General features: G+C 34.8%; 3 protein-coding genes across 3 annotated transcripts; all 3 read left to right on the top strand.

The window, feature by feature from the left end:
• Positions 1–9,498: 9,498 nt before the first annotated feature.
• On the top strand, positions 9,499–11,195 carry LOC127878948 (complement C1q tumor necrosis factor-related protein 2-like). The gene is made up of 2 exons (XM_052425516.1): positions 9,499–9,925; positions 10,611–11,195. The coding sequence occupies exons 1-2, from the start codon at positions 9,865–9,867 to the stop codon at positions 11,081–11,083; spliced, it is 534 nt and encodes a 177-aa protein (XP_052281476.1). The 5' UTR covers positions 9,499–9,864; the 3' UTR covers positions 11,084–11,195.
• A 4,207-nt stretch (positions 11,196–15,402) lies between these two features.
• LOC127879505 (salivary glue protein Sgs-3-like) lies at positions 15,403–19,497 on the top strand. The gene is made up of 3 exons (XM_052426372.1): positions 15,403–16,725; positions 17,544–17,643; positions 19,050–19,497. Exons 1-3 carry the CDS (start codon positions 15,849–15,851, stop codon positions 19,186–19,188), a joined length of 1,116 nt encoding a protein of 371 aa, XP_052282332.1. The 5' UTR covers positions 15,403–15,848; the 3' UTR covers positions 19,189–19,497.
• A 10,784-nt stretch (positions 19,498–30,281) lies between these two features.
• LOC127877902 (heavy metal-binding protein HIP-like) lies at positions 30,282–31,918 on the top strand. The gene is made up of 2 exons (XM_052424220.1): positions 30,282–30,705; positions 31,298–31,918. Exons 1-2 carry the CDS (start codon positions 30,312–30,314, stop codon positions 31,738–31,740), a joined length of 837 nt encoding a protein of 278 aa, XP_052280180.1. The 5' UTR covers positions 30,282–30,311; the 3' UTR covers positions 31,741–31,918.
• The last annotated feature ends 40,171 nt before the right edge of the window (positions 31,919–72,089 follow it).

A 72,089-nucleotide genomic window follows, 5' to 3' on the forward strand; every position in this document is an offset into this window, starting at 1 on the left:
ATATCACATATGTACACACTCGTTTTGAACAAACTATAGACGATAGTAAATGGTTATGTTTGGAGAAAGCTGAAGCAAAATGAGTATCAACATGTAATTCCTTGCGTTTTATGAAACAAAAAAATCGATTAATAAACCGGATATCATCTGTCTACGACAGATTAATGACATTATTCGCAAAAGCATGGTTGCAAGGGAAATGTATATATTCGGTGATTTCTCAACTGTGATAACTCATACTCAATCAAACAATCCTTAATAAAATAGGTTTTATTGTTCACTTCTTGTAGGACATTCTCCTTTTCAAAATCTCCTCAGCGGTATAGATTTCTAACCCATCTGCCTTTCAGCGTCTTAAGGACGTTAATCCAGCTTAAACAAATTAAATTTCAGTTGTTGATCATTCACAGGAAAAAAATATATTGATATAATCTAAGTGCATTCATTGACGCAACGAAACGCACTTAAATATGTAGAAAAACTCTAAATGTCGGAGAGACGTGCGTTTCCTGACCGCCAAAGTTTATTCGAGAGCCGTAAGCGCATTTTTGAGTTCCTGTCAAATTTATATAAAACGATCAATTAAATGATTATTTAATGTAGGTAATATATCTTAACAATCGTTTATATATTTAATTTGGGTGAATACATTTAAAAATTTACATTTCAATTCCTGTGTACAGCATACAAATAAAAGCCTTAAGTTACAATCATCTTAGTTATTTTTAAACAGAAATCAAAACAAATCGGCAAATCACACATGCCTGTCAGCTGACGTAATCACTCGAATTTGTGTTTGAGCGGATTATATAATAATATGTGTTTTTATTTATTATTTTAAAGCGGGTATATACGATTTTTTATATGTGTTTAATTCTAATATATTGATAAAATATGTTAAAATAACACAAAATAGGCAAGAAAAATTATACATTAAAGCCGAATTTCATAAAATGCAGCAAAGACAAATTAGCGCCCCGAGCCGATAGTGACGTACATATTTTCTTACAATAACCGAAGCATTCGTCTTTGTATTAGGATCGGAGATGGTGTTTATGTGTCGTATGAATAGATATCGTTGCAGAAATTCAAATAAACCGTTAAACTAAGTTTAGATGCACATCGTACATGTATGGTATACATGCTGGCGAATTCGGCTGTACAGCCGTTTTCAATTTCAGAATTAAATATCTGGCTTATTTCGCATTTTTCGACACATGTTCTTCTTAACTTTTATGTTAATTTATATTGAAATATATATATAATAAGTATTTTACACAGTTTATATAAATTCATTAATATTTGACAAAATCGTATATACCCGCTTTAATGATTCTAAGATGGTTTCACTGATATTGTTCTGATGGAATTTCGTAATGTTATGGCTACACACAATGATGGCTTGATATGTTTACGGCGTTTGAGCACGACATGGAATATTAAATCAACAAGCCTAGAGCATTTTACAGTTACTACGCCGTTCGTTTTATTACATGAATTGTTCAAGCTTCCGTTTCAAATAGTTAAATGATGTTTTGTTTACAGGCGATCAAAAGTGTTTTATAATTAGAGTGTCCGCATTTTCTCCGAAAATTACACACTTAACAGCAAAAATAGATAGGAGTTGAACCAACTTGAAAAGAAAATGAAAAAAACCCTACTCAATTGACTGAATCGATCAGTCAATCACGTTGAGATGGGAAGATTGAGATGTATTTCCAGACTTTTGTGTAAACAATAATTTTACCGCGAGCCGTTTTGTAACGTACAAGTCAGTTTTGTGAAAACGTTTTGTATTGAAATTTTAATATTTGAACACATACAAAGCCCTTTGGGGTCAATCAATACTGTTCTCGAACGGAATACTTTGAGCATTATAACAACGTCCTTGATACGGTTTTTTGAATGGTGCGATACATATGTCTAAATGACTATTTTATTTTTGAGAGGGAGTTTTTTTTGTTTTTGCTTTCCTTAAGGCTATTCATTCAATGGGAGTCTGGAATGAAACCGCCTGGTAAAGCCTTTAAATCACGCTTATTATTAGAAAATATTATTTAGGTTCTGAAGGTTTATGTGATTTGTTAAATTCAGACTACTTATGAACGAATTAACTTGCAAATGTGGGCCAAATTGCGCAACAAAGCTTTATTTCGGAAAATAACATATATTATACATAACATGGCGTTTACAATAAACACATGTTCAAAAATACATATGTATATGTCACAAAATCAAGTCGATCTTTCAACCTTTGATTATAAACTTATTCTGCCACACACCGAATTGATATTAAAGCATCAGTCACGTGATAATTTTAAGTTGAATCAACGGGACACAAAGAGCTCGAACTTCATTATATTCGATCTCAAAAGTAAAACAATTGAAAAAAAAAGTCATACAGATCTACAAATACGTGTTGTGATTGTATTAAATGATTATCATGTTCAATATTTTCATATTGAAAAGTTAACTTATCAACGTATCTAGTTTATTTACTAAACGTTATTTATGGCATGATAGCCTCATGGCAAATATGATTAAAATTGCATCCTAAGTGCTATGCGGCTTTAATCCTTGTCCTAAATTAAGATTTGAGGACAACCTGCGGTATATTAATTTACCTTTAACTACGTAATGAGAGAAGCTAAAATTTACCAAGGAAGCGGTGGCTGCCATGAGATTTGAGAGAGTGCACAGGATGGGCCACAAAAACACAAACGGAATTAGACCTGCCGGAAACGGCGGCGATGGGAGGCACCAAAGCATCGTGTGCAAATTCTCGTTCTTCAATGACAGAGAGCAGGTCCGCGGGAGCAGCCGAAATTAAATGGGAACGCCGTTCTACGTCACAGAGCAGTTCCCATCGGAAGTTGCACTAAAAAGGAGGCGTCTCTTTAAAGAACCAAAGCGAAAAGCAGGCGGGAAAACGGGCATGGGTGTAATACGACACTTTATACATCGACGGCAGGCCAATAAAGGATGCATAGGAGGGGCCAGATGGACTACAGTGTGTAGTCTGGAACTGTAATGGTTTGAATGCAGCCAAGCGGGAGGATCCGGATTTCGTTTTTTTTATCACAGTATGATTTAATTATTTTGTTAGAATCATGGACTGACAAATCAAGCAAAATAGAGCTTTCTGGGTACGATTGTAATAACTTTTTTAGGAAATATAGACACAGGCAAGCAAAGCGCAATAGTGGCGGTATAGTAATATATACGCGCAGTAACATAACCAGTGGAATATCGGTTGTTAAGAATACTCACGACACTATAATATGGCTTAAGCTAGATAAATCGTTTTTTAACAATAATGACAATAAATTTATTGCAGCAGTATATATGTGGGGAAGCGAATCGCCGATGGCCAACTTGATAGATACGGACCTGTTTGAAAGTCTCGGTAGCGATATTAACCATTTTCAAGGGTTGGGTACAGTAATGTTAGCTGGGGATTTAACGCCAGAACAGCGTGTAAATGTGATGTCATTCTTTGTGATTCATATGTATACGATATTGACCCCGAATACTATTTAGCTGATAACAGGCTACCAAGATTTTCGATGGATAAGGGAAGTAACTCTCAAGGAAATAATTTACTTGACCTATGTAAGGCCACGACATTGAGAATCGCTAACGAGAGATGGGGCTCGGATTATAGCATTGGTAAATACACATGTTTTAATACTCATGGTGCAAGTGTCATCGATTATTTGATTCTAAGTGAACATTCCTTTAATATAGCAGATAACTTTAGTGTAAAACAGTTGAAAAATTTCAGTGATCATGCCCCGCTGTCTTTTAATATAAAATGTAACTTGCGAGTTTCAGTATACGAACCATACATAAGCGAGCACGTGAAATGGAGGGATGATGAAAAACAGCATTTCCGAGATGGTTTAATAAGATGGGCAACGGATTTTAACAATTTTATTCATAGTCACGTAGATCAAAATAACGCAAATATTGACACAATAATTAAAAATTTCACAAATATTTTTAGAGATGTGGCAGACCCATTAATTATCAAACGCGTTAAAAAATATCAACAATTTGAACGACAAACTATATCGGACAGCGATAAATGGTTTGATCAAGAATGCAGTAAAGCGAAACAGTTGTATAGAGATGTATTGCATATATATAATAACTCACATATCGATACGGATAGAGTTAACATGTGTAAATTTAAACGTAATTTTAAAATGATGACGAAAAATTAACGCAAAGCATACAATCTTAAACGCTGTAAACAATTCGAAGACCTTAAACGGAAAATACCCAAGGAATTTTGGAGGTACTTTAGGTCGCAGAATACACCTTGTTACAATAGTAATACGTCGCTCGATGATTTTTAAAATCATTTTCAGCAAATGTTTTCGGACAAAAATCTTACTCATAACGCCAATGCAGAAGAATTTAATTCGAACCATGACTTCGAAAATTTCGAAAAATGTGTTAGGTGACCTTGATAACCAAATAACATATAACGAAGTAGTTAAAGCTATTGCCCTCTTAAAGCGGATATATACGATTTTTTATATGTGTTTAATTCTAATATATTGATGAAATATGTTAAAATAACACAAAATAGGCAAGAAAAATTATACATGAAAGCCGAATTTCATAAAATGCAGCAAAGACAAATTAGCGCCCCGAGCCGATAGTGACGTACATATTTTCTTACAATAACCGAAGCATTCGTCTTTGTATTAGGATCGGAGATGGTGTTCATGTGTCGTATGAATAGATATCGTTGCAGAAATTCAAATAAACCGTTAAACTAAGTTTAGATGCACATCGTACATGTATGGTATACATGCTGGCGAATTCGGCTGTACAGCCGTTTTCAATTTCAGAATTAAATATCTGGCTTATTTCGCATTTTTCGACACATGTTCTTCTTAACTTTTATGTTAATTTATATTGAAATATATATATAATAAGTATTTTACACAGTTTATATAAATTCATTAATATTTGACAAAATCGTATATACCCGCTTTAATATATATTCTAATTGGACGTTTCAATCGGACGTTGAAAGTGCCTGTATACAAAAATCGATGCTTTAATGTTGATGTCTATTCACGGGCCTGTGAAAAATTCTTTGCTTAGTTTGAGATAAGACTAACCATCAAACCGGATGAAATCGCTTATATTTAGTTTTCGGTTGCGTGTTTGTTCCTGTATTCATTTTAGAGCGCCGAAAATGACGTTTGAGGGTTCTTTACTAAAGATCGGTGTATTTAGGTTAGCTGTCGCCACAAGATAGCGCACACACAATTTCACAACTTGATTTTGATACTTTCCAAACAAAAGAACCGCGATGCACATTTTTAATTGACGGGAATATTGGGTTATTATGTAAGTTTGATCAATGGGTAAAACATAAGCAACGCGTTTGATTTATAAAAATGAAATAAATTTCGATTTTTTTCTACAAATAATTTGTGTAAACATTGTATGGGCTTAGATTAGGGTAATTCAAATCAGATCAAACACGAGGCTGTTCTTATTGTCAGTCATATGGTCATTTTCCTTGAATGTAAATACTCCCACTACATTATTTGAATGCTTTTATAATCCGAAGTCTCATTTGAACGAGACATTTTAATTTTTAAAGTTTTCCAAACTGAAGGCGTAACAAGTTCGTCCTTTAAAGTTGTCTGTACTAGAAATTGAACCAACCCGAAAGGGTTAATTATCAGCAGTTATATTATGAACATTTCTTCTTTTCAGGACATTAAGTTTTTACTAAAATATACTTAAATATACATGTTTAGCTTAGGTCTCTAAATGTTGCTCAAATTGTACATAGTATGTCTTCCACAGTAAATACTTACAGCCTTAACTATTTCTTTTATACATTGTTAATATTTGCCTAACCAAAAACAAATCTGTTAAATATGAAATAGCATACCATATTAAACGTATAATGTTATGAAATATCCTCTACATATATGTCTCAACTTTATAATGCGCACAATCGAAAGCAAACATACGGCAGCAAACAAAAATGACGGATAGCAAATTCACCCTTGCAGGAAGAAATTTGAAAATAGATAAAATAAATATGACAAACACAATGTAATGAAACGTATTTAAGAAATTTAAATCGCCGGTATTATTAAACCGTATACTAACACATCGAAGCCATATTAATACATATCAATAACTGAAAACATCTCTCATCTCTCCCTTTCCCCCTCCCTCTCTCCATATCCCTCTCCTTCTCTTCATGTCCCTCTCCCTCGTTCTCTCTCTCTCCTCCCTCTCTCAATCTCTCTCACTATTTCAACGACAAGCTGGAACAATTGGGATCGCTTTCTTCGCGTAACTTACCAATCATATAGAGACTCTCGGAGCTGGACAGCATATTGTCTTTGGTCATGTCTTTACCAACGATTGTGTTGTCTACAATCAATACCACGGCAGCTGCACAGTCAGTGTCGGGGATTTTCTCTCACTTTGTTTTCATTTCAAGACCTTGTAGAGCACTTCCGAATGCTTCGCAATGGCACTATCCTTGCTCATATCTGGCCTGATGGCGATTACGATACGGCAGCAGGAACAGTCGTCATTTTCGCCGTAGTCATCGACAACCAATGAATTTGGCAAAGCTATACGGGGAGCATTATTCTTTTTTTCTATGGCTTCTAGTCGTTTTTATCGAACGTTGAAGGACCGAATGTACAATAGCTATAAGACACATGTGTTGATAACACAATTAACAGTTCAGATTCAATTACAATTTGGTACCTCCGACATGGACCGCATTTCATAAACCATTACATAACATGGCGTATTGTTGCAACTAAGACCATTCTCTACCTTGATGTGTTTGTTCAAGTTTAATATTATTGAAAGGAGAAAATAACAACAAGAACCTTTGCACTTAATTGATTTCTAACCATAATACACACGCCCCATTATTATATGCGAATCAACTTTGTAATAGTAGTCGCATACATAACTGAGCACGTCATTCGCGCGCATCGTTAAGAGTCTTCAAGGGTTTTCGCCATCTTATTTTGAACATCGTGTACCGGATATGGAATGCATTATTTTAATTCATCTAAATTAAATATATAAGCAACCAATACATTAAGTGTTATGACATTGTTTTATGTACGACATACGAGTCATTTCCCAGTTTGATATGGATATTGAAAGGCAGAAATCGTCCAGATCTCCTTGCAATATTATTTCTCTACATGTTTAAGTAAGTATAGGGATCACGATTGAGAAATTATACTTATGCAAACAGTTTCTTACGAAAACTCTCCAATGTATACGATTCACGTGTTATGATCGGATTAACTTAAAAAATATAATAATTTTAATAAAATATTTTAGTGACGGTATGGTGAATTTCTTTTGTACTTTTCTTAGTTGATGATCGTATTCACATATGTGGTTTAGAGTAGGAGCCGTATTGATCACATGTCGGATAGAGTAAGAGCACAAGGAATAATTGCATTAACATCAAATATACCAACTGAATATTAATAAATATTGTTTTAGTCGCATAACGAGTAAAGTAAATTCTATCGCATATCTCTATATATCGATTCAACAATCTTTTTTTTTTAAATCACCACTAATCAAAACGCGAATGTTAATATGCACATGCAAATTCTAATTAACAGTGCCCACATGTACGCCCAGGGTTTCGTAATGCAGATACCTAACATAAAACACATAAAAATCTCCAGGTCGGCTAGCACTTGGAAAATCGCCAAATCCGAGGATTGTGTTGCTAAATTCCTTAACTTTCCTGCTGAATAACCACACAGCTATCCCCTACAAAAGGCGGAGTAATAAATAATTTGCGTTTTCCGACCGTCAGTCCGTCCGTCTGTAACATTTTAGGGCTGAGTTATACCTCTTCGTTGGTTTTCTAATAATGCAATTGTTCACATACAATGCAACCTTATGATGAGAAGTGTCATGCTCAAGAACGGCAACCCTAAGCTTTCCTAAATTAGAGTTATTGTGTTGTTTTTTTTAGTTCTGCACCCATCCATAAACAAAATGATTTTTCGAGAGAGATGCATTCAACGAATTAGCTTGTGTATATGGGAATTTGATTTTTCTAGAAGTTATGTTTACGGTCAAGTTGCCAGTATTTCTAATTGAAGGAGGGAAGTAAAGGGAGTAAGCATGAGCAGTTGACATATGTAAACAAGCTAAATAATGCAAAGGGGTGGGGCAGTTGAACTGATCAACATTATATGCGTGAACAACGTTTGAAAATAAAGAAACACCATAACAAAAAGCCAGAACTCCCACAGCATATAACTTTGTCAGTGAGCTTTTCTAGTTTATATTTATATGAAAGCTTTATAATGAATAGTGAGGATCAATTGTGCCGCGTTCTAAGATAACTGGGCATAATGCATGTGCGTAAAATGTCGTCCCAGATTAGCCTGTGAACTCCGCACAGGCTTATCAGGGACGAAACTTTCCGCTTTTATGGCATTTTTAGTTTCTAGGAAGTTCCTCCTTACCAAAAATCAAGTGTAGGCGGAAAGTTTCGTCGCTGATTAGCCTGTGCGGACTGCATAGGCCAATCTGGGACGAGACTTTACGCACAAACATTATGCACAGTTTTTTCAGAACGCGACTCAATTATTTTGTATGTCAGTATGAGACAATCCTTGTTTCTTCTGCACTGGACCTTTTTCTAATGAAACACAATGGGATTTTAATTATAAAGTTCATGTTGACACTTCTGATAGTTTTCGATCTGAATAAGAAAATTGATTGATTGAAAACAGAGCTACAAACTACAGAGTATTATGATGCGCCGAATATTAATCTTTAATTGTTTATACAACGACATAATAATGCCGTACACAGACGTGCGTGACATTGCAACTCATTTAAATAATCACTTAAAGTCTTTATAAACTTACGTATTGTGGTCATACTGTATTAAACCGGTCATACCGTATTGGTTTAGTTTGATGCCTGGCCTACTGTCAAGTTATGGTTGTTTACCAGAGTATCTGGTCGATTTGATCTGTCTAAAGAATTATGGGTTTTTTTACATACAATAGAAGAAATAGTTAACACTAATAGATTTCGAATAACAATGACTTCCGTGTAAGCCTGCAAACATGCATACGCATGCGTAAAAAATGGTGAATATACATAATGTTATTATTTTTTGTTTTTGTACAATCATTTATCATTTGAAAATGCTAGAATTAAACGTAATTCTTCATTCCGATAATCAAACACATAATAGGATTAATACTAGCGCACTGTTTTTCATTATCTTCGATTCTAAGATTAATTATATATGCTTGCATGCATTTCCTTTGTAAGCATGTGAAACAGATCTACTAGATTATTTACAAATATAGTACGTCATGATTAGAGATCCAAGTGTAAATACCCAACATTAAAAACGATTAACCCACCAGCCTTAAATTCCATTTACGCGCCTGAAACTGGAAACCTTGTACAAATAAACGCCTTAACTGTGTCACCAAATGATAAGAGACATTTGGAATAATGGCACAACCTGTGTCGCTCACCGTGGTTTTTGCTGTAACTGTAGCGTGCGCTTCTGTATTTGGCACAGTTGATGCAAATTATGATGTAGACCAAGAAAATGTTCCGCGCCTTGAGGAAAAGGATATGGATGTAGAAAAGCTAAAACAAAGTGTACTGAAATTTAATCAGATGCTGATTGACCAGTACAAGAAAATAAACAAACTTACCAAGCAACAAGAAACAAGCATCGCTGAAAATGCCTTTACGCAAGAATTAACAACAAAAAAAGTTGACGAACGAAATCGATGTTTTGAAAGGAAAAGTTTCTAAATTGGAGTCGAAAATGAAGCGAAAATGGAGGAGAATATCCATAACACAGCATCTTCAGAAAGGAAATCTGCAAAAATAATAACAGGTCAAACCTTTCATAAACACATTTTGAAGTTTGTACATTTTTGCACGATAAAGAACAGATATGATAAATGTAAATTTGAACATAGGCGAATATATACTGTTTCAATGTTAATATTGTAGTCTCACAATCTTTATCCAACATATTGATTAGACGGAAAAATGTTAAATACTATTAAGAATTTGTATTTGAACAATATCTCGAATAAAGTTTCTTTTAGTGCAATTTATTCAGAGCAAGTTATTACCGACAACAACACGTTTAATAGTTAGTCTTTTGAATTAATCTGTACAGGCTCATGTCGTTTTTGCGGAGTGTAGATGTTAATGTACACAAAGGTGATGCCTGCTTTACAGAATAACATTGTTTGCAATTAAATACAACTTTTCTATCGTTGATTTTCTTCCATTACTTCTTTTGAGCTTTTATTCAGATGTTTGATTCATCAACGTTTTATCTATTTTGAAAGTAATAATATCGTATATAATCGCTTTAATATTTTATTCAGGGAATCTTTAACTCACATGCTTGGATTAAAAGAAGGTTAACACGAATTTATCTTCTGATAATGTGCCTGAATTCATTCTCCCTATATAAGTTATTTGGATCTATCGAAATCGAATACGATTTAACCATTTGTTAAATCATTCATTTGTTATGAAATAAAATTTTCAAATATGAATTGTAGAGCAAGTAAAAACCAATAAAGTAGCACAACGACATGCTGGGACCGTTGGGATCGCTTTCTTTGCTTCACTTACCAACCATATGGAGAATCTCGGAGCTGGACAGCACATTGTCTTTGATAATGTCTTCACAAACGAAGGCGGTGGCTACAATCAATACCACGGCAGCTTTACGGCTCCAGTCCCCGGAATATACGTATTTTCTCTCACGCTGCTGTCCTTCCAAAATCAAGCAGCGCACTTCCGAATTCTTCGCAATGGCGCTATCCTTGTTCACATCTGGCCTGATGGCAGAGGTGACAACGATTACGATACGGCAGCGGGTACAGTCGCCCTTGTCCGCAACGCTGGTGACGTCATTGCTGTTGACAGCCAATGGGCTCGTCAAAATCTATACAGGGAGCATTATTCTTTTTTCTCTGGATTCTTGCTAAAGTCGTTTTTAAACAACGATGTAGGGCAGAATGTACAATAGCTGTAAAAGACATGTGACACAATTTACCGTTCAGATTGAATTATATGTGTTTTTCCGAAATGGACCCCATGTCGAAAACAATTAAATATAATTGCGTAGTATTGGCTTTTACTATTGAACAGAGAAAATTGTTTCCTTTATTTGTTTGATTAAGTTGAATGTTATTAAAATGAAAAAAAAACCCAGAGACTTTGCACTTTCTTTGTCGATTTCTAAAATTATACACACGCCATTTTATCATATGCGAATCAACATTGTATTTATAGTCGCATACAAAACTGAGCTTTTCAATTGCTTAAATTTAGATTCATAATTTAAAATTTTACAAACTAATGTGGCCTCATCCCATTTTAGTGACCGACCACTTAGCCCAAAATAATTTGATCGTTCCATTGAAAAATGCAGGCTTTCAATATAAGGCGCAGATGCTTTCTGAACTTTAAAAAAATATTATACCTCTCATTTGAATATTTTATATAAAATCTTCTATAAAGCATGTGTAGTCAATGGCATATTTGTAAAAATATTCGTAAATTACAATTTGTTTTAGAAAGTCGAACAAAGAGTACGAGCGAATCACTATATTGTTTTCATCATTGCCGTCATTTAAATCAGCATTTACTATATATGCTAAAATTCCAAATGATATCAACGCAATAGAAACCCAATACAGAATATTCACATATAAATGAAATCCGCAAGCTCAACAAATGAAAGCCAAAAAACATAAAAGTTGTTGTCAATATCGTTGTGAAGGTTTACGCATGTCAATTTTTGCACCTTGATGTTAAGGGCCAGTATTCAAAAGAGATCTGCTTGACAAAATATGATAATGACGTCTCTTGATTAATAAAAGTTTAGGAAACGCCCTTTATTTGAATGAAGTTCAAACAACTATCACTATGGATGGTAAAGAAATCGGTTTGTAAATAATATGTCTCGGTACGGGTTTTCGAGATTTATATTCTTATATTGTTTTTTGGTTGAATTAATAGGGTTTCATTTTTTTTGTTATTATGGGTGCTTTCCAGTTGTCGTGAACGCAGGTGGTTGGTTAACCTTCATGGCATTAACCAAGTTACCTTAAAACTTAATAATGCGGAGACGTTAAGGTTTAATGGATCACAGAGAGGATGAATTTCAATTGTTTGCATTAAAACAGCTTTTCTCAAATCAAACATGGACACACTCATACAATACATGCCATCACGAATTGTGTTTTAAATAAGTTATGTCCGAAAACTTCGAGTAATTACGTGAGATGTTATTGTGTGACCCGCTAAGCAATTTCGCAGCAAGATAAGTCAAAATATATAGCGAATATTAATACGATATTAAGGATAAAGATAATGAAATATTCAATTATTAGAACTCACGTTGCTTGGTTAATATGACTGACAGTTAAGTTTTAGTGCTTTTCTTTGGCAAAAATAATATAAATGTAATATCTAGCAAAACTAACATATACTTTTTTAATTCGAACGTCATGAAAACCATAACAATAATGATGTATGTATTATATTCTATCTTTATAAATAGGCAATATACATTTTTGTTCTAAGCCTTATTTGTTTTAGGTTAACGGTAATCATTTAATTTAACAATCGATACATTCAATAATAACCAAGGTTGTGAGTTCATTTTATAAAATAAATTGACATGTATTGACAGGCGCTTGATATCAAAGAAAATAACAATTTTGGACGGTTAAGTGACAAACAGCCTGCAATTTTAAAGTGCTGAACTGTGTGTCTCCCTGTTTAAACTGTTCAAGTTGTGTTCGCATAAATATACCAATTCATGAAGCCAACTTGATAAAGAAAATGCCAAACACATACCTTTTTAAATTTACCGTAGTATTCTAGTACGCAAATCATTTAGTTTTATCACTTTTGTTTCTTTTTTAACATCCGACTCATATTGTGGGTATAATTACACACCTCGTCTTCGTACAATGATAAGACCATTGGGTGCGCAGTGTTTTATTTATTGTTTTTATTTTCACAAACCAACTCGTGTTTAATGTCGTACATATTGTCAGTTTGTTTTCCACGTGCAACTTTGTAAAAAAGCAATACATCTGCCGGTGTATTGGTCTTTTAATCAACGTGTGTACTTAATGTTACGAACATTAAGTCGCTTATTTGTCACTTATGTGTCACTTAAACAGGTATCTGTTTTTTCGACATATTGATAAATCTTCCTTCATTTTGTCTCAGATTCACATACCTATACCCAGAAAATGTATGTCGTTTCAACATCATCAGTTGAAAGCCGTTATAAAACATTATTGATTATGTTGTTAGGTTTGCAGACGTTGAATAAATGGTATAACATGAAATCATAGAAAAATAGGCTATGATATAAGAACAATCTTTATAAAGGCATGCGATATATTTTAATATGCTTAACAACATCAAAATAATCAACCAAATAAATCAAAAGCTCACATTTAAAAAAGATGCACTCAGAAAGTGTATTGGAAACGTTCCCAACACTACGATTCTTGCAAAGCCTAAGGTTATATGCGTATATGTTTCATTTATATTAATGGAAATACAATTTTCTTCTCAGATATTTCATTTGTCGCAAACTCATATAATGCATCAACGTTGAATCCCTTTAACATGTCGTATTACATAAATTGTTATTAAGACACGCAGAGTAATCACGACATTGTGATTATACATTCGGTCTGACAGAAAATGTTGTTCTACGTTTTAAATTTGGCTTCTTATGTGACGATGTCTGCTGGGTCTCATAAGTCTGAAAATGTCACATAGGTTATTAACATTGAATTATACCAGGTTCAGATTGTAAATTCTTTAATGTACAATTTGTCGGTCAAATTAATAGATTCATTTAAGCTTGCGATGATGAAAGTGCAATATACTTTACATGTATTATTTGACCTTTTGTTTGATAAACGGTGTTACATATGCCAGACTTCGACATGCTATTATTTGCACAACACCAGATATAATACTTTTGACGGTTTGAAGTACTGAGGCCAAATGTATTATGTACAGGGCTGTGTAGGCATAGACAAAAGTACAAAATTAACACACTACAATCGCATACCTCTTTGTGTCGAACTTAACTCGGTATTATAAAATTAAATGAGCTTTAAATTTACGGTTGTACTAAGATAATCAGCTCAAATGTCAAGTAGATATGTGTTGGCACCCTCAAAACAGTGTATGGTAGTCACCGTGTCGCGATACGACCGAAGTATATTTTGGACACGCCATGGGACATTTCATTTCATATTGATTGTCATCATTTGTGGCTAGGAACTGTGCTATTAAATTTGAAATTTTTGCTATGTATGTGTTTTATGTTATGATGATTTGATATGATCATTAGGGGCAAGATATTAATACCATTTTTATTTTAGGTTAAATGCGCTCAAACAAGTTCCTTGTGAAAAGATTAAACGTTATTTTCCAAAAAGTCTCCCATACTTCATCACTTAGCAGTAAATCGGTTAGCGTCGTATCTTTGTCTTCTAATTGTGTGGAATTCACCCCCTCCCCCAAAAGCCGTTCACGTGTCAATCTGAGATATATCTTTTACTTTTGACAGATTGACAATAATGCTTTCATTTCCTCGCAGATTCCCTTACTGACGTATTCGAGAATTATCTTCCCGTTGGGTCAACACCTAGTCAATATAAATTGCCGCCATATAGTCTTTTGATGATTTTTGCTTTGGCAGACTCTTGGCGTCAATAGTCCACTCTATCTTTTTAATAGCGAGAGTTCCGACACGAATTTCGGTCGCATCACTCCTGAATTTAAATACACACATATGTGTGACTATTATGAAAGAACGTTGCCTTAGTAGTATATAATGAGCAAAATATATCGAAATTTACCTGTTAATAAACTATATTTCGAGTTTGTTTCATCCTATATAAATCCTTGTATAGTAAAGATTCATGTTATCTCCCTTGGTGGAGATTAAATTCAACTATGTTTGTAACTGAGTTCGAACAAACAAAGTGTGCAATATGCACAAAACAGTAAGAAATGAAATTAGAAATAATAATCATAAGAAGAAGAAGAAGCAAAAGAATAATTATAACTATAATAACTCAAAATATTTGAATCGACAGTAACGAAATACTCCAAAAGTAATGGGTACGAAATAGCTATTGTACGAAATAAGAACAACAACAACAATGCCAAAATGGTTGCCTTTGAGAAAATGATCGTTTAATGTCTGGTTTGCTTCAAAATGGCGTATCTAAGATACAATGCATTCAGCTCTCACCAGTTTAAATTAGACTTAATCGTATCAGGTAACGAGGTAACACACAGAGTTAGCAGTGATGCGCTGTGAATATAATAACATCACATAATTTCACGTATATATAACATATGAAAGTACTGACAGAGAAACCTACAGTCGGAAAATCAAATGAATACAACTAAAAATACGACAATGCGCGTACAAAACATTATATAGACCAGAAAATTTTATCTCCGTCACGGATTATGTGGATATGTTTGAAGCTGATTAATGAATTTCGTAAAAAGAAGTCGGCATTTAAAGGTACATCGGATGATAACCTAAACGATTGATCACATACGCATTGTATTGGTACTGATAGCCTGTGTGGTTGATCTATGATAAATGCAAATAATGCTAAATAATTGTGACACTATAAAAGCATTCGCAACCCAACCTGCAACATATGCAGCATTAAAGATTTGTGCACAGAGACTTCAAATAATACATACTGTGCGTATGCTAACAGGAGATGGAGGTTCGTGCGAAATTCTGGATAATAATTATTACATCTGCAACCGCATTCAGTCCTACTGCAAAGGCACAGACAAATACCTTGACAGAACCACAGACAAATACCTTGACACGACCACAGACAAATACCTTGACACGACCACAGACAAATACTTTGACACGACCACAGACAAATACCTTGACACCACCACAGACAAATACCTTGACACCACCACAGACAAATACCTTGACACCACCACAGACAAATAGGCCCACCTTGACACCACCACAGACAAATAGGCCTACCTTGACACCACCACAGACAAATACATTGTCACCACCACAGACAAATAGGCCTACCTTGACACCACCACAGACAAATAGGCCTACCTTGACACCACCACAGACAAATACATTGACACCACCACAGACAAATAGGCCTACCTTGACACCACCACAGACAAATAGGCCTACCTTGACACCACCACAGACAAATAGGCCTATATTGACAACACCACAGAAAAATACCATGACACCACCACAGACAAATAGGCCTACCATGACACCACCACAGAAGACATCTACGGGTTTTGCAAGGACAACTTCGAGCATTACAAAATATACGACCACAACGGAGCGGCCACCGGATACGACAACTTCGAGCATTGCAAAATATCCGACCACAACGGAGCGGCTACCGGAAACGACAACTTCGAGCATTGCAAAATATACGACCACAACGGAACGGCTACCGGATACGACAACAACGAACAATGCAAAATGTACGACCACAACGGAGCGGCTACCGGATACGACAACTACGAACATTGCACAGCAATCGACAAATTCAAGTAGCAAAGATCGGCCAACAAGTACAAGCAGACTGACAACTCAAGGTAATCAAAGCTATAATGTGTAAGGTTTTTAGCATAAATAAGACAATATCAAAATGTCATGACGAAACGAAAGTAATATGTTTACAATTTGCACATACTATTTATCGCAAGTCATAACTGAAAGTAGATTTAAAATTTCTTGGGTTTAATTTTTTCATGCAAACGCGATTTGTGGGCAACTGTGTGTAACTATCACAAAATAAAAACTAATTAAATAGCAAACATAAACGCCAAAGCTTAAACATTGTTTTCTAAGACCAAACTGTCATTCTTCTTTTAAACGACTATATATGAGTTACATGTTGACATTGTATTCTCTATATTTTAAACTTATAAACGTATGTGAAAGAGTAAATTGTATGCACTGTATATTCGTAACGACTAAGAATAAGCCGATTCACACGTTTCTTCTGAAATTTTATTCGAGTTTTTAATTCATCAACTTTTATCAGGTTTGATTGCTTATGCAAGCTTTGCTATTCAGACGTAACATAACATTTTGTTAATCATGTTTACTAACTGACTGCACAGTTCCAATGGTTAAACTTGTTTGTTCAAACGAAACGATGATTTATGTTTTATAAGACAACATTATTATTTTTGTCTATTTGCATATTATCCATTACTGCTATTAGAGAAGTCTATTACATGCTTTTAGAAATTGTCGATAAGACAAACTTTGAACAGGCCCAATCTATTATTAGCCTGTTGTTCACAAAATACCAATTTGTCGTTTTGAATTTTATTTTGCCAGCGTCGAGTTAACTTAAGTATACGTAGTGTAAGAAAGTGGAGCTTTAATTTGAATTATTTTACAGGTATCGAGATAAGCAAAAACGCATCAAAGGTGAGCAGCAACGACACTATTGTGGACTCCTTTGGAAAGTGTAGCTGCAGGGAAGGACTTTGCATTCACTGGTATATTTTGTATATATTGAGTCGCGTTCTGAGAAAACTGGGCTAAATGCATGTGCGTAAAGTGTCGTCCCAGTTTAGCCTGCGCAGTCCGCACAGGCCAATCAGGAACAACACTTTTCCGCCTAAACTTTATTTTTAGTAAGGAGGGACTTCCTTGAAACTAAAAATACCATAAAAACGGAAAGTGTCGTCCCTCTTTAGCCTGTGTGGACTGCACAGACTAATCTGGGACGACACTTGACGCACATGCATTAGGCCCAGTTTTCTCAGAACGCGACTCATATTAGAAATTCAGAAGTACATTACTACAAGTGTAAGTAAACCGATCGTGATAGCTATTCTCTTAATAAAGTTTGTTATAAAATATGACTTTAATTTCAATGTAGCTGGCTTTAATGTGAGTTTCTCCTATTGTTGCTGTTGTCCGAAAGTTGATTTTATCTTTCCTGTTCTAGATCAATTTATTAATGTTTATCTATTCAGGTACGCGGCTATAAGATTTGTCTCCTGTTGATAACATTCAGTTTAAATTTACATACCACATCGTCTATACAAAGTTTTACTTTTCGATAAATATATGCAAAGACTGGCCGGTAAGCTCTGTGGTTTTTCACGCGCTTTTCACCAATGCGACCCAGGTCCATTCTCCGCTTCTGGAAGCAAGACTGGTTTGCAGTCAACATGCCGACTGCTGGCGATTAATCCAGTTAATCCGGCTTCCTTTTACAGCACAACACCACATTAAAAGACACACTCAAATTTACGAATTACTTTCAGAAAAAAATGAAATAGCTGGAAATGCAGCTAAAATTAAAAAATTCGCTCCAACATTTGTGAGTTTGACACTCTACGGGTCCTCACATAATCCAGCTTCAGGCGCGGAAGGACCTCAGAGACTTCTTTTACACACAATATGTGCAAAAGGGTAGACATACCATACACATTTGTATCTTAAATACTGCTCCAAACCCATGCGAGAATACCTTTTTTAATTTAGAAAATATGAGTCTCTTTCTTTATCATCGCTATATTTGTTATAATATAATATGGTTTGACGATACAACTTACATGGTAAATTGTATATGAAGCTTAATTGTCGAATATTGATAATTTTAGTCGTATTCTGAGAAAATTGGACTTAATGCATGTGCATAAAGTGTGGTCCAAGATTAGCCTGTGCAGTCCGCACATACTCATCCTGGGCCGCAGTCCGCACAGGCTAATCAGGGACGACACTTTCCTCCTAAACTTGATTGTCAGAAAGGTGGGACTTCCTTGAAATTTAAAATATCATAAAAGCGGAAAGTGTCGTCCCTGATTAGCCTGTGCTAATCTGGAAGGACACTTTACGCACATGCATTAAGCCCAGTTTTCTCAGAACCCGTCTCATTTACTTCTGTTGGCAGGCACGCCGTGATACTGATTATATCCCTCGTTGCCGGATCGATCGTCCTAGCCATCTTCAGTGGTGGCATTCTCATCGAAAGAAAGGTGAACAATAGGAACCAGGTCGCATCGGCCGGGCCGCACATGCGCCGACCCTAGGCGTTGTGCACATATATGTAGTGTTGATGATCAAACATGAATGAATGGCTTTACATAAACTACAATATAACCTCAGGGACAATGAGTGGTACCGTCTTCTGAAACTATCAATAATTTATTTGTTATTGACTAAACTATATTGCTGTTAAAACAAGGTACGACAATAAATCCATCAAACGGGTTATAAATGACTAAACAATAATATACAGTCTTAATTACGTTTATATGTTATGTTTGTCTGATACTATTATGTGTCGGATGGCATGTATACATAAAGTATGAACATGTTTGAACAAGAAACAACGAAAAAAATGCATTTTTTCCAATTGATTCTTTTTAATATAAACATGATTTTAAATAAACGAAATAATAAAGCATTGCGATCTTATATGTATACTTTACTACTTGGTATTGGAAAGTTATCATTATACAAGGCGATAATTATTTTTATTACACAAGGGTGACCACGCTCAATGTAACGTTACCCATTAATGAGTGGTTACGGCGATCATTATGTGAATAATGTAGAGCCTATCATACAATGCATTCCAAACAACCTTTATAACTTAACAGAAAATATAATGTACGTACCTTTATTTCATGTCGCCATTCGTAATTGGACTATTTGAGGATAGACATTGCTGTTTCTTTTAAAAAGACTTCTTGTTATAAGGTGGTAATGTCCTACATTCAATTAAAATCACATCATGCAAAATAAATTAATGGACCGGGACTTAATGTGTACTTCCACTATCAACAGAAATAATTTTCAAATCATCAAGATACTACTGTGAAATTGCTCATGAAGCGAGCGTCATTAATGCCCTCGACAAGTTCACTTGATAATTCTGATAATCCTTACAGCAAATCTTTCTACGAAAAACACCCTTTAAAATATATTGACTGTATACTATTTAAGGGATAGGTACGAACCTGAAATCTCCCCTCTATCACTTATCTATAAAAAAGAGTCAATTGTTAGAACAAGACACACTGTCTCGATTTGGTGATCGTTTCGCCATTCGAAATAAATTCGTGCATGTTATGAGACGGACACGAAAATTCCATCGCAGCCGCCCACAGAAGTATTGAGCAAAGGTTATATGTTGTTATGCCCTAATTAGGTTCGATACATATACTTCTAGGTTGTTTCAAATTATAACGGTGCCATGCTTAAAATATTATTTGTATTCTTATTCACTTTATTACCAAGCAACGGCAAGAAATAGTCACTCTATTCAGTACAAATTTTGACCGAAAATAGTTGTTTCTTGGCTGAAAATTGATGAAAGACGGACATTATTTCAATACTAATATTATCTAAGCAAGTGATATAATAACAATTTAATGAAAAGTTTATTTAACTATGAAAAGCTTTGGATTGTTTATGCGAAATGTATCGACCATGTTCAAACAATGACCATGTAAATAGAAGCTATGCAAATATACGAGTTTTGGTACAATAACGGGTTTGCATGTATAGTATTGGTGGCGTTCATGTATACTGGTCAAATTGAATACAATATTCAATGTTTTGGCTTTATTTTTAGCAGACTATTGGTATCATTCACAAAGCCAGAACGTTTATTTTACGGAAATTCACACCGACATTTTTTCAAACATCATTCATTACGCAAAGTCCGTTAATTGTGTAATGATAACGTGCGCGTATCTCAACAGGATTACGAGTCTGTACCAACTTATAACGTAATGGAAATAATTCTCTTTTATTATTATACAATCGATTGTAAATATAAATGCAGTAAAAAGCAGACGCAATGTTATTTACAAATGTATTTAATACCGAGTTTGCAATATTTCTCTGTTGATGCGTCATTTCCTTATTATTACAACTGAAATTTGTGCAGCTTTGGTTGAAACACTTTCCTTGAAACAAGTTTCTTACAGACAGCATTCTTTGGATGCATTATAATAGCATGAACATGCTCCTGTTTATGTTCTGTGTCGAACATTTATTGCAAATGTATTGGGTTTTGAAAACAAAACGTAACGCTGGGTGTATTCTGCAGTACCTGCACAAATATTTGTTTTGTTCTTCGTCGACGTACCTGTATTATAGCTTAATAATTGTTGAAAATCGATTTTGAAATATGTGTGCTTTGTGAACAAATTTGGACTAAGTATATGATGCGACATGCCTTTTTATCGGTCTGAGCCTAAGACGTGTTGTATTTTGTTTTATGTCCGTTCTAATGCATTGAACTAAAAAAATCATTGTTGTATCTTGTACAATACATGTGTTTCAAGATTAGTGAATTTGTTCTATTTTACGTGAGCATTGTTTGTTAAGTTAAAGGTTTGGTATGCGTTTAACAATCAACGCGATTATCAAAGCTTTAATATTAAAAAAAATATATTTATGATGTGTTGAGCGTATCGGCCAGGATTAGTAAGATGCCTTAATCAATTTACAGGCGTTTGGTAACAAGAAGTTTCACCAGGTAATATTTCTGGAGTAACATTAATCCTTTAATGCGCATATATACGATGACGTTAAGAATTACGTTAATTTAATTACTTAGCTACCTGTTTGCAGAAAAACTGTGTAAGAAACGTAAAACCTATGCAGTTAGTGACGACAAGCAATTATGACAGTGTGGCACTGAGGAATAAAGGCTTCAGGTGAAATTACATTTAAGTCTTGTGGCATATACATTGTATACAGTTATTTTCAATGTTAATATCTTTGCACCTGACAGAATATTTATCTGCTAAAATAATGTACGTGTTTAACATCAAATTTCAAACCTTTACTACAAAAACATCGGTTTTATTAACCGAGCTCTTTAAAACTGAACAATATCCAAAAAGAATATTTGGACTGACTGATTAAAAACACTTCAAACACACGTGGTATTTTGGTGTTCGGCCGATACTCTAATTTTGAAATAAAATCACAGCATCAAAATGTAAATTGTTAGAGATTATTTGATAAGAACGTCAAGTGGCGTGTACTTTTTTAAACTATAAAGCTCCATGTTGAACGCTTTATAACATCTGTCGTAAAAAACAACCAGTGCGTTTACGCTTGTTTAACTAGCCATTTATGTGTCCGATAACGATATACTATAAAGCAATTTACATTTAAGAAATCACTCGTGCTTATATTCCGACACTTCAAAATGCATTAAATGAATTAAGTGGTATATGATAAAACAGACAAAGAAAAATGGGGGGGGGGGGGGAGGGGAACTTCTAAATGTAATTTATGAAAAAATGTTTTAAAGTCAAGATTTACTCTGCCTGATACATTAACTACACTTATACGCACAATACAACATGTAGTACATGATCCACTTAGCATATATAAACTTATATAAACTCCTTTAATTAGTTAATTAGAACGCCTTTCTATCTTACAAATAGTGTAATTATATGAGAGTACAGAGTGTATACTGTCGTATAATTATCAAATAATTATAATAATTGACTTTACAATGTCAACATTACATATCAAATATACTTGATCCCAAACCACGAAGGAGAGCATTAACACTTGTTCAAATATTAATAATGCATGAAAGGAACTCGCGATAATTTCAGACCTCAAATGCCATTGAACTTCGTTTAATGTGTCTGAGAATTCCCTGATTAATTCTTCTAGGATGAGTTAATGTAATTGCTTTTCATTTCTAATGCTGATGCAGGTGCTTCGAGCAAATCATAACAATACATCAACAGTGTGGAAAGACACTTATTCACATCGTTATGATAGCACTGAACATAAATTAATACATATATAACTTGTTTGTTATTAAGTCTCTGATACATCAGTTAGGCGTGTGTAAGGTACATAATCTATGCAGATATATGTTATGTTATACATGCAAATTCATCTAAGTAAAACTCTATGAACACATAGTATTGTTTACAGTTTTTTTAGCTTGCACATTTGAACAATGCATTTAACACAATAATAATATGTGATAATATTGCATAGCAATAATTGATACTTGCGTTTTTGTCAATGAATTAATTGCCTATGAAAAAAGAGATTCAGTTTATCACTTGTGTTGAGCTGTTTAAGCTTATGAACTCACTGCATTATGATTTTTTATAATGGAATTTCGGTCAATTTAAGTCAAAATGTTGAACAGTGCCAATTCACCAACACAGTAAATAAAAATGTATAAATAGATTTCTAAGGACATTGTTCCGATCAAAATAGATAAAAACGCTTAATAAAATCGGGCTAAAATTGGTGAATATGAATAGTAAAATGGTATAACACGAACTAAAAAACAACATCACGACACGTGTTGGTCTGAAATTCGAAAGCTTTAATGTATAGAACTAGTTAATGAAACTCCCGAAAATGTATTGGTAGCGAATCTCTTAATAACCAACGCTAGTCTTTATTTTAACGCAAATGACCAATAGCCTGTACATTACATGACGATAGTTACAACCAAACAGAAAACTTATAAAGTTGATCCACCGCCTAATGACGGGAAATGCAAAGCCTTTTTGTTTAAACTAGTAAACTGACGCGTCGAGCCTCACACTTATCTAAGAAATAATCAATAACAGAAACTTGTAATATGGGTATCGGTGTCAGGAAATATATCCCGGTAATTTATGTTTCATGTGTGACTGTCGATAAAAATTTTGAAATACGATGATTTTTCGTGGCCCTGACAACCATGATATTTGATGCTTTGGTCTAATTTATAATTTTCTACTTAGTGTATCTTAACGTGTTTTACTTTTTACAAAACCATTTATGATTATCATTCCAGTCACCAAATATGCTCTCACACGAACTGCAAATCATCAATCATATTGTTTGTTTGAAACAATTTTAAAATCGATTTAAAGACGTAAATACAAAATTGTCATTACATCGTCAATATAAGGAAATTTATCGCTTAAATTATATCGTTCTATTGGTAAGATGAGTTGCTTTCATTGTATGATCGGAGCAGAAAATGTATTTTGTACCAAAGGGTTTATTATGGGTTCACTTTCAAAGGTATGTACGCTTGCACAAATTAATATACCGTAATCATGTTCCAAATGTAAATTATTGAGGTCGCATAAATTAATAATATCGTATCACAAGTATGAATGACATATAGTACATGATTTTAAAAGGGAATCAATCGGGTCTGAAAAACGTCACATTTAACTTTTCATATTTCTCACCTGCACATTGATTTTCAGACTAAAAGCTTCCATATACAATAGTTCAATTGTGCAAACTTATGTTTAAATATTTCAATGATGGATAGAACATAATCAAGTCATATCGTAAAAAACTATGTGTAGGTCCCTTCTCAAATCAGTAAGGAAGTACTCATCACCACTTTGAAATTTAAAAGACGTTTCCCAATATGCATACGACGAGAGGAATTCTGAATGGTATAATTGGACTTGTTCACATGTTTGGATATATGTATTTACAACTCTATACTATTTGGAATGTTCAAAAATAAGTAAAATTGCGCACGACAATTGAACCAGACAAATTTGAGTTTATTTACCTATAAACAAATATGTTGTAGAAATATATCAAAATAAAAAGGAAGAAGCAGTAGTGTTGCAGTATTTAACTTCTTTCATACAGAACTTACCGAATAAGTTAATTTTCATCGAGATTAGTATTTGCAGCTTGGGTCATCTATTTCAAATGATGGATATGTACTGGATCTTGACTTGCTTTGAGACTTATAGAATTTGTCAATGGGTGTGATGTGAATACAATCGTAAACACACGGAATAAAAATGTTCGGTACAATATAAGAATATATCTAAAGGCGTAACACATCTGTCGAATCCAAAGCTTACTTCTGGTAATTTCATAATTGACTTAGGGATATGGACATTATGGACAGTAACACGTATGCTTGAATTTGCTCGGCTTAATTGACTAATTTAGATTTATGATCATTGAAATTACCAACGGATCATGCAAAATCTCGTCAAATGTTAAGACTTTGTCAATAAACCCAACAACCAATCTCGATTTCATGGCGCGATATTTGCCTTTGTTTATGGAATCGATACTATACCACATAATGTTTTAATCATCAGGTAATTTTCTTTGAAGAGATTTAATATCATGGTATTGTTTTGAAAAGACATACGCGATTTTAGAAATGAATTCTGCAAAATTTTGATTTTAAGTTACACATTATGCAAATATATTAATATTGTTTTATTGATGTAGCCTTTTTTCTATTATCAAAGATCTGAAATCACGAATTTATCAAATTCGATATTCTTATATATTATCATTATTCTTTTTTCAAGCCTATGTTAACTCTTTAAACGGGTTTAATGTTTATCTGTACTATAGTATTACGTCAATACCATGACATAATTTCTCCTAAATTGAATATGACATTGGTTAGTATCCGTTTTGGTTTCTGAATTAATTCGCGGACTGGGAGTAGTAACTGTTGATGTTAAATGTTTAAATTACCGTATAAGACATGTTCAATTGACTTTGAATTGATCTCCCTTTAGTTTTGTAGATTCGTACGCAAAACTATAGAAAAACGACGAACAACGTTGTCTGGATACAATAACTTACATTTAGACAATCTATTTAGTATGCATAGTTATTGGATTTGTTGCAATTGTATGCATGGTCTAGTGATTGGATGACGACTGTGTGTACATGCAATTTATTTAGAATTATTAGACAAACACCGTCCATATTGCGACAAGCTTGACCTTTCGAGATTTGTTCTAAATATACGCAGCCGTAATTCATAAAATTCCATCTCATGTCGGAGTAAGAGATATTGTCACAGTCGCGACAGAAAGAATTTTCTAAATTTAAATTACAAAAACACGCGGTTAAATTTTGATGCTAAATGAAATGAACAGATCAAGATCTGTGTGGGTGACACAATAATGTCATTCGCGACCTTTATGTCGTCCTTATTCGTATTTTAAATTCATTAAAATTATTGAATACAAAATGCATAATATACTGTAAGGTCGTTAATGTACGAACGATCTCTATTATGTAAAACATATGTATTGGAACACATATCCTTCAAATATGCACCATGCGTGACTATTTTTATAAAACTTTGAATCTCTTTTTTTTCTTCGTTGAATGCTGCACGTTCTTTCTTTTCAGTGTCTTTCTGTAAATTGTACCTACTTAATTTTTGACTAGACACTCTAACGGACATACGATGGTTAGCAAATATAATGAGTAAATGACTTGACTTTTAGGGATCTGTTTTAAGCATACATGTTATTTAATATGAACCTATATAACTTATGTTCTAGAGAACTTGTGGAAATGTTTATATTATTTTATAAGTTTAAACCGTGTTACCTTCAGTCCAAAACACGATGCCAACTGTGTGATGCCTTTCCGGGAACTATTTGAAGCATGCCAGGGAACATACCGAATAAAACAAAATATTAATAGTGCATTTACGTTCTACAAACGAAATTTACATGTAAAAGAAGAAGCAGTTTATGGGGATTAAGGTAGACATCCACTTTTTATTCATCGCTATGAAGGGCATCATTGTATTATTGTTTAAATTAAGCCAAACTAAAATATGATTAGAAACTATACATATGATACGCTATGCTTGATATTATTGCAATCACGGAGTTTCAACTGGGCTTATAATATTGGAAAGCTATTAGACACATATATTTGTCGTTTAGATTTAATATCTCAAGTTCTGTTTATGTTTTGGCTTTCAAAATGGATTTGAACCCGTTATAATTGATACATAAAAACAGGAATGGCAATGCTCCGTTGTTAAGATTTCTGTTTCAATATGTATCGTGTATTAAGGTCTTATTTTAATTATAAACACTATTTTGATAAACTCACTTAATTACTAAAAACTTCAAAAAACTCTGCCACTGAGAGTTCAAACTGAGAGAATATCATAGTAATACCACCCCAAGAAAAGAAAGATTGTGACTTTTTGTAATTATTTAGACATTGAATTATATAACTAACCCGGTATGGTCTTTTGAAATCGGATATTTTACAATACATTTTAACGCAGTATGCATTTACTGTATGTACTGGTGCATTTTTTAAATATGAGCATGAGTTATACTTAATTCCGGTTTGTCACAAGATAAGCGAATACAGTGCCGAAGTCTGGTAAAACAGCGCTGTAACATATACTGTCCGAACATGTAAAGTCATTTATGATAGCCGAAAACGCGATTGTCCGAAAATAAAGAACCACGAAAAATAATTATTTTGGCCAAAAAAGGGGGTGTCCGCAAAATTTAGAATGTCCGAAAACTTAGAGTAATTACGGTTAGCGTCTTCTCTTACGGTGCCGCTCCATCGCCATAGCAACGGCTTATCACAGGAAGAATCGAATGCAAATGATACGTCTTTTTTTTCTGTGAGGATTATTATAAGGACCAAAAATAAGCAATTAATTCGATAGAAATACAATGAATCAGTACTAATTTTCAAACGTGCAAAGGTCTGTTGCTATTTTTTATATAAAAGTGTGACGAAGTACGGTTTGCTTTGATGATAAGTTACAGTAAATCAGTGAAACTAGGAACTTCACGAATTTCTTAACTTTTAAGGATTTGTTTAAAACAACTGTTTTCCTTCTTCTGGAGTTGTTTTAGAGTATTTGTTGCTTATTTCTTTGGGAAATTTTGCAAAATTACTGAAAATGGTGACGCGATTGTACATCGTTTAACCACAAGACTTTTAAGGAAATGTATGAAATAATGTTTTAATGTTGTCCTTGATGCCCTGTCGGTTTATGCATAATCTTTATTCCTATAATTTTAATTTTCTATCGCAACCACCCAGTTTAATACAAGAACATGACTAGTACATACACGTATGTATATTTTGGCTTGTCTTCAAAATATAATCCATAATATCAAATTGAATTAACACGGATTTTTGACAACCGCTTTTAAAATATATGTTATCCGTTTATCTGTAAACGACCATTAGATAGAAAAACAAGCTTACTCTTGCGCAAGCTTACTCTGTATTTAAAAATAGTTAATGGGCGACATAATCCGTACACTACAGTGTATATTTCATTAAAACACTTAGCATTACTATTTACGGAGTAGTACTGATAAATGAAAAACTAAAAACTAGATTATAAGTACATGCTATGTTGGACTGAACCAATGCGGTTGCCAACTTAAATATTCAAGACGTCTTCCTAGTGGGATGATTCCATATCTTTGCGCAATAAATTGTAACATTGCGTTGCGTACTTGTTAAATTTAAATAGAGCGACGCACGTTCAAGCTGTTTGTTTTCCACTATCAGTTAAGGCAAACACCTGAAATAGCGTGTCCTGAAATGTGCCCATAATATCGAATATGCTTAAGTTGAATGTCATAATCATTTCGTGAAAATATTCAGGTGTTTTTTACGAATGAAAAAGTAATACGTTGTAAAATCCAGTTCAGAACCAAAACAAACGACGATCACTAGAAGCAGCGATGCAAGAAAAATATATAGTGCATTTACACATTGAAAGAAAAAATATTTTCTAAATAGTATTAAGCATTCCTATACAAGCTTATGAACTATGTTAAAAAAAAAGCATTTCACATTAAGTTACGTAAATCGCATTGTAACGACTTTAATAACCTTTAACGCTTTTAAACAACAATTTATTACATAGAACTGTTTTCTCCGATACGCTATATTATGTAGTCATTTCTTTATAATTTTTTTGTCATTAACACAATTTAGAAAAAGTCAATGTATTGTCTCCCGTTTCATATAACATACATTTACTTTGGAAATTCCGTTCTCTCTCTAATGTTCGTTCACAAATGCATGCTGTCCAATCATAAACCTAAATTGATCCGATGCAACATGCTCGTTGGTCAATCGATTCAACTTGTTTCATTTCATTGTAAATTTACTTACCACGCCTTTAAGCGTAAGACCGTCAAGTGGACGTAAGTCCATTCTCATGTTTTTTTTTATTAATCTGGTGAGTTGTAAAACTTGTTTTATTTATTGAACATTTAGTTTTATTGTATTATGCAATGTTAGTGAATTTGTGTATTAATTGGAATAATATTTCTATTTCATAGCATTGCTATTTTGTTTGTAACGATTGTGTCATTATTTTGTTTAGGTCTTTTCCGTTACGGCTATATTAGTCAGCGTCAATAAAATGGATTAAACAGAGCTTTAGATGTTAAATGCCATTCCCCCACCACATACCCACAACGCAAATTACATATTAAAAGTCATATAAATATATTGAGCAAACAATTCACAGTTCAACTATATGCAATTGATGAGCTTCGTTAAGGTCTTTACCGAAAGAGATACGTAATGCGGCATATCGTATTGATAAGACTTTTTCTCGATCGTGACTTTACACTGGCGGATGTTTAGAAAAACGATATCGAGGTAGACACATCGACTTCCATGCGAGTTTATAGTTCATTTTGAAGTTATTTTTTATTAACACCAGATAACAGAATGCAAAGTTAATTTACGGCTTTTGAATGTACAGCTCATTAGGGTACACCCGTACATAAGTCGCCGTGGTGTAATTGTTATTGTGTCCGCCTAGCGACCGGGATGTTACGGGTTCGATTCCCGCTGCGGGAGTGTTCATTAGATCTCCACCCAATGACACCAAGTACTAATTCTATGCACTGGAAACTGACTCAAGAGCTTTTCAAATAAGTAGTAAAAACTTACAATCAAATCGAACTAACATAAATAGGTTTAAACTAAATACATACATGAAATGAGCGAAACATACATAAGCATATGAAAAAAAGGTGGAACTATATATTCATGTTTTGTGTTTGTACAGACGCTCATAATTTGAATATGTTAGAACTAAACGTAAGTATTTATTCCAATACTCAAAAAAAAAAGAATTGATCCCCGCGCACTGTTTTTCATTCTTTTTGATTCTTAGATTTATAATATATGTTTCCATACATTACCTTTGTAATCACGTGAGAATGATCTACTGGAATGTTTACCAAAAGAAAACGTCATGATCCAAGCGTAAATACTCAACTTAAAATATGCCACACCAGCCTAAAATCCTATATCCGCGCCTGAAAAATTGGCAAATAGTACATATAAATGCCATAACTGATTTAATAAACCATGAGTGACAGAGGGAACAATGACACAGCCTGTGCTGTTTACCGTGGTTTTTGCTGTAACTGTAGTGTCGTCTTCTGTATTTGAAACAGTCGATGCCAATTATGATGTAGGTAAAGAAAATATTCCGCGCCTAGATGAAAAGGATATGGATGTTGAACAGCTAAAACAAAACGTACTGAAATTAAATCAGATGTTGATTGAGCAGGACAAGAAAATAAATGAACTAACCAAGCAAAAACAAAAAAGCATCGTTGAAAATTCTTTTACGCAAGATTTAACCAAACAGTTTTTTAACGAGATCAATGTTTTGAAAAGTAAAGTTTCTGAATTGGAGTCGAAGATTACGCTTATGGAGGACAAGAACATCCATTACGAAGCATATTCAGAAAGTAAATCTGCTAAAATAATAACAGGTAAGGCCTTTCATGAACACATTTGGAAGTCTTGCAATCTTTAACCAACATGTGGATTGGACAGAGGAATTTAAAACTATTAAGAATTTGTATTTTAACAATATATCAAATAAAGTTTCCTTAAGTGAAATTTATTAGGAGCAAGTTAACACCGATAACGACACGTTTACTAATTTTTCTGCTTGTCTTTTGAACAAATATGTACAGGCTGATGTTTTTTTTCTAAAGAGTACATGGTTATGTACACAAAGTTTCCTGCTTTACAGCAGAACATATTTTTGCAATTACATACAACTTTTCTATCGTTGATTTTCTGCGATTACTCATTCTGAGCTTTTATTCAAGTGTCTGCTTCATCAACAAACAATATATTATGAAAGTAATACGATTGTATATACTGGCTTTAATAGTGTAGATAGGAAATCGCTGACTAACATAAACATGCTTATATTAAAAGAAGGTTAACAAGAAGTTATCTTCTGATAATTTGTCTTTAATTCATTTCCCCTAAGTTATTGGTTCTATCGACATCGAATACGATATAATTACAAGCATTCGTTTTTAAAATAACATTTACTAATATTTATTGTAGAGCAGACTACCTTCAATTCAGTAGCACAACGACATGCTGAGACCGTTGGTATCGCTTTCTTTGCGTCACTTACCAACCATATGGAGAATCTCGGAGCTGGACAACACATTGTCTTTGATAATGTCTTCACAAACGAGGGAGGTGCCTACAATAAATACCACGGTAGCTTTACAGCTCCAGTCCCGGGAATATACGTATTTTCTCTCACTCTGCTGTCCTTCCAAGACCTGGCAGGGCATTTCCGAGTTCTTCGCAATGGCGCTATCCTTGTTCACATCTGGCCTGATGGCAGAGGTGACGGCGATTACGATACAGCAGCAGGTACAGTCGTTCTTGTCCTCAACGCTGGAGACGTCGTTGCCATTGACAACCAAAATGCTGGAACAAAGCTATACGGGGAGCATTATTCGTTTTTCACCGGCTTCTTGTTGAAGTCCTTTTAATCAGACAAAATATACACCGGCTGTAAGAGACATTGTTGATCATTAATTGTTTACAATTGGATTTAAATGCGCATTATTGGCTTTGAATCTTTGCAGCTGTGAAAAATCTTTTTCTTGATGTATTTTAAATGTTTCTTCTATTGAAAGGAGCTTAATTAATAAACAAGCGACTTTGAAATTTGTTGATTGTATAATCTTTATACACAAGCCCCTTTATCAAATACGCAAATTATTGCAAATACAATCGCATAAAATACTGAGCTCATCTTTTCCTCGCATTGCTGAGAGTCTTTAATACTTAATATAGTAATTAATAATAATTAATACTTAATCAAATCGCGACAGTAAAATACAATAAAACATATTCACATATGAATTAAATCCACAAGATTATCAACTCTCAGCCAAACAAACACATAGAAAACACTTAATTGGTTGTCAAGCACACACATTCGTAGCGAAGATTGACGAATGTCACATTCTTGCATCGTGATGTTAAGGGTTTGTTTTCAAGGAAAACCTGCTTGACAAATTCCTGAATGAATAAACATTCCGGACACGTCCTTAGTTTTAATAAAGTTCCATCAAATCTTGATATGGGTGGTTAAGGAATGGGTTTGTAAATTATTTATATTGTGGTATGGTCTTTCGGAGTCGGTCATTTTACAAATCGGTTTCACCAAATATGTATCATTTGTTGGTTCATATTTATATTCAATAAAAATATATTTGTTTGGTTTAATGTATATTGCTTCATTTTTTAATGAGCATGCGTTATAATTGATTCAAGTTTTGTCGTGCGCGCTGGCAGTAGACTGTCATGATATTTGAAATGTATTTGCATGCATCATCACGTAGTGCAGTCGTCGCTTCAAACATATCGAGATTGCACGTTAAATACAAATAATGCCATCTTACATTATAAATGTTTCATGCTAAGACGTCGTGTCACTTGCAAAACCCGTGATCATAGCTTTAAGGTCAAGGTAGCACAAAGAGGATAAATGTCAATGTTGGCATAAAATAGCTTCTTCGGACTCAAACGTGGATAAACGAATACATAAATACAAATCAAAATGGCGACTCGACATTTATACTAATGTCCTTTTCTTAAGGTAACGCTTCGAGTTCAAAGGTAATATTTTTCATCATAATGCTGTTTTCATGTATTTTCACTTTATCATTTATCATGAACTTTTAATCAACCACACATACCAAACACATTATATGAAGTATCCTTGTAGAATTATCATGTGACCCTCTGCTCGAAATCTCAGGAATTCATTATCTTATAAAGAGAAAACTTTCTATATATATTTTGTCTTCATAGGGTGGAGTGGTGCATTCAGCTTAATTCAATGTTGATAAAACCACGTCATTTACAAGAAATGTACACACTTTTTATGTTTGTTGAAGTTCTAAATTGCATGCCTCTTATATAACGAATTCATTTTAGGGTTCATAATAAATAAGTTTTTGGGTTAGCAATGCAATTACTTAAAATGAGTTTTGCTTCTTGTTACGAATGATACTAATTGCATTATTTTATAATCAATTAACAATCGCTTCATATTATTCGTTTAGTGCTCGTATGGGAAATACGTGGAACTGCATCTTATCACGTCCATTGATATGCATTATAAAGAATAACTTTAGTCAAATGAATTATTTAAAATAATGCATTTTTATTGGAAGATATTAATGCAGAAAACGTCAAATACAAATACAAACAAATAAAAACCTGTAACATATCTTACATTGGATATAATAAAGATAATGCTTATTGTTATACATAGTGAGCAAATGTTTGCATAAGATCAACAATAAATCTCCATAGATTTAAACCAATTTTTAGTAATGTTTTGTGCGTTGTTTTCGTGAAACTATTTTCGGTAAAATAACTTTTTTTTCTCGAGACACGATTTTTATATTCATTTCTGTTCTTGTTTTTTGTTCACGTGAACTTAACCGAACAAAACATTTCTTGATTGCACAATCTGGGACGACACTTTACGCACATGCATTAAGCCTGGTTTTCACAGAGCGCTACCCATTATTATTGCAACAATGTAAGTTTCATTCCTCTTAGTTGTTTGACTAGGCATTCTGCGAGGTGATAACTGTTCATTTATTTAACCTGTCGCTCACATCATTTTTACTTGTGTGAAATTAATACAATAATCTTTATATGATGAGTATAAAGAATACTTACCAAAATGAATTTGCAATGTGTTATAGTTAAACGATAGTATTTTTAAGAGAAAATCAACACATTATTGTTCTTTATATTGTCTGATATTACTTTAAATATATATTTTTTCAATTTTTCGAGAAAACAAATGAAAACAAGGATTTCAACAAATATTCTAAGAAGTTTGCATTTTATAGAACATATTATATAATAAATACGATGCATTACTTATTCAGATCTTTATAATTTGCTATTGCATTTTGTTTAATTATCTAACACACTTTTCTTAAACTTTGTGTAGCTGAGCTGGTTTTGTTTAAAAGCTGTGTATCTTAGATACAATGATTTGATCTTACACTTGTTTAAATTTGACTAAATCAATTCCCATAACGAGGTAACACAAGAAGCCGGTAGTTTAGCGTTGCGAATATAATACCATCACAGAAGTTAACGTATATGTGTCAGATGTAATTTCTGATTGAGAAACCCACAGCAGGCAAACCAAATGAATATATCTTAAAAGACATAAATAAACTTGTAAAAAGCTTAACATAGCCAAAAATGTAAATCTCCAGTAAGGATTATGTCGATGTTAACATTTAAAAAAAATTAACTTCGTAATAAAAAGTTGGCTTTTAAAGTTGCATATGATGTTATCATATACTATTGTTTACCCAACAGTACTGGTACTGAGAGCCTGTATGGTACATCTATGATAATGGCAATTGCTTTTAGAAAATGGAGCACTGTTTAATTATTTGAAATTCAGCGTGCAACACGTGCACGATTGGATAATTTCAATATTACATTATGTGCGTATGACAACAGGAGATGGAGCTTCGTGCAAAAATTTGGAAAACAATTATTGCATCTGCAACCATAATCAACCAGACGACAAAGGCTCGTTCACCTACTCAGTTACCCCAACAGAAGACACTTTATGCCAACAACTACCAGAATATGACATATGCAAGCAACGACCAGAATATAACTTCTGCAAGCTACGACCAGAATATGCCATCTGCAAGCAACGAATAGCATATGTCATCTGCAAGCTACGACCATTATATGCCATCTGCAAGCTACGACCAGTATATGCAATATGCAAGCTACAACCAAACAATGTCATATGCACGCTTTGTTCAATATATGCCATCTGCAAGAAACAACCAATGTATATCGTCTGGAAGCTACGAACAAAATATCCCATCTGCAGCAACGATCAAATTATGTTATCTGTTAGCGACGACTATTATATGCCATCTGTAAGCTCAAAACAAAATATGACATCTAAACGGTACGACCAGTATATGCCATATACAAGCTACAACCAAAATATGTCATCTGCAAGCTACGCCCAGTATATGCCGTCTGCAAGCTACGCCCAGTATATGCAATCTGCAAACTACGACCAAATTATGCCATCTAAAAGCTTCGACCAGAATATGCCATCTGTGGGAATTTATCGGGAGACGACAAATACGAGCATTGCAAATCACACGTCAACTTTAAGCAACAAGGATCAACTTTCAACTACAAGCAGAGTGACAACTCAAAGTAAATAAACTTATAATGCATTAGAGTTTGGAAATTTAAATAAGACAATATTAATATATAAATGTAATGTCTATATATAAGCAATATATATAATTTACAAATAAAATAATTGCAAGTCATACATGTAAATAGATTGTAACTGATAACGATTATGTTTTATTTAAATATTTTTAATGTAGACGCGAAAGATTGGCAATTTGTTTCTAACTACTAAACATAATTACAGCAAATGGAAAAGAACACGTAAACGTCCAACACAAACCAGACCATCATTAGACAAAATTGTCATGCTGCTTGATAGCGCTTAAATAAAAGCTTATTTTGAACATTTTCTCTATATTAAACATATACTTGAATCCGCAATAATTTTTATGCACATTATATAAAGGATCTTATATGGTACAATAAATTAAATTGAGATTTTGTAACGATTGAAGAATAAGCCGAAACCAACACGTTTCCTTGTATGTGTTGCAGAGCAAATAATTGTGTCGTATGAACAAATCTATACATTTTGAAAGGAAGTCTCAAACGAGTCTCGTTTTGTACTGTACATCAGAACATACTTTGTGATTGTAAAACACTATCATTTCGAAGATTTTCTTTAAGTACGTTTTGTGAAATTTACTTCGAGTCTTTTTCCACATCAACCTGATTTCAATATTGATGTGTGTTGTTAGCTATATAATAATGTGTTTGTCACGTTAAAGATATATGCATTACTGGACAGTTAGAACCGAACAAACGCATTGTATTTTGATGTTTTCGATTGAGTGTATTCAACACACGAAAGCAAGTTCTTTTATTTGTAAGAAAACTGTATTATTTTATTTCATGTGCACATGATGTCTTATTTTGAGTCTAACAAATTGTATTCAGTTATTTAGCAAAGTGACAATGAGAAATAACGAGAAATAACTCTAACAATGACATTTTTTACTTTTTTTCCCCCGTCAAAATCTGTGATCGTTTTAAAGTATTTAATGAAAAGATCATTGTCACAGAAAACGCAGTCGGGTAAATGTTGTCGGCGTATGAATATGATATTCACCAGTTAATTAATCGTCGGTATTTTTCAGTTGTTAAAGAATTAAGATCGTATTGTTCAATAATTGTTTAACCGTAGCAGCCAAAATGTTGGTCCGACGAAAACCTGAAACAATTGGTATATTCAACGTGAGGCCCGAACGTAACATACCGAGTTTCATAAATGCAGCTTAGGTACGTTTTGAGTTGTCAATGGATTCAGAAGAGCCTTTACACATTTTCGGGCAACAACCACAGTGCAACAGTGCAGTACAACAACAACAAACAAACTGAAATAAAATGCATTTTGCCATTTTACCCTCTATTCACATACTGAGTTTCATTGAACTTACGTCAGTACTCTTTGAGTTATCGCAGGTTCTAGATTCTTCGGACGGACAGAAGCATAAATTAATTCTTTATTTAGTTATTGCTGGTTATATTTTAATTTTAATTATTCATGTAACCATGAAAAATGTTACCTTGTACATCTGTTTTGTGTAACGAATTCAACCCTGAAATCCAGTGACTTCTAATGACGACCTCTATCGACATGAAGTTTATCCAATTTAACTTGGGTACTTCATGAGTTATCGGATGACCAATATGTTAACTTTAATTGTGTTATATGACCATACCAAAGACAATTTTTGTTTCAACCCACATTGCCATATATGCATATACCAAGTTTCTTCATCCTTACTAACGTACTTTCTGAGTTATTACAGAATCCAGATTTGGGCAGACTGACAGAAGACCGGGTATAAACCTATATACAATTCGGTTTCAACGATATGGGAGGAACAAGCTACACGTCTAAGTACAATATGTCATTTAGTGAAGAAAAATGTTAATTATATTGGTTTAACACGAAAATCTCAACAGTTCTTTGAATAACATCCATGTGATTTTTAACATATGTTGCTTTATCTGTAATGGAATAATTTTAGTTCTCTAAGTGCATACATCGGGCTAACAGGTAAATAATAAAAACGGTCACATATGACAAATATGGAAAATGTATACGTATTGACCATATGCTTCTTAAGAGTTAATACAAATTAAAATAGTTTGAACACTTTAATATGACTTTGATTATGACTAACGTGCTTCGTCAATTTTATTATAACATTATTAAACGCAATGGTGTTTATCATCAATATATATTCATTTTTAGTCACAATTTAAGATCAACTTGAAACGTCTGTCCTATAAAGGCTAATATAAATGTATGAATAAATGAATACTTCAAACGTTGCTCGTCTTTGATTTGTTAAATGCATCCGACATGTTGTTACAGTCAACAAGCATCTTGAAACAGTCAACATGCATGTTGGAATAGTCATAAGGAATGTTGGAATGGTCAACAGGCATAATGGACAAAAGAAAAAGGCTTGTTGGGATAGTCAACATGTACATTAGATGAGTTATCAAGCAAATTAAAAATTTTATTTCAAAATATTTCCATAAACACAAATACAAGATTTTCCTTTCTTTCTATATATTTTATCGACAAACAAAACAAACATTTGCTTTAGTATTTCCATTAATTAAGTATTCACTCTTTGTCGGCAACTGATGATGATGCTGGTAATGTGATGTCAACGATTTCGACGAAAACGTCGATAATTATGATGTCAAACTTTAAAGGAAACGAAGGATGAACATGATTATGTACTTCTGCAACATACTTCAATGTTATTCTAGGCAATGCCAGATATCGGCGCATTTTAGTGTTTAATGCCAAAGTTTTGTTGACGGCAAAGTCAGTAAATTGTGTAGAGATCAAGTGCGCGTATCTAAGCAGGATTACGAGTCTGTACGAACGTATAACGTTATAGAAATAATGATCTTTTATTGTTATACAATCGATTGTAACTATCAATTCAATAAAAAGCAAGCATAATGTTATTTACAAATGTATTTAATACCGAGTTTGCAATATTTCTCAGTTGATGCGTCATTACATTATTATTACAAATGAAACTTGTGCAGCACTGGTTGAAATACATTCCTTGAAAAAAGTTTCTCTCAGACATCGTCGTTTGGATGCATTATAATAGCATGTATATATATATTATACGAGTATGTAGAACATTTATTACAATTTATTCAGTTTTCAAATTAAAACGTAACGCTGAGTGTATTCTGAAGTACATGCACTAATCGTTGTTTTGTCCTTTGTCGACGTACCTGTCTGAAAGCTAAATAATTGTTGAATATCGATTTTGAAAAAGGTGTGTTTTGTGAACTAATTTTGACTAAGTGTACGATGCGATATGCCTTTCTATCGGTCTGTGCCTAAGATTCGTTGTATTGTGTTTTATGTCCGTTCTAATGCAAAGAACTAAAAAATCATTGTTATATCTCTTTCAATACCTGTGTTGCATGATTAGTGAATTTGTTCTATTTTACGCGAGGATTGTTTGTTAAGTTAAAGGTTTGGTATGCGTGTAACAGGCTGAACCCAAATGGCTTACATTGATCGTTTAAACGCGATTATCCAAGCTTTATTATATATTTTTTAAATTGATTTATGATGTGTTGTACGTATCGGCCAGGATTGGTTTGCTGCCTTAATTAATTTACAGGCGAATGGTAACAATAATTGTCACCAGATAATATTTCTGGAGTAACATTATTCTTTTATTGAGCATACGATGACGTTAAGAATTACGTTAGTTTAATTACTTAGCTACTTTTTGCAAAAAAACTGTGTAAAAAACGTAAAAACTATGCAGTTAGTGATGCCAAGAAATTATGAAGGCCAAACTGAGGGTAATTTCAGAGGAATAAAAGCTTCCGGTGAAGACTTCATTTAAGTATGTGGCATATACAAATAAACAAGAATATTGAATACAGTCATTTTCAATGTAAATGTCTTTGCACCCGACAGAATATCCGCTAAAATAATGTACGTTTTAACATCAAATGTCAAACCTTTACTACAAGAAACATCGGTTTTATTAACCGAGCTATTTAACACTGAACAATATCCAAAAAGAATCTTGGAACTGACTGATAAAACACACTTCAAACACACGTGGTACTTTGGCGTTCGGCCGATAATATAATTGTAAATAAAATAATAGCATCGAAAATTAAATTGTAAGTGATTATTTGATAAGAACGTCAAGTGGTGTGTACTTTTTTAGCTATAAAGCTCCATGGTGAACGCTTTATAAGATCTGTCGTAAGAAACAACCAGAACTTGAGGGCGTTTAAGCTTTTTTAACTACCCAGTTGTGTGTCCCATAACGATAAACTATGAAGCAATTTGCATTTAGACATCACTAGTGCTTATATTCCCACACTTCAAAATTAATTAAATGAATTAAGTGATAAATGATAAGAAAATCAAAGAAAGGGGGGGGGAGATTCCAAATGTATTTTATGAAGAAATGTTCTAAATGCAAGATTTACACTTATACGCACAATATAACATGCAGTACATGGTCCGATTTACATCCATACACTAATGTAAACTCGTTTAATTAGTAAAGGAGAACGCCTTTCGATCTTACAAATGGTGTAATATTAGGAGAATAAAGAATGTAATAATTTAAAATTTACTGTCGTATTATTATCAAATAATCATAAATATTGACTTTACAATATCAACATTACAAAGCAATTATACTTGATCCCAAACCACGAAGGAGAGCATTAACACTTATTCAAACATTAATAATTAATGGAAAGTACTCGCGGTAATTTCCCTCAAATGTTTGTACATGTACTTCGTTTAATGTGTCTGAGAATTCCCTGATTAATTCTTCTCGGATGAGTTAATGTAATTGATTTTCATTTCTAATGCTGATACAAGTGCATTGAGCAAATTGTTACAATACATCAACAGTGTGGAAAGATACTTGTTCACATCGTTATGATAGTACTGAAAATAAATTGAGTCTTGTTCTGAGAAAACTGGGCTTAATGCTTGTGCGTAAAGTGTCGTCCCCGATTAGCCTGTGCAGTCCGCATAACAACAATTGATACTTCGTTTTTGCCAATATATTGATTACCTATGAAAAAAGTGATACTGTTAATCATTTGTGATGAGCTTTTTAAACTTATGAACTCACTGCAATGTGAGTTTTTTTATAATTAATTTTGGTCAATTGAAGGTTACAATGATGTACAGTGCTAGTCCACCAACAAAAATAATGCAGAAATGGATATCTAAGGACATTTTTCCGATCAAAATAGTTAAAAAACACTTAGTCAAATTGGGCTAAAATTAGTGAATATGAATAGTAAAATTTTATAACACGAAGTAGAGTAAAAACCCATCACGACACGTGTTGGTGTGAAATTCAAAAGCTTGAATGTATAGAACTAATTAATGTAACTGCAGACAATGTATTGGTAGCGAATCCCTAAAAAGCCAACGCTTGTCTTTAATTCAACGCAAGTGGCCACTAGCCTGTACATTTCAGGACGATACATACAGCCAAACAGAAAACTTATAAAGCTGATCCCTCGCCTTATGAAGGTTGATGCAAAGCCTTTTTGTTTAAACCGGTAAAATGACGCGTCGACCTCAAGCTTAGCTAAGAAATAATCAATAGCAGAAACGTGTAATTAAAATATAACCGCATACGATTGTTAATCAAAATAAAAGGCCATAACAGAATATTAAAACTCGATTGAATTACAGTAATTTAATATTCACCAAATTAACCATAAAATAAACACTTTTTGAGGCACAAGAAAATGATGAATATTCAAATATCAAACAAACACCTTTTTATTGACAAGACTTTAATAATTATCTTCATATAGATCCCCCCCCCCCAATTATCGCCATTCATCTAAGGAAGAAAGCGTCATACAGTGTACAAAGCGCGATGACATTGGCTGTTCTTTTAATCACCATGTTAAATTTCATTTTAAATGAAGTACATTCTGAGACTCTTTAAATGGGTATCGGTGTCAGGAAATGAATCCCGGTAATTAATGTCGCATGTGTGACTGGTGATAAAAATTTGAAATACGATAATTTTTCGTTTCCCTGACAACCATGATATTTGATGCTTTTATCTAGTTTATAATTTGCTACTTACTGTATCTTAGCGTGTTTTAGATTTTACAAAACCTTTGATGGTGTTCATTCCAGTCACCAAAGAGGCCCTAACATGAACTGCAAATCATCAATCATATTGTTTGTTTGAACAATTTTAAAATCGATTTTAAGACGTCAAATTCAAACATTGTCATTACATCGTCAATATTAGGAAATTCATCCCTTAAATGATATAGTTCGATTGGTCAGATGATGATCTTTCATTCTATGAGCGGAGCAGAAAAATGTATTTTGTACCAAAGGGTTAATTATGGGTTCACTTGCAAAGGTATCTACGCTTGCACAAATTAATATACCGTAATCATGTTCCAATTGCAAATTATTGAGGTCGCATAAATTTAAAATATCACATCACAGGTATGAATGACATATAGTACATGATTTGTAAAGGGAATCAATCGGGCCTGAAATACTTCACATTGAACTTTTCATATTTCTCACCTGCGCATTGCTTTTCAGACTAAAATCTTCCATATACAATAGTTCAATTGTGCAAACTTATGTTTAAATATTTCAATGATGGATAGAACATAATCAAGTCATATCGTAAAAAACTATGTGTAGGTCCCTTCTCAAATCAGTAAGGAAGTACTCATCACCACTTTGAAATTTAAAAGACGTTTTGTAATATGCATACGACAAGAAAAAATTCGAATGGTATAATTGGACTTGTTTACATGTTTTAATATATGTATTTACAACTCTATACTATTTGGAATGGTCAAAAATAAGTAAAATTGCAGTCGATAATTGAACCAGACACATTTGACTTTATTTACCTATAAACAAACATGTTTTAAAAATATATCAAAATAAAAAGGAAGAAGCCGTAGTGTTGCAGTGTTTTATTTCTTTCATATAGAACTCACTGAATATGTCACAAACTGCATATGTTAATTTTCACCCAGATTAGTAATGTTTGCAGCTTGGGTCACCCATTTCAAAGGATGAATACGTACTGGAAATTGACTTGCTTTGAGAATTATAGAATTTGTCAATGCGTGTGATGTGAATATAGTTGATCATACAATGGAAAAAAACGCGGAATAAAAATGTTCGGTACAATATATACGGAATATTACGCTAGTCAATTGTCTCAAGAGTTTGTATCACTCGATGGCTTGTGTGATAACGTATCACACGAGAGGCGGAGCCTCGAGTGTGATGCGAAAAAGCACAAGCCACCAGAGTGATACAAACTCTTGGAACAATTGACCTTTCGACAGCGAGAGTGAAGCCACGCCCACCGATTTCAAGGGGGGTCACTCCGCCGAAGTCCGTCATAAAAATGGCTACGCGAATCGGCCGCATAAGTGAACCAAAAAGGCCTCATGGTATACCAGAAAGGCCATACAATAGTTTTTATTATCATTGAATAGTGGTGCTGAATATAATTATCATATCTATTAAATAGTCAAAACTTTTTTATTAGTCTACTTAAAAGCCGTTAAATTTATCATCAAAGTCGGCAAAATTATCGCCAATTATCGCATACAGTATGAATTGTTCGTTAGTCACAATATTTTTCCTTGAGTAATAGATGTTTCAGTTTTTTAATTAAAAGCCGTTAATTTTTGCAACCGATGGCAACATCGCAAATGTGGCACAGGTAAGTAAATTTATTATAATAGAAGACGAAGAACGTTTCTATTGAAATCCGATATAACACATATCTACAATGCGTTTGGTCAAAATGACCCATGCGCATTGTTATAATCGTATAACAAAGTCAAAGTCGTCAAAAAAGTAACATACACAATATATAACTATATATTATTTTTTCCTCGAAAACTATCTTCTGCAATGTTTAAAATATAAAAAGTTGAAAGAATTTTCATGTACAAAAAACTCGCTAATCAGACCGGGTTTTCAAAGGGTCATTCACAGTTTGCGGCATCTGTTTTGATAACGGATTAGTAGAAAGCCCACATATGGTGTAAAATGACACTTATTGGCCCCTATTGATAATTACTTGCGCATTTGAAAATAGTTTCTTAACTTACATTAAATTTGGAAGACTTAAACCGAAAGAAATAAAAAATGTTTTATTCTATGTGATATTATTAAAAATAATAACTGATTGTCTTTATTATTACGATTTCATTAGCATTAAAAAAATCTAGCAAAGTTTATAATGTCTTATTTATTTGCCGACTGCATTAGAATGTCAAATTTATTTAACGTTGGCCACCTTTGAAAAATGGTTTTAAATGTTCCTTTCTAATTTGTCTATATAGAGGATAAACAAGTACAAAGTTATACTCTTTTTTATAACGTGTCCGTTGCAAAACTTACATTTTCTATTTTCGCGTAGTATCTTATTATAACGACTGTGTTTTGCTTTCGGGCGATCGCTTAATATGTTGAGATTAAGCTGTTCGTGTGGACGACCACAAAGACGAATCCAACGTTTGAATTTTTCAAGATTAGTACCCGGTTGCGGGAACGGAAAAAACGTACTTCCATCTTTTAACCGTTCTGGATACCTTGTGTCTGAATAACAAGTGCCATAACAGCACCTTTCAACCATTTTCTTTGTTTAAAACACAGAATTACGTATAAGCTTATGTGTCGGACAACGGCGAGTTTGACGGACAAAATGGCGGATAGTAACGGGCCTAATCTATGCTGTAATCTGATTGGTTAATAAGCCTGTCAATCAATCGGCTGTCGAAAGGTCAATTGACTAGCGTAATATTCCTTTTATTATATACAACAACTAACGAAAACAGTTAACAATTGTATTTTTTATTTTATAAAAACTGACAAAACAATAACTAAAACGGTACGCCATAGTTTATTTAAGACGCGTATGAATACAATTATGTTAATTCACGTGCAAACATTCGAACCTTGAAAACACAGGTTTCCGACACGCTTACCTTAATGCCATCGTTAATCCAATGTTTATAACAATTAAGTTGACAACTTTAATCCGATGTTTATAACAAAAGCGTTGAAACGATATGCACTTCCACTTCTATTCTTCCATGTCTTTATCGAAACTTAGTTTAAACCACACTATTTTATTGTATTCCTATCGAAATATATACATTTATGCATAATAAACACCCACTCCAAAATACGTTTTGAAATCGTTCGATGCTTTTAACAAATAGTTTACTGTTAAAAAACACCACGTCCGACATGTCCTTAAATTCCAAAGAGTTTAGATAAAACTATTGTGTTTCGTCACAGAAATGACGTCACACGATGTACTACGTAATATATTTCGGAATATAAAATGTTTCTATTTTCGGTGAGCGTATTGTGACGTCATTAAATGGGTTGAAGTAGTCCGGCTAGTATGGTTATACAAAATTGGAAACAGCGAGTAGCGTTATACGTTTTTTTTTTTCAACGATTCATACAACCTGTATTTTGTTAAAAGCATTAAACAGGTATACAATAAAAGATTATATCTTAATGCGTAACAAATCTGTCGAACCAAAGCTTACTTTTGGTAATTGCATAATTGACTTATGGATATGGACATTATAACTTTGGGCTCATTCTTGCAGTAACATGTATGCTTGAATTTGATAGGCTTTAATAATTGACTTTAATTTAGATGTGTGATAAGTGAAATTACCAACGAAACATGCAAAATCTCATCAAATTTTAAGACTTTGTCAATAAACCCAACAACAAATATCGATTTCATGGCGCGATATTTGCCTTTGTTTATGGAATCGATAATATGCCACATAATGTTTTAACCATGTTTTAATATAATGAATTGCGGGCGAATCCCGGTTTATATACAAGCCTTGCGCGCAGTGAACATCTTACAGTACTATAGTTTGTCTCTGAATGATTGCACTGACAGTGACAACAGTTTGAACAAAAATGCATGCAAAACAATTCGGAAGTCAATTTGCTACTTCGATATGCACGGCAAATTAGAACAGCACGTGTCACGTCGCTAAATGTTACAAGCGAATATTCTAGAAAGTCGTGTCCAAGCCGTTTTTGAATCGTTTAAATAAACAGATACAGCCAGATCAATTTTGCAGTAAATAACTGATTTTTGTGAGAGTAAATACTAATTTGCATGTTAACGCATGGGTTTAAGGATGATGTTTAAAACGATGATGCATGTGTCTATGTTGACCATGCGATGTTCCATAATTTTTTGTTGGCGGTGGGAATTGGGCATATACGTTTGGTCATAGAGTTATATTACGCCTGTGCACAGGTCCGCTTCTGATCCATACTATTGTAATAATCATAATCTTCATCATCAGGTCATTTTAAACAAATGATTAAATACCATGTTTTTGTTTTGAAAAGACATACACGAGTTTTGATATGTATTCTGCAAAATTTGGATTTTTAGTTACATATGATGCAAATATATTTATATTGTTTTATTGATGAAGCCTATTTTCTATTATTAAAGATCTGTAATCGCGAGGTAATAAAATGCTGTTTTATTACGAACTATATTTATTCTTTCTTTAAGCCTGTGTTAACGCTTTAAACGGGTTTAAGTTTATCTTTATGATATTATTACGTCGAGACAATGACATAATTTCTCCTAAATTGAAGATTACATTGGTTAGTATCCGATTTGATTTCTGAGTTAATTCGGGGACTGGGAGTAGTAACTGTTGATGTTAAATGCTTAAATTACCGTATAAGACATCTTCACTTGACTTTGTATTGATCTCCCTTTAATGTTGTAGATTCGTACGAAAAACTGTAGAAAAACGACGAACAACGTTGTCTGGATAACATAACTTACATGTAGACAATCTATTTAGTATGCATAATTAATGGATTTGTTGATTTTATGTTAATCAACTTTATTCATGGCCTAGTGATTGGATGAGGACTGCGCGTACATGCAATTTATTGAGAATTATTAGACAAACACCGTCCATATTGCGACAAGCTCGACCTTTCGAGATTTGTTCTACATCTACGCAGCCGTAATTCATAAAATGCCATCTCTTGTGGGAGTATGAGATATTGTTACAGTCGCGACAGAAAGAATTCTTTAAATGTAAACTACAAAAACACGCGGTTTAATTTTAATGCTAAATTAAAATGATCAGATCAATTTGTGTGTGTGTGACAAAATAGTTTCATTCGTGACTTTTATGTCGTCCTTATTCGTATTTAAAATTCATTTAACATTTTTAATACAAAATGCATTAAGATTTATAATATACTTTAAGGTCGTTAATTTACGAATGATCTCTATTATGTAAAACATATGTATTGGAACACATCTTCTTCAAATAGGCACCATGCTTGATTATATTTATAAAACGTAGAATCGCGTTTTGTTTTCTTCGTTGAATGCTGCACGTTCTGTCTTAAAAGTGGTTGTCTGTAAATTGAACCTACTTTAGTGTTTACAAGACCCTATAACGGACATACAATGGCTAGAAAATAGGAGGAGTTAATAATTTGACTTTTTGTGATTCGTTTATAAGCATACAGGTAATTTCATATGAACCAAGAAAACTTATGCTCTAGAGAACTTTAGATAATGTTTATATCAGCCCAAAACACGATGCCAACTGTTTGATACATTTTCGGGAACTATTTGAAGCATGCCAGGGGACAAACCGAATAAAACGAATTATAAATGGTGCATTTAAGTTCTACAAACGAAATTTATACGAAGAAGAAGCATGTAAAGCAGCAGTTTATGGCGATTAAGGTAAACATCCACTTTTTGTTCATCGCTACGAAGGGCATCATTATATTATTGTTTAAATTAAGCCAAACGAAAATATGATTATAAACTATACATATGATACGCTATGGTTGATATAATTGCAGTTACGGAGTTTCAACTGGGTTTCTAATATTGGAAAGCTGTTAGACACGTATATTTGTCGTTTAGTTTTAATATCCCAAGTTATTATCCCCACGTTTTTCGGAGAAAAAGTGGGGATATTGTGGTGATGTGCGTCTGTCCGTCCGTCCGTCCGTCCTGGCCACTTGCTCCTACACTATTAGCACTAGAACCTTGAAACTTACTTACATGGTAGCTATGAGCATATGCGCGACGGTGACAGTGATGGAATTTTGATCTGACCCCTGGGTCAAAAGTTATGGGGGTTGGGGTGGGGCCGGGGCGAGATTTTCCTGCGACCGCGATTCGAAAAAGGCTCATAACTACTATGTCCCTTCAGATATTGCTTTATCATTTTGTATGCGTGTGTATCTAGACACCACCTATCCTACGATTTCTCTTTCAATATATATCGTGTATTAAAGTATTATTTTAATTATAAACACTATTTGATTAACTCACCTAATTACTAAGAACTTCAAAAACTCTGCCACTGAGAGTTCAAACTGAGAGAATATCAAAGTAATAAAACCCAAAGAAAAGAAAGCTAGTGTATTTTTGTAATTTATAAGACATTGAAGTCAAATATTGCTTTGTACGTAAATGTTCCTTATTCGTGGTGGTCGGACAATACTATCTTAAGCGATGTTATTAAAATAGATCGCCTGTTTAATTATTAAAAAACTGAAATATGCCAATTAATAAATCTAATTTGCAACATAGTAATACATTATAAATATTATTATAGCACAATTAATTGTCTTCATGGTTTAGTTCAAATAACTATGAAGCTTCTATAGAATGAATGATATGTACAAGTTATCTTAATTTTATTTAGTTTATTACACGTTTAACTATGATGGGATTTATAAATTATTTAATATTTTATTGAAAGGTATAATACATATTCGAAAATTATAACAATTCTTACATGCATGTTAATATGATTGTATTTCTAATTTATTCAATAATTTAAAATCGGATTGAAATCCATAAAATTACAAGTTAAGCTTTCGTAAAATTGTTTAATTCTTAACCTGCTTGTGTTTATATATAATTTTATATTTACACTTTTTCTTCTAATAGCTTATGTCTTATTTTTTTCTGTAATCGATTCGTAGGGATTGACAAACATGTAATCCTATTCTTAAATAGTTAAATTTCAGCTAGTGTTTATACAATGGTTTATATAAAACAAGGCATTGACATGACAGGCCTTACAATGTTATAGACACTATAAAGACTATGTAAATATAAAAACCCGCAATATAGAAGATCACGGTCAGCCGCAAGTACTCAACTAAATTTATTTATAATTTAATTAATTATAAATTGTTAACCGGATTGGCGAACAGAGCTTTACGTAATTTGAAATCGAACATATTCAATGACACGGTAGGATACTGCTTTGTTAAAGGTTATGTTTACTTTTTTGGATTTAAAGAAATGTTTAATAAAATAGCAAAAGCATTATTATATAATATAAGATTAATTGTGACAATCAAAACAATTAAAACACCTGGATGCTTTAAAAAAGTAATATAGAGTCTGTTAGGTTTTGATTGTTTTATTAAAAACTAATGTTACTTTGTTGAAAACGATATTAAATATAAATAATCATTGTAACATTTAAATATAAATAACGAGGTAGGAATTCGTTAGCAACATCAGGGGTAATAATGTACACGTGAATAATAATTATTTAAACAATGATCAGTTTAATGTATACAGTGCTCCAGCTAGGATTTGAAAAGGGCAGGGGGGCTTTTTTGTCAAAAGGGCACTTTCGCAAGCAGTATTTTGTGAAAAGGGCACTTTCGATGCGCAGTATTTTGTGAAAAGGGCACATTCGAGCTCGCGGGTGTTTCTAGAATGCTTTCTAGTGCATGTTAATTTATATGTTATAAATAATTGTATTATTCCCATTATTATTAAACCATTCAAATATAATGTCTACAATGAGGATTAAACTAATTACAATGTAATAAGAGATTTATGAATAATCATAATGAAAAAAAAAAAAAAAAAATTAGAGGGGGGGGGGGGGCAGGGCGGAGGTTCGGGAGGGCAGGGCGCGGCGCCCTTCGATTAAGGCCTAGCTGGAGCACTGGTATAGTACCCTTATCCCTTGAAGAATTCCCGCATTTTCTAGTATGTATCTCATAAATTGCAACGTTAAAAACGTAGTATTTTGAAGTGTTGTCGATACTATTATAGCGTGTGTAAATGCAAATCAACCACGCGCAAGTTTTACAAATAGTGGTAAGTATTGATAATAATAATTCAAGGGTTTAATACTTTCTTCTTTTGTCGAAGCAATGAGTTAATATTTTCTTCGATGCTACTAAATACGCAACCACTATTTCTAATAACATACTGACATCGTTTCATTTTACTGATAGAAATTATTTCCAAAAGTAAAGTCGAAACCTATATAATGTTCAAGTTACACAAATGTCTTCAATTTGACTTAAAAAAATTATGATTATGAGACATCAAGAACTGCCAGAATGGGACAGGGCCTATTATATTTTCTTAACAGATCTATTGTAATAATTTGGTTTAATTTAAAATCATTTAACATGATTATTCACAACGAAATGTAGTATTGAAGTTGTTGGCACATAACTCAATAATCACTTACTGTATTAATCTTTTATATTGGAACAAACCGTGATTGTTCTGCGTGTCTGAGGATACCAAAGGGAATTGCCTTGGATAATTTAGACTGGTTTGTTCTAGTTGCTTATATACCTAAGGGCGATGCATGGGAATAAAGTAATTTCTTGAAAAGCATATTCAATGCGAACAGTTACACTTTGCCAGTGATTACCAAGAATTATTGAAATGCGCCTCTGTCAAAGATATGATAAAAGCATGAATTTCAGCAATAAGCGCAAGTTGGTTTGAACATATTAGAAACTGCGTATTAATTATGCACGCAAACAATATTGTGATACGTGTATAATTGGCTGTATGTTTCATGAGGCTATTAGTAGGATATGCAATGTAGTTGGTTGGGTAATATTAATCCTCGATAGTGTATATTATAATTTTATAACTGACCTAAAGTAAAAAGTAAAATATTTAGTGATGCTATCACTCGTAAGTAGTGTAAATATTTTGTTCTTTGAACGTTGTGAAAATATCAAAAGATCTAACTACATATATTTCGCATATTTGTTTCTAATGACATTGTGTTTAATGGTAAGTCAGAACGTATATGCGAACAAGTTGTATCTGCGGTGCATGCTAGTATTATGCAAATGGAATAGAACACTATCGGGGGAAATGTACAATAAGTGCACAACAATCAATGTTCGATAGTAAAGGAAAAAACTTCATTCGAATATCTATCAGTCCCTAAGCTCTTATCTCATCACCCACAGACAGGGGGTAGCATGCCATGCATGTATTGCATTTTATTCTGCTATGCACACATTTAATATGGAAAATCGACAGGATACATTCTCTCAAAGGCTAAGTAATACGCGAATTCTTGTCTCTTTAGATTTGAAATGATAAGCAAGTAACGTCGAGCTATTGCTGAGTACATGTGTGGGTTTGGTGATAAAACCAACTAGATAAGTTTAAACAATTGAATGACAGTAGTTGTGTATTGCGTTTACATTTACAAGTCATAGTATTGATTAATGGCATCTCGAACAAATATATTTTTCTTTTCTCTTAAACCACTTAAACCATGTTGCGGTACCAAACTTATTTAAATGGCGACATGTCCACTTGTGCCCCATACGGAAATCACTGATATTTGCAAAAAGCAGACAGAAATGCATGTTACATTATTGTAGTAATTACCTTCTTATGTCGTAAGTCACTCATTTATAACATGTTGCCTGTATTAAAGTACATATGGCCACTGTAAACAACTATAAATGTTTCAATCAGTATGATAAATAACGATTTGCGCATAGTATTGAGACTTTTAAACAAGTGCTTTTTGTTAAGGTCATCATAATAATAAAATAACCGAGTATCGGCATATTGTGCTGAAAAGCAGTTAATAGTAATGAGAAGGGAAACCGATTATATAAAATATATATTTTGCTGACTTCATACAATGCACAGCAACAAACTGGTCCGCTAAACTAGTTTAGTTTAATTTGACGACATTTTAGTGCTGTGCGGAAAAATAGTTTAAACTTTTTTTTAATACCTTTCGCTAAACTTGCAATTTCTAAGTGACACGAATATAGGTAATATTGCATTTTGGTCAATAGCTAGCCAGTTGCATTGGTCGGCCAGAAAAGTCAATTTCTATTATTCAACTTGAAAATGTGGTATATTCATGTATTCAGACGGTTATTTGGGTCGATCAAAATGTGCAAAAAATATCATAAAACGAATGTTCATGGCGGTCTATTGAATCAAAATGTTTCTGTATAACTTTGCCTTTAAAATTCCGTATTGAATTGTCAACTGAAAGTTTAACCTTTTCTACCGACTGCACATCGGTGTTACTAAATATATCCACAATTAATATGTTGTAATGTTGTAGGTGGATTTACGTTTCAAGCAGAGTAGAATCACACCATGTTATACATAAATTGTCAAAAGTATGTATGTAAGTTTTGCTTGCAATTTGGGTGGCAAATACTTGATATTTATCTTGAGACGTGTCCTTTATTGAAGTGTGGCGTGACATAAGTTTCACTTATTCAATCTCGCCAACCATATGAATAAGCAGTATACATCAGGGTTCATTTTTAGGAAAATGCTTTGGTCATACATTCAACAAAGTCAAGTGAGTCACGTATTCATTCTCAACGGTTTCTCGTATTGATGATTTCTGCCTTGTCCCCACATTTTCATCACCATTTTATCCGGAGAAATCCATTAGAGATCACTATTCTATTGCATACAATAAGACGTAGCCTTTCTGACAGTGGATACATTCCTATGTGGATATACTGCAACAGACGAGAACGTATCGAACAAAGTCTTTGGGTAATACGATGTCTTTTCCATTTCTATCAAATGAATTATGAACATAAACCATGTGCATGATGAGTCTTATGAAAATCAATTGTACATTTCCGGGAAAAGTAATCCTGGGATTTCAACATACCTGTTTTTGAGTTTTAAAGATTCGATTAGTCAGAAAATGACTTTGTATGCAATCCTCATGTTTTTCACGGTTTCAGTATTACTTGTATGAGCATTAGAGCTACTATGATAGAATGTAGTTTTATAATATGAATATACCATATAAAAGAATGCACATGAAGTTGGTAGTAACAGTAATCGATATGGCCATGTAGTAGACACAAATTACTTTGATAGTCAAAGAACTCGAGTTGATAGACGCAACGCTTTTTAGCATGAAGTCGATCATCGTTTAATACATCCACATGTTTATTTGAAGTGATTTCGATGTGGAAATATTCTGTTGTCAGACTAACTGGAAGTTAATTCTTTAAAACGTAGTGATTGAAATTTGTAAAGCATAAAATAATAAGTTGTTTTGATTGTCATAGACTTTGATATTGGCATACCCTAAGTCATAACATAAAATAATATGAGAACAATCGCAATGTAAGCAAGATTGGACAAACCAAAATGAGTATCAACCACATGTCGGTCCATTATTAACTATAAAGCTGAAAGCCCGTTAAAAAATAAATGCGTCTCTATAAACTTTAATTTTTGTTCAAAATATAAAAAGGTACTAAGTACGTATATTTGAAACGTTTGTTCGAACATACATGAATTATCACGACAATACATGTTGTAAGACAATCGCAATGATTAACGCAATTAAACAATGTAATGAACGGATGAAAGTTGTGAAAAATCATAATCTATGAATCTGTTCAATGAGCACAGTTACTTTGTATTAGCAAACAACAGCACAGTTTTTACAGCTCCTTATGAACACTTTAATGTAGCACGGATATAATATTTATGCAAGATTCACATAATACATTCATGGTTTTTCTAACTGATCACTGCATCCTAATGGCCAGATGTGTACTCGCCATTAGATAATGAGATTCATATCTGTTGCCATTAAAGACTGGTATTCCTCAGTTAATGTAATGAGAAAACGGCTCGTTCCAAATGGATATTGTGTTGATAATAAATGCTTTTCAAACATATTATGATTATTTGATATGGAATGTTGCATTACAGTTGATTGTTTTATTAATGTATGATCGTTTACCTTATCAAGTACTTAATCCGAGTTCGGTTTTTTAATTTTCTTTTCTTGATAAAACCGAGTAAATATTGCAGCAGTATGTGCGCTTTGATTTATCGACGTATCTATAAGGGTATGATTCATACTAACACTATAGTATGCCATTATAAGAATCTGTACCATTTTCTGCACAGCTATAATACATGTTGTTATGGTTGCTTTAGAGACACAATATATAACATGACATTTTTACATTCTAGGTGCATCGCAATTTATTATGTATCATTTCGAATAGGTTTAAATTCAATTAAGATTATGACTCAAAACGAAAGATCTATTTAACATGAACATGGTTAATTCTAGAAAGTAAAGTATTAAATTACATGTACAATGTTGTCGTTGCATGTTGTATATTTTTCGATATTTTGTGTTGAAATGGAGAAATTAGAAGCCGACAAAGTATCTGAAATACAGTCAATACAACTTAGAGTCGCTGTAGTTTATATGATACGGATATTAGATACACTCGCTTTGGATCGCTTTTTATTAAGTTTATAGTTGAATTATTAAACCAGCGTGATTGTACGTTATTTAAAACATTAAGTGTCAAGTCGAATGTGACATAAATATTGAATTTTACTTAAATTGTTTATTACTTAACAAATACAAAAATATCAAATTGACATTAAGGGGAAGTATTAAACGCGTCACTTCTGGTCGACTTGAACCTAAATAAAACTCACGACTGATTTGCATGAGAATTGATCTATTCCTTTCATAATATTATGCTGAAAATTGACACCGAGTTAATGGGGTTACTTGCAACGCCTGTGTGGAATTCATTTGATCGCAGTATCTTTCAATAGAGTGTACGTTAATTAACAATGAACCAGTTATTAATTAATTGTGGGTGCGGCATATGGTATATGTATTGGTTACTTAACGTTTTAGCATCTTAAGCAATACATGCATTATTAATTTGATCATGAACGGGGGTATGAAACGTTTAATATCTGGTTGTAATGAACATTAATAAAACAAACGAAGGATTATCGTGACAATAACTTTACTTAAATAATCGTTATTAGAAAATCGGCACCGAATTAGTGGGTTAACTTGCAATACATGCGTTCGGTTCCAAGTATCTTGCTATTCGTTAGAAGTAGGCTGTGCGTTTAAATCAATTATGAACCAGTTATTAATAAAATGTGTTTGCGTCATATTTCTATTATTAAATAGCAATATCGAGTTTCACAGGTATCAATTGAAATGTCAATGCTGACAAGGCATCGACGTACTTGATAGCAAGAATTAAAGGCCATTACAAATTAATCAACTTAGGTAAACTCAAATCTGAGTTCTTTTTGTTCATATTATTAAATACAAGTAATATTTTTTATATTCGCGCATCCTCAGACATCCGCGGTTTATAAATGAAGTATGAACACAAATGTAGATAGGATTGAAATTTCAGTAACCAACAAAATGACAATCGATTTATTAAGAACTGAAACATCAATACTCCCAAAGAATTATTATAATAGTGAAATCATTTTGTTGGTGACAGGAATGTTCAATCTTATCTGAGAATGTGCGATTAGCGCCATAAGATTTATGCGAAAGACGCGGGAAAATGTGCAGAAAATGGTGAATATTCTTTTTAATGGCATACCATTGTGTTAGTATGTACCGTACCGTTATAAATCTAGATACGTCGATAAATCAAAGCGCACATACTGCTGCAATCTTTACTCGGTTTTATCAAGAATATAAAACACAACTTCATATGTATAATAGAAACAGACCTTCATATTTGCAGAATGGCATTCTGTCTTATTCTTGCTTAATGTATAGTTTAGTGTAACCCCGATTCATTTGCGCTGACCCTTTCAACACCTGGTCTTTCTCGTAACTACTGTGATATACTTAAGATTGGGTTTCTTTTTTAGGCTTATTGAATTAAAAATTATATTTTACAATTTTCATACGTTTTTGCTTTAATGCATGTTTAATATTTTGGTTAATTTTCCTTTTAGTGAAAATACCTTTTCACGTATTTGTGTTATGTTTAACCTATAGTTGTACAATACTAAAAAATTGCCTCTTGCGCGTTGTTTCTTTAACGACTCCATTTCGGACTATTTATATAAAAAGTAGGTCTTCTCATTGGATTTGATACAACACGTATGCACACAACCGATCTGTTATAATTATGTATTGAGGTAAATCATTATGCATTTATTCTATAATTTTATTTCTGTTTAAACGTGTTTACACTTCTAGCAAATCCAGTAAAATAAATAATATATTAATTACATATACAAATTATTAAATGATGGCTTATGACGATAACACTGATTTCATGAAATTATTCCAACCCTCAAATAGTTCTCAGTGACTAAATGCTTCACAATATAATAATCCAATGTAATAACATGAACGAGATCATCGCCTGTATATGGATAATTGCAGTACGCAAAATAATAACTTATTAATAACATCGATTTATTTGCAACGCAGGCCGACTTGTATCTGATCAGAGTTGTAGCGCGATGTATCTAGCTTGACGTAGGTAGAAAACATATGTGCTAAATGGTTTTTTTTCCAATAATTTTCCGAATTGCATGGGTATTTAAATAAAAACGCACATTAATTATATTAGGTTGTGAATATCAACACTATTAAAAAACGGAATGCTAATAGCGTGTCTGCTAGGTTTTGGTCGTGTGCTGCACTATAAAACAAGTTTAACCATGTTGTAAACAAGGTCAAATATGCGTTCCTTGTTACATATAAAATATTATTATCGAAAAACGAATGTGTAAGCATTATTATGGAAAATAAGATTATAATTATCGTCACAAGAATTCACGAACATTATAAACGTACCGATTTTTAAAGAACCTTGTTTAGGCAATGTATTGTACGCAAAGAATAATATGAAAAGCACATATAGAGGTTTAATACATTTCCTGTTATTGACATGTACTACATAAAACAAACCAAACGGTTAAACACTTTCAGAAATCTTTCCGAAGACCTGTGTTGATCTTAACTATTATCCTTTAAACGACATACCGCTATCACCTATAACAGGTGCGTGAAGTTGGCTCGCCGTTCGACGTTCGACATTAGTTCAACATTCAAATTACCGAATGTCGAGCTGGCTCGGCATTCCAGCTCGACATTCAGTTCGGCATTCGCATATAATGTTGTATGCTTATTTTTGAATGTCGAGCTGGCTCGGCATTCCAGCTCGACATTCAGTTCGGCATTCGCATATAGTGTTGTATGCTTATTTTCGAATGTCGAGCTGGCTCGGCATTCCAGCTCGACATTCAGTTCGGCATTCGCATACAGTGTTGTATGCTTCTTTTCGAATGTCGAGCTGGCTCGGCATTCCAGCTCGACATTCAGTTCGACATTCGAAGATAGTGTTGTACAATGTTTTTTGAATGTCGAGCTGGCTCGGCATTCCAGCTCGACATTCAGTTCGGCATTCGCAAATAGTGTTGTATGCTTATTTTTGAATGACGAGCTGGCTCGGCATTCCAGCTCGACATTCAGTTCGACATTCGGAGAAAGTGTTGTACAATGTTTTTTGAATGTCGAGCTGGCTCGGCATTCCAGCTCGACATTCAGTTCGGCATTCGCATATAGTGTTGTATGCTTATTTTCGAATGTCGAGCTGGCTCGGCATTCCAGCTCGACATTCAGTTCGGCATTCGCAGTCAGTGTTGTATGCTTATTTTCGAATGTCGAGCTGGCTCGGCATTCCAGCTCGACATTCAGTTCGACATTCGAAGATAGTGTTGTACAATGTTTTTTGAATGTCGAGCTGGCTCGGCATTCCAGCTCGACATTCAGTTCGGCATTCGCAAATAGTGTTGTATGCTTATTTTTGAATGACGAGCTGGCTCGGCATTCCAGCTCGACATTCAGTTCTACATTCGGAGAAAGTGTTGTACAATAATTTTTTAATGACGAGCTGGCTCGGCATTCCAGCTCGACATTCAGCTCGACATTCGGATATAAAGTTGTACAATAATTTTTGAATGACGAGCTGGCTCGGCATTCCAGCTCGACATTCAGTTTGACATTCAGATATAGTGTTGTACTATAATTTTTGAATGTTGAGCTGGCTCGGCATTCCAGCTCGACATTCAGTTCGACATTCGCATATAGTGTTGTATGCTTATTTTCGAATGTCGAGCTGGCTCGGCATTCCAGCTCGACATTCAGTTCTGCATTCGCATACAGTGTTGTATGCTTATTTTCGAATGTCGAGCTGGCTCGGCATTCCAGCTCGACATTCAGTTCGACATTCGAAGATAGTGTTGTACAATGTTTTTTGAATGTCGAGCTGGCTCGGCATTCCAGCTCGACATTCAGTTCGGCATTCGCAAATAGTGTTGTATGCTTATTTTTGAATGACGAGCTGGCTCGGCATTCCAGCTCGACATTCAGTTCGACATTCGGAGAAAGTGTTGTACAATGTTTTTTGAATGTCGAGCTGGCTCGGCATTCCAGCTCGACATTCAGTTCGGCATTCGCAAATAGTGTTGTATGCTTATTTTTGAATGACGAGCTGGCTCGGCATTCCAGCTCGACATTCAGTTCGACATTCGGAGAAAGTGTTGTACAATGTTTTTTGAATGTCGAGCTGGCTCGGCATTCCAGCTCGACATTCAGTTCGGCATTCGCATATAGTGTTGTATGCTTATTTTCGAATGTCGAGCTGGCTCGGCATTCCAGCTCGACATTCAGTTCGGCATTCGCAGTCAGTGTTGTATGCTTATTTTCGAATGTCGAGCTGGCTCGGCATTCCAGCTCGACATTCAGTTCGACATTCGAAGATAGTGTTGTACAATGTTTTTTGAATGTCGAGCTGGCTCGGCATTCCAGCTCGACATTCAGTTCGGCATTCGCAAATAGTGTTGTATGCTTATTTTTGAATGACGAGCTGGCTCGGCATTCCAGCTCGACATTCAGTTCTACATTCGGAGAAAGTGTTGTACAATAATTTTTTAATGACGAGCTGGCTCGGCATTCCAGCTCGACATTCAGCTCGACACTTGGATATAAAGTTGTACAATAATTTTTGAATGACGAGCTGGCTCGGCATTCCAGCTCGACATTCAGTTTGACATTCAGATATAGTGTTGTACTATAATTTTTGAATGTTGAGCTGGCTCGGCATTCCAGCTCGACATTTAGTTCGGCATTCGCATATAGTGTTGTATGCTTATTTTCGAATGTCGAGCTGGCTCGGCATTCCAGCTCGACATTCAGTTCTGCATTCGCATACAGTGTTGTATGCTTATTTTCGAATGTCGAGCTCGCTCGGCATTCCAGCTCGACATTCAGTTCGACATTCGAAGATAGTGTTGTACAATGTTTTTTGAATGTCGAGCTGGCTCGGCATTCCAGCTCGACATTCAGTTCGGCATTCGCAAATAGTGTTGTATGCTTATTTTTGAATGACGAGCTGGCTCGGCATTCCAGCTCGACATTCAGTTCGACATTCGGAGAAAGTGTTGTACAATGTTTTTTGTATGTCGAGCTGGCTCGGCATTCCAGCTCGACATTCAGTTCGACATTCGCAAATAGTGTCGTATGCTTATTTTCGAATGTCGAGCTGGCTCGGCATTCCAGCTCGACATTCAGTTCGGCATTCGCATATAGTGTTGTATGCTTATTTTCGAATGTCGAGCTGGCTCGGCATTCCAGCTCGACATTCAGTTCGGCATTCGCATATAGTATTGTATGCTATTTTTGAATGGCGAGCTGGCTCGGCATTCCAGCTCGACATTCAGTTCGACATTCGGAGAAAGTGTTGAGCAATACTTTTTGAATGTCGAGCTGGCTCGGCATTCCAGCTCGACATTCAGTTCGGCATTCGCATATAGTGTTGTATGCTTATTTTCGAATGTCGAGCTGGCTCGGCATTCCAGCTCGACATTCAGTTCGGCATTCGCATACAGTGTTGTATGCTTATTTTCGAATGTCGAGCTGGCTCGGCATTCCAGCTCGACATTCAGTACGACATTCGAAGATAGTGTTGTACAATGTTTTTTGAATGTCGAGCTGGCTCGGCATTCCAGCTCGACATTCAGTTCGGCATTCGCAAATAGTGTTGTATGCTTATTTTTGAATGATGAGCTGGCTCGGCATTCCAGCTCGACATTTAGTTCGACATTCGGAGAAAGTGTTGTACAATAATTTTTGAATGACGAGCTGGCTCGGCATTCCAGCTCGACATTCAGTTCGACATTCGGATATAGTGTTGTACAATAATTTTTGAATGACGAGCTGGCTCGGCATTCCAGCTCGACATTCAGTTCGACATTCGGAGATAGTGTTGTAAAATGGTTTTTGAATGTCAAGCTGGCTCGGCATTCCAGCTCGCATTCAGTTCGGCATTCGCAAATAGTGTTGTATGCTTATTTTTGAATGACGAGCTGGCTCGGCATTCCAGCTCGACATTCAGTTCGAAATTCGGATATACTGTTGTACATTTTTTTATAATGTCGAGCTGGCTCGGCATTCCAGCTCGACATTCAGTTCGGCATTCGCATATAGTATTGTATGCTATTTTTGAATGTCGAGCTGGCTCGGCATTCCAGCTCGACATTCAGTTCGACATTCGGAGAAAGTGTTGAGCAATACTTTTTGAATGTCGAGCTGGCTCGGCATTCCAGCTCGACATTCAGTTCGGCATTCGCATATAGTGTTGTATGCTTATTTTCGAATGTCGAGCTGGCTCGGCATTCCAGCTCGACATTCAGTTCGGCATTCGCATACAGTGTTGTATGCTTATTTTCGAATGTCGAGCTGGCTCGGCATTCCAGCTCGACATTCAGTACGACATTCGAAGATAGTGTTGTACAATGTTTTTTGAATGTCGAGCTGGCTCGGCATTCCAGCTCGACATTCAGTTCGGCATTCGCAAATAGTGTTGTATGCTTATTTTTGAATGATGAGCTGGCTCGGCATTCCAGCTCGACATTTAGTTCGACATTCGGAGAAAGTGTTGTACAATAATTTTTGAATGACAAGCTGGCTCGGCATTCCAGCTCGACATTCAGTTCGACATTCGGATATAGTGTTGTACAATAATTTTTGAATGACGAGCTGGCTCGGCATTCCAGCTCGACATTCAGTTCGACATTTGGAGATAGTGTTGTAAAATGATTTTTGAATGTCAAGCTGGCTCGGCATTCCAGCTCGCATTCAGTTCGGCATTCGCAAATAGTGTTGTATGCTTATTTTTGAATGACGAGCTGGCTCGGCATTCCAGCTCGACATTCAGTTCGAAATTCGGATATACTGTTGTACATTTTTTTATAATGTCGAGCTGGCTCGGCATTCCAGCTCGACATTCAGTTCGACATTCGGATATAGTGTTGTACAATAATTTTTAAATGGCGAGCTGACCGATGGACGACCAACCGAAGACCGATGGACGACCGTTGGACCTGAGAGGGATAACCGATGGACGACCGACAGAAAGATAAGGGACGACCGATGGACAACCGATTGGCGACCGATGGACGACCGATGGACGGGAGAGGGATAACCGATGGACGACCGACAGAAAGATAAGGGACGACCGATGGACGGCCGATGGACGACCGATAGGCGACCGATGGACGACCGATGGACGACCCATTGATGACCGATGGACGACCGATGGACGACGGATGGACGACCGAAGGACGACCGAAGGACGACCGATGGACAACCGATGGACGACCGACAGAAATATAAGGGACGACCGATGGACAACCGATTGACGACCGATGGACGACCGATAGACGGGAGAGGGATAACCGATGGACGACCGACAGAAAGATAAGGGACGACCGATGGACAACCGATGGGCGACCGATGGACGACTGATGGACGACCCATTGATGACCGATGGACGACCGATGGACGACGGATGGACGACCGAAGGACGACCGAAGGACGACCGAAGGACGACCGAAGGGCGACCGATGGACGACCGATGGACGACCGATGGACGTCCGACGGACGACCGATGGCCGACCGATGGTCGTCCCTGGTCCAACGGTTGGTCGTCCATCGGTCGTCCATCGGTCGTCCATCGGTCATCCATCGGTCGTCCATCGGTCGTCCATCGGTCGTCCATCGGTCGTCCTTCGGTCGTCCTTCGGTCGTCCTTCGGTCGTCCCTCGTCCAACTGTTGGTCGTCCATCGGTCGTCCATTGTCTGCCCTTGTCCGTCCGTTGGTCGTCCATCGGTCGTCCCTTATCTTTCTTTCGGTCGTCCATCGGTTATCCCTCTCCCGTCCATCGGTCGCCAATCGGTCGGCCATCGGTCGTCCCTTATCTTTCTGTCAGTCGTCCATCGGCCGTCCATCGGTCGTCCATCGGTCGTCCCTTATCTTTCTGTCGGTCGTTTATCGGCCGTCCATCGGCCGTCCATCGGCCGTCCATCGGTCGTCCATCGGTCGTCGCTCGGCCATTTGTCGGCCGTCCATCGGTCGTCAATCGGCCGTCCATCGGTCGTCCCTAGTCCAATTGCTGGCCGTCCATCGGTCGTTCATTGTCTGCCCTTGTCCGTCCGTTGATCATCCATCGGTCGTCCCTTATCTTTATGTCGGTCGTCCATCGGTTATCCCTCTCCCAACCATCGGTCGTCCATCGGTCGCCAATCGGTCGTCCATCGGTCGTCCCTTATCTTTCTGTCGGTCGTCCATCGGTTATCCCTCCCCCGTCCGTCGGTCGTCCATCGGTCTTCGGTTGGTCGACCGGTCAGCTCGACATTTAAAAATTATTGTACAACACTATATTCGAATGTCGAACTGAATGTCGAGCTGGAATGCCGAGCCAGCTCCACATTCAAAAATTATAGTACAACACTTTCTCCGAATGTCGAACTAAATGTCGAGCTGGAATGCCGAGCCAGCTCATCATTCAAAAATAAGCATACAACACTATATGCGAATGCCGAACTGAATGTCGAGCTGGAATGCCGAGCCAGCTCGACATTCAAAAAACATTGTACAACACTATCTTCGAATGTCGTACTGAATGTCGAGCTGGAATGCCGAGCCAGCTCGACATTCGAAAATAAGCATACAACACTGTATGCGAATGCCGAACTGAATGTCGAGCTGGAATGCCGAGCCAGCTCGACATTCGAAAATAAGCATACAACACTATATGCGAATGCCGAACTGAATGTCGAGCTGGAATGCCGAGCCAGCTCGACATTCAAAAAGTATTGCTCAACACTTTCTCCGAATGTCGAACTGAATGTCGAGCTGGAATGCCGAGCCAGCTCGACATTCAAAAATAGCATACAATACTATATGCGAATGCCAAACTGAATGTCGAGCTGGAATGCCGAGCCAGCTCGACATTCGAAAATAAGCATACAACACTATATGCGAATGCCGAACTGAATGTCGAGCTGGAATGCCGAGCCAGCTCGACATTCGAAAATAAGCATACAACACTATTTGCGAATGCCGAACTGAATGTCGAGCTGGAATGCCGAGCCAGCTCGACATACAAAAAACATTGTACAACACTTTCTCCGAATGTCGAACTGAATGTCGAGCTGGAATGCCGAGCCAGCTCGTCATTCAAAAATAAGCATACAACACTATTTGCGAATGCCGAACTGAATGTCGAGCTGGAATGCCGAGCCAGCTCCACATTCAAAAATTATTGTACAACACTATATCCGAATGTCGAACTGAATGTCGAGCTGGAATGCCGAGCCAGCTCGTCATTCAAAAATTATTGTGCAACTTTATATCCGAATGTCGAGCTGAATGTCGAGCTGGAATGCCGAGCCAGCTCGTCATTAAAATAATTATTGTACAACACTTTCTCCGAATGTCGAACTGAATGTCGAGCTGGAATGCCGAGCCAGCTCGTCATTCAAAAATAAGCATACAACACTATTTGCGAATGCCGAACTGAATGTCGAGCTGGAATGCCGAGCCAGCTCGAGCTTCAAAAATCATTGTACAACACTATCTCCGAATGTCGAACTGAATGTCGAGCTTGAATGCCGAGCCAGCTCGTCATTCAAAAATTATTGTACAACACTATATCCGAATGTCGAACTGAATGTCGAGCTGGAATGCCGAGCCAGCTCGTCATTCAAAAATTATTGTACAACACTATAACCGAATGTCGAACTGAATGTCGAACTGGAATGCCGAGCCAGTTCGACATTCGAAAATAAGCATACAACACTATATGCGAATGTGGAACTGAATGTCGAGTTGGAATGCCGAGCCAGCTCGAAATTCGAAAAAAAGCATACAACACTATATGCGAATGCCGAACTGAATGTCGAGCTGGAATGCCGAGCCAGCTCGACATTCCAAAATAAGCATACAAATGTCGAACTGAATGTCGAGCTGGAATGCCGAGCCAGCTCGTCATTCAAAAATTATTGTACAACACAATATCCGAATGTCGAACTGAATGTCGAGCTGGAATGCCGAGCCAGCTCGACATTCAAAAAAAATTGTACAACACTTTAAACGAATGTCGAACTGAATGTCGAGCTGGAATGCCGAGGCAGCTCGACATTCGAAAATAAGCATACAATACTATATGCGAATACCGAACTGAATGTCGAGCTGGAATGCCGAGCCAGCTCGACATTCGAAAATAAGCATACAACACTATTTGCGAATGCCGAACTGAATGTCGAGCTGGAATGCCGAGCCAGCTCCACTTTCAAAAATTATTGTACAACACTATATCCGAATGTCGAACTGAATGTCGAGCTGGAATGCCGAGCCAGCTCGTCATTCAAAAATTATTGTACAACACTATATCCGAATGTCGAACTGAATGTCGAGCTGGAATGCCGAGCCAGCTCGTCATTCAAAAATAAGCATACAACACTATTTGCGAATGCCGAACTGAATGTCGAGCTGGAATGCCGAGCCAGCTCGACATTCAAAAATCATTGTACAACACTATCTCCGAATGTCGAACTGAATGTCGAGCTGGAATGCCGAGCCAGCTCGTCATTCAAAAATTATTGTACAACACTATATCCGAATGTCGAACTGAATGTCGAGCTGGAATGCCGAGCCAGCTCGTCATTCAAAAATTATTGTACAACACTTTCTCCGAATGTTGAACTGAATGTCGAGCTGGAATGCCGAGCAAGCTCGACATTAAAAAATTATTGTACAATACTATATCCGAATGTCGAACTGAATGTCGAGCTGGAATGCCGAGCCAGTTCGACATTCGAAAATAAGCATACAACACTATATGCGAATGCCGAGCTGAATGTCGAGCTGGAATGCCGAGCCAGCTCGACATTCGAAAATAAGCATACAACACTATATGCGAATGCAGAACTGAATGTCGAGCTGGAATGCCGAGCCAGCTCGACATTCAAAAATTATTGTACAACACCATATCCGAATGTCGAACTGAATGTCGAGCTGGAATGCCGAGCCAGCTCGACATTCCAAAATAAGCATACAAAACTATTTGCGAATGCCGAACTGAATGTCGAGCTGGAATGCCGAGCCAGCTCGTCATTCAAAAAAAATGTACAACACTTTCTCCGAATGTCGAACTGAATGTCGAGCTGGAATGCCGAGCCAGCTCGACATTCAAAAATTATTGTACAACACTATATCCGAATGTCGAACTGAATGTCGAGCTGGAATGCCGAGCCAGTTCGACATTCGAAAATAAGCATACAACACTATATGCGAATGCCGAACTGAATGTCGAGCTGGAATGCCGAGCCAGCTCGACATTCGAAAATAAGCATGCAACACTATTTGCGAATGCAGAACTGAATGTCGAGCTGGAATGCCGAGCCAGCTCGACATTCAAAAATTATTGTACAACACCATATCCGAATGTCGAACTGAATGTCGAGCTGGAATGCCGAGCCAGCTCGACATTCAAAAATAAGCATACAACACTATTTGCGAATGCCGAACTGAATGTCGAGCTGAAATGCCGAGCCAGCTCGTCATTCAAAAAAATTGTACAACACTTTCTCCGAATGTCGAACTGAATATCGAGCTGGAATGCCGAGCCAGCTCGTCATTCAAAAATTATTGTACAACACTATATCCGAATGTCGAACTGAATGTCGAGCTGAAATGCTGAGCCAACTCGTCATTCAAAAATTATTGAACAACACTTTCTCCGAATGTCGAACTGAATGTCGAGCTGGAATGCCGAGCCAGCTCGTCATTCAAAAATTATTGAACAACATTATCTCCGAATGTCGAACTGAATGTCGAGCTGGAATGCCGAGCCAGCTCGACATTCGAAAATAAGCATACAACACTATTTGCGAATGCCGAACTGAATGTCGAGCTGGAATGCCGAGCCAGCTCGACATTCAAAAAAAATTGTACAACACTATATCCAAATGTCGAACTGAATGTCGAGCTGGAATGCCGAGCCAGCTCGACATTCGAAAATAAGCATACAACACTGTATGCGAATGCCGAACTGAATGTCGAGCTGGAATGCCGAGCCAGCTCGACATTCAAAAATAAGCATACAACATTATATGCGAATGTTTCATTAGAGTCAAAGATGTACAATGAATGTAAATCCTTAAATTTCAAGCTCGTGTAATGAAAATGTCTTACATTCGACTTGAGAATTATTAATACAAGACATCTATACGTGCATGACTGTGACAGTAAAAATTAGTATACATTATAATTGTATTTGTGTTTTTTCATAACAAAATTATTATTATTATTTAATTTAACATGTCAACAAAATAAAATAATTATTAAACGTTATGTAGAAAAACAAAAACATGTGATATATTAATAATAGCATATTTTAAGTAATAATGTATACATCGAAACAAAACGTGATTGTTTTTTGTGTAATATGTCTGTGAATACAACAATCAATTCGCTTGGATAATTGGTACTTGGTGTATGTAAAATTAATGCTAATTTAATTCAGGGCGATGCATGGGAATTATGTCATTTCATAAAATACATATTCCGTGTGAATAGTAACTTTTTTCCTGTTGTTAACAACAACCTCGAAGAGAACATCAGTCACAGATAATATTATTATCAACGCATGAACAATAGCTCTTAGGTTAAGTGTGTTCGAATATAATAGAAACTGTGTTTAAATAAAACACGTTTTCCACAAACAGTATTCTAAAACATGTTTATTTTGAATTATGCACCATAATGCTTTTAATAGGATAGACGATACAGTGGGTTATGGTATGTTTTTTTTTCTAAAAACTGTATAGTATAATTTAGCAGACGCCGCATCTTGCAACATTAAAGAACATCATAACCAAAGATCACGTGTAAAGCATTTAGTAACGATATTACTCGTTAGAAGTTGATATGTTATACATTTTTGTTCTGTTTCTAGGAACGGTTAAAGATTATCAATGGATTTAACATCAATATATCTAACTAACCAATATGTCTGTTTATTGTATATGTTTATGGTTAAGTGTTAAATGAACGTATATACGAATTAAGCATTTATCAAAAAGTGGTATGGGGTGAAATGTGCCACCTTGCATATTGATTACATAGCAAAAAATGTTTAATTAAAAAGTTACCTTCGATATTTATTTATTTCAGTTCCCAAGCTCTTAGCTCATCAATCACAAAAAGGTTGTAGCACGTCATGCATGTCGTGCATGCAATTATGCTATCGTTTTTTTAGAACTCCATATTGAAGCTTCAATATAAAAAATAATATTATTTACAGATTGGACATCGTTTGTAGTAAATACGTGCACAACTATAATGTACGTTTGATTTGCCTCCAAAACAGTGTTGTACCACATACAATTATACATATAATGTAAATACCTATGCCTGTAAATATTACATCAACTGCAACAAATAAACAACTGAAAGTAGATATTTCTCTGGTTGTCCTCTATTAAAGTGCTACGTTTTGGCTATAGCATAAAATAAGTTCCACCAACTCAATCTCATCACTATATGATTAAACAGTTCACGCCAATGTTCACTTGCAAGACAATGCTTTTGAAAAATATTCCACATATTAATGGTTAATTCATTTGCAACGACTGCTCGTATTCATGCGTTCTCTAATGTTATCATATTGCCTTGCGTTTTCCTCAGAAATCCATTACAGATCATTATTAAATACAGTAAGACGCTACTTTCCTGGAATTAGGTGCTCTCCGATAAGCGATACTTCAACTTAAGATCATGTATTGAATAAACTTTAAAAAACTAATACAATATCATTTTCATGTTTGTCTAGTAAATTGTAAACATACACAAAGGGTATGTGAAATCTCATAAAAATCGATAATTCATTTCCTGAAAGTTATCCTGGATTTGCAATATACCTGTTTATTAGCCTGATAAAAATCAGGCGGACATAGTATGACTGTGTTTGCTAAATTAATGTGTTTCACGTCAATCACGTTTATCACAATGAAGGGTAGCACGAAAGCAGGAAGTTACGCAACACGAATATGCCATTTAAAGGATGCACATGAAATGTAAAGTACATGTCTTATAAATTGATTGGCCTTGTACCTAATCAGACGCACGTTCCTCCCATAGTCAATTAACACAGTTGTTGGAATTATCTGTATCAGACGCCTTTGAATTTGATTTTAATGAAAACTATCAATGCATGAACTGCAAGTCCTTTGTTAAAATCATATTATTTGCACAATTTTGACAAATAAAAAAAGCGTCCTAATAATTGTTAGAGACATCGAGTATGATATACCCTAATATCAGATCAGATATTATGTTCGTTTTAACAGGACTTCAAAGGATCCTCGTTGCAATTCGATACACGTTGACTCAAAATTGATTCACCAATAAACGCTCAATGACAGCTGTCTCATGTATGATATCATTCGAAACATTCTTACAATCTACAATCTAACTCTTATATTATTGTTATGGACACGATGCTTTCAACCATACGTAATTATGTTTTTTGTTTTGTTTTGGGATATTAAACACGAGTCATATTTATGGTGAGAATGTCTACTAGGGAGTCATATATGAAAGCTTGGCATGCGAAAGGTAGCATTAAGATGTTTATAATTAAGTTATCAAATGCTATGCCCATTCTGCACCGAACGATGTCAATAATTGTAAGCGTAGGCGCTAAACGCGGAAATGGAAGGCGAATCAGTCATAGCCTGCCATCGGACCGTTACACGAGGCAGTCGTAGACAATAAAGACTGCGGTCGATTTAAAACTCGCATTGATTGTGCGTCGCATCAACCGAGAGATCTGACGAGATGAACACTCCAATGTGAACGTTGCGATTTGATTTCATCGTTGAGAATTTCTTATGTGAAAGATAAGAAACCAAACCATATTCAGTGCTATATTGAAATCGTTAGCGCGGCGTCATCTCCCGAACCGTAAAGTATCTGATTTTAGTCTCACAATTGTTAGCCAAACACATGTAAAAGCATCTTAGTTCTTATCGTAATCTCAACGTCATGCACAGTGTGTGTTGCAATTTAATGATAATTAACCACCTCATTCTTCGTCAGCGATTGAATGTCTGTTTTAAATCAGTAACGAATTTCAGTTGTGGGCAGAAGTAATTAAATTAAATGTTCTGTTCACGGCAAGATGCTGATAAAACATAATGTAATGCGATCCCTTTTCTTTCAGTATGCGTGGTTTTCTAAAATCCCTATTTTATAATCAGTTGTTTGATATTTGGATATACATTGTTCACATCTTGTGTACCTTTAAAAATAATAAACATGATCAATACAACATCATTTTGTACGCATCACCAAACTATTGTAACCCAATTGGTGTAGGAAGCACAAATAGAACACTAATCTGTTAATTACATTTTCAGAATTATAATTAAATTATTTACGTGCGATGCGTAGTAAAAAATGCACTGTAAGCTTTAAAATATGTTAGTTTAATATACGTTTCAACGATAAATAATTATATTTTATTTTGAAATATATATTTATAGCATCGAAACACATTAAAGTATATGAGCTTGAATACATAATTGAAATTGTCTTGATGTCGTCTATTTGAAAAAAAAAGTTTCACGAAATTATAATAACCAATCTTTTAAACAGTTGGTAACATTGTGATGTTTTAAAAAAAACAAATATCGAGGTTAAGTCACAAGCGGTTCAGATGGATTATCCAAACATCTTAATAATTTGTACAGTATACTGTCTCTGATCCAGATTTAATAGCAAGCATAACAATAAACATGGTTCGCCGGTATAAGAAAACACATGTCGCTCTCTGGGAAAAACGTGCTTAATGCATTTATGTTACGTACTATCAAAGACTAGCCTGTTTACTCCGCATAGGCTGATCTGTGACGACACGTTCAGTTTTTCGGATTCGTTCTTGCAAGTGACATCTTTTCTAGTATATGCAGACAATGTCTTCCCAGGTTAACGTGTGCTGGCGATACATGCTTATCTAGGTAGACAATTTACGCAGTTTCATAAAGCCCAGTTTTCACAGAGTGAGGTTCCTTTATGTACCAAAACTTAAACATAATATCTATGCAAGGTTATTATAATACATGAACATTATTTTGCTGACTGATCTCTTCCTATTAGTGACCATAGATATGGTATCGCCATTAGAATAATGAGATACATAATTTTATATATATGACCATAAAATACTGGTATATCTCCGTTGTTTTGATTAGGTTTCATTAAGTCTCTGTTGGCGTATATATTGTGCCGATACAAACGATGTTCAATAGTATTTTGATGTGTATCTCGTTCAAAGATAACTTACCATTTGTTTGTGTCATCACTTTGTGATCTTCTCACGTGATTTGTTGCTCGAGTTCTATGTTTTTTATCCGAGTATCGTAAGCAGCATGTATACTCTGATTTATTGACAGACCCATGTTTATAAAGATAGAATATATACTAACATTGCAGTATGTCTATAAAACACAGTATATACCATTTTCTTTAAAGCCATAATGTGTGTTTTATTTTTTATTTTGTCATCACAAAATGTAGGTCTTCATTGCCTATAATTGCGTCAGAAGAGACGAATTTTACTTTGAAAACATTTAATTAGAAAACATTTACTAATATGTATAAGTAGATCTATTTCAAATCACTTCATTTTTGTTGAAGATCAGTACTCAAAACAATAGATCTATTTGTTACATTAACAGACTTGAGACTAGAAAGTAAAAATACGAAATTCTCGCTTCCCTGTTATAGTAGATGTTTGTCGAAATTCAGTGTTAAAATGGCAAATATATCTTTAAAATGTAGTTCAGAATCATTATAATCGCTTTTATGTTTATATAATAGTGTATCGACGGACGTACAAGCGAGTATACTCGTTTAAATTGTCAAATTTTTCAATGTTGAATTGAGCTGAAAAGAGTTAACAGGTCAAAAGAGTTAGTTTAAATATGGTTACTGGCCAACTACTAGAACTGATCTTGCTTCCAGTTGTTTATAAAAATATATTATATACGAAAGTTTACATGACTGGTGAGTCCTCTGAGCCAAACTGATCCGTAAAACAAAATAGTGTCTTTGTGTCGTATGAACGAATCTGCACTAAAACTAAAGTTAGATTCTTATTGTAAATTCGTCAGTTGTCCAAACGAAAGTACGGTTGATATTCAAATGCATTATTTTTCTCTTTCCGGGATATTGTTTTACTATGTTGATGCTGCATTTACAAATCTCTTTCCGGGATATTGTTTTACTATGTTGATGCTGCATTAACAAATATAAGTGTATATGAAGTAAAAACATCAAAAATAAACAACGGTTGCGATAGAAACATGTAAACTGTAAGATGCCCATAATATCACTTTAAATAGCAACATCGAGTTTTACAGTCACTGTTATCAATTGTACACTCAATGCGGACGAAGCAACAGCGGACTTGACATAAGTATTAATTATAAGCCATGGAAAAGAGTCAATAAAGGAGAACGTAAATATAAATTAGTTTTGTACATTCATGTAATTCTTTTTAGATATGAGTGTCTCAAGACATCAGCGGAATAGTTATGACGTATTGACACAAACGGAGATCAGATTAAACTAATTATAATAAGATTGAAAATGTCTCACCTACAAAATAACCGACTATTTGTTAAAAACAAACAATAAAAACTACCGATATCATGTCTTTAAATTGTACTTACAAAAACACAACTTCCATTTTGTTGGTGACATTCATGTTTTTAGTATGTCATACGTTAATAAAGAAGGACTCGGGGCGCGCATAAATTTAAATGAAAATAACTTCAAATGAAAAATATATAAATAACTTATTATTTGCGAAATGTTTATCTGTTAAGAAAAAAAATATATTTAGTGTAGTTTAATTCTTATTTTGTTGTATTGAAACCTTGATATCCGGAACTTTATCAGAACTTCGTTGTTTGCTTAAGGTTGTGTTTGCACTGAGCTCTAGTTAAATTAGAATTTTTATTATATGACTCCGCCGAATCGACCGCTTCCTTGAACTTAACTTATTAAATA

The sequence above is a fragment of the Dreissena polymorpha genome, chromosome 4, assembly GCF_020536995.1.
Source record: "Dreissena polymorpha isolate Duluth1 chromosome 4, UMN_Dpol_1.0, whole genome shotgun sequence".
Classification (NCBI taxonomy): Eukaryota; Metazoa; Mollusca; class Bivalvia; order Myida; family Dreissenidae; genus Dreissena; species Dreissena polymorpha.

Excerpts from the sequence above, each read along its gene's own strand:
- LOC127877902 (XM_052424220.1), top strand. The coding sequence starts at position 30,312 with ATGACACAGCCTGTGCTGTTTACCGTGGTTTTTGCTGTAACTGTAGTG. Across the intron at positions 30,706-31,297 it reads ATCTGCTAAAATAATAACAG|AGCAGACTACCTTCAATTCA; the intron begins GTAAGGCCTTTC and ends TATTTATTGTAG.
- LOC127879505 (XM_052426372.1), top strand. The coding sequence starts at position 15,849 with ATGGAGGTTCGTGCGAAATTCTGGATAATAATTATTACATCTGCAACC. Across the intron at positions 16,726-17,543 it reads AAGCAGACTGACAACTCAAG|GTATCGAGATAAGCAAAAAC; the intron begins GTAATCAAAGCT and ends ATTATTTTACAG. Across the intron at positions 17,644-19,049 it reads GAAGGACTTTGCATTCACTG|GCACGCCGTGATACTGATTA; the intron begins GTATATTTTGTA and ends TTCTGTTGGCAG.
- LOC127878948 (XM_052425516.1), top strand. The coding sequence starts at position 9,865 with ATGGAGGAGAATATCCATAACACAGCATCTTCAGAAAGGAAATCTGCA. Across the intron at positions 9,926-10,610 it reads ATCTGCAAAAATAATAACAG|AGCAAGTAAAAACCAATAAA; the intron begins GTCAAACCTTTC and ends TATGAATTGTAG.